Source organism: Tenrec ecaudatus, chromosome 18 (assembly GCF_050624435.1).
Source record: "Tenrec ecaudatus isolate mTenEca1 chromosome 18, mTenEca1.hap1, whole genome shotgun sequence".
Taxonomy (NCBI): Eukaryota; Metazoa; Chordata; class Mammalia; order Afrosoricida; family Tenrecidae; genus Tenrec; species Tenrec ecaudatus.
Window position 1 is genome coordinate 4,682,898 of NC_134547.1, and position 72,089 is coordinate 4,754,986.

The 72,089-nt window shown below is 45.5% G+C and overlaps 2 protein-coding genes and 1 pseudogene across 4 annotated transcripts in view; 1 reads left to right on the top strand and 2 right to left on the bottom strand.

Moving 5' to 3' along the window:
* Window positions 1–4,729, top strand: part of LOC142432614 (cationic amino acid transporter 3-like) — an 18,528-nt gene extending 13,799 nt beyond the window's left edge. Inside the window, exons 6-11 of the mRNA XM_075537841.1 lie at window positions 1,033–1,172; window positions 1,733–1,835; window positions 2,381–2,562; window positions 2,765–2,931; window positions 4,335–4,443; window positions 4,611–4,729. Of these exons, the coding sequence (XP_075393956.1) occupies window positions 1,033–1,172; window positions 1,733–1,835; window positions 2,381–2,562; window positions 2,765–2,931; window positions 4,335–4,443; window positions 4,611–4,729 (820 nt within the window). The remainder of the gene's footprint in view (window positions 1–1,032; window positions 1,173–1,732; window positions 1,836–2,380; window positions 2,563–2,764; window positions 2,932–4,334; window positions 4,444–4,610) is intronic.
* Window positions 4,730–24,949: 20,220 nt separating this feature from the next.
* Window positions 24,950–41,837, bottom strand: ZNF331 (zinc finger protein 331). 3 transcript variants are annotated; one of them, XM_075537419.1, is made up of 5 exons: window positions 41,683–41,837; window positions 39,321–39,388; window positions 36,223–36,307; window positions 32,679–32,805; window positions 24,950–29,201 (listed from the first exon to the last, which is right to left on the bottom strand). In XM_075537419.1, the coding sequence occupies exons 3-5, from the start codon at window positions 36,262–36,264 to the stop codon at window positions 27,850–27,852; spliced, it is 1,521 nt and encodes a 506-aa protein (XP_075393534.1). In that variant the 5' UTR covers window positions 36,265–36,307; window positions 39,321–39,388; window positions 41,683–41,837; the 3' UTR covers window positions 24,950–27,849. The 3 variants fall into 3 exon arrangements, with proteins under 3 accessions (XP_075393534.1, XP_075393535.1, XP_075393533.1); XM_075537420.1 differs by having other exon boundaries at window positions 24,950–29,171; window positions 39,315–39,388; XM_075537418.1 differs by having other exon boundaries at window positions 39,315–39,388.
* A 27,743-nt stretch (window positions 41,838–69,580) lies between these two features.
* On the bottom strand, window positions 69,581–70,404 carry LOC142432286 (nucleophosmin pseudogene; annotated as a pseudogene).
* Window positions 70,405–72,089: the final 1,685 nt, after the last annotated feature.

Consider the following 72,089-nt stretch of genomic DNA (forward strand, 5'->3'; position numbering starts at 1 on the left):
GACCAACACACTGCTTCCACGATGGCGCCACTATTTTACATTCCCACAAGCCATGGGTGAGAGTCCTGGTTTCTCTACATCAGGGGTACTCACGCTTTTTCACTGTGCGAGCTACTTATGAAATGATCAAGTCAAAATGATCTATCATGTACAAGAATGCCAAACGTATATGCATTGTTATTTATTTATTACATTTATCCATAAATGCATTGAGAATTCTTTATATGTACAATGCATGTTTGTGTACCTTGCATAACCACATAAGCCCATATTGCATAACACAACACAAATTCACGAGGTACATTTTTTGTCATGACCTGAGTTTACGCTGATGACTTGCACAGAATGGAATGAGCCGCGGAGGCATAGTCCGGGCAGTAGCTGCTGACCGCCAGCCTCAAGCACACTTCCAAATGCTCATCAGTCATGGTGGAATGGTACTGGGACTTAATGATCTTTATGTGGGAAAAAGCTGGCTCACATAAATAAGTGGAGCTGAATCATGCAGTCAAGGAGGTAGCACATTTTCACATGTTTTGGTACTTTCTCTCTACGAGTAATTTCCAGAACTGTTCATGCGCTCTGGACGTCAGCTGAAGGTCGGCTTGTAGTGTCAACATCTCCCATTGTGTATGAAAGTGCTACGTTATTGTCTTCTTGTTCCAGCTCCCCCACTAATTTTAATACCTTTCTTACGTTTAAGAGAAAAAAACCAACGTCTAAAAATTGGCGATAACTTAGCTTGTCGGTTTTGCTACATGTAGCGCAGTTGTTTGCACACATGTTTGACACCTAAGATTGCATCTGATTGGCTGCACTGTAGATCAACTACGTGACGGGATTGATGCTAGGTTACGTCTATTTTTTTTTTAATGCCATGCGATCTACTCACGCTACATTTGCGGTCGACTAATAGATTGCGATCACGTATTGAGCTCCCCTGCTCTACATCTCTACTTCTCCATCACTCATTGATTTCCGTCCTCTCATGCACTTGCATGTCCCCACGCTCTTTCCCCTGTTCTTCTCTAGCCTCCTGGGTGCTATGTTCCCCTTACCTCGCGTGATCTACTCAATGGCGGAAGACGGACTCCTTTTCCGAGGTCTCGCCCGGATCCATGCTCGTACACACACTCCTGTATTGGCCACGCTGGTCTCCGGAATCATTGCAGGTGACGAAATAAGAGTCCTGTCTTTTGCGCGTGTGTGTAAGAAAGAGCTTTGAACTGATGAGCTTGTGGTTAGCAACCCAAGATGTAACCACTACACCATAGGTCAAACAAGAAAGAGCTTTCTATCAAAGAGTAATTGTCTATTAAGAAAACATCCTAGCTCAGTCCAGATCAAGTCCATAAGGTTGATATTAGCCCATATGTCCAATATTAGTCCATAAATTCCTCTTTAGACTCATGCAGCACATGTGCTGATGCCGAATACAGGAAGAACACAGGCCAGTGGGTGGAAGGTCTTGTGGATCCAGTGGCAATGGAGACATCTCTACGCTGGCGTGGGTCTCCATGTGTCTCCTCTGGCTCTCTGAGTGTCTCAACAGCAGGAAAGGGAAGGCAGAGAGAGCAGGTCTGGCTTCCCGTGAGATATTTATCTCCCTCAGTGCCTCCAAATGAAATCATCAAGCTGGGACCTGGGACTCCCTTTTTTAAAATCAGTGTATTTGACTTGCTGTCTTGAGGAGTCTCTCACCCCATCTCCTTGATTTACCCTGTAATTCCAGCACTCATGGCGTTCCTCTTTGAGCTCGGGGATCTTGTGGACCTCACGTCAATTGGGACCTTGCTTTCTTACTCCATGGTGGCCTTTTCTGTTCTTGTCCTCAGGTGAGATTTCACTATACTTTTAGACGGAGGGAGTGGGTGACTTAGACCAATGGGGATTCCTGGGGTACTAATCTTCCTCCTCTTCTCCAGCCTTAAAACGGGCTCCTAAATGTGTACTATTAAGTTTGTTGGGAAATAAGGCGGTTTAAGCCAGCGGTTCTCAACCTGTGGGTCCTGACCCCTTGGAGGGTTGAACAACCCTTTCACAGGGGTCACCCGATTCATCATAGTAGCAAAATGACTGATGAAGTAGCAATGCAAATAATGTTATGGGTGGAGGGTCGCCACCACATGAGGAACTGTCATAAAGGGTCGCAACATGAGGAAGGTTAAGAACCACTGATTTAAGCTGTCTGAAGTTGAATGAGTTATTGTTGTGAGGTGGCATCAGATTGATTTCCACTCAGAGCAACCCCCTGTAACTGCCCCAGGAGGTTTTCCTGGTTGTATTATTTATAGGAATGGACCCCCAGATCTTTCCCCCACTGGGTGGGTTCCAGTTGGGTAAGGACCCGTATTCATCTTGCCCAATGCCTCTAATGCAGGTACCAGCCAGATCCAAACTTAAACAAGGATGAGGAAAGCAAGGTGCAAACATTTGAGATGAAGTCTGTTCAGAAGCCTTTGGAATCTGAACCCCAAATGGAAAAGAGTCAGTGTTTCTCCATCAGCACCATCTTCACTCTGAAATCTCGCCGGGCCATTTATGTGTATGCCTCTCTGCTTGGTGAGCAATGGGATTTCTCTCTGGGGTGTTGACCTGGGAAGGATGGCTTGGGACTCTGCGGTCTTTGGAGCTAAGGAGGCGTCTTGAAGGGATGATGCCCCTTCCTAATACCGGATGGTTTTGTGGTGGGATGTGGCCCAAGGTCTTCCTCTAGTTAGCTTTTTAGAATTGAATTTGACCTCTTCCAACTTGATCATTGCAGTCACATTGTTGATGGTCCTGTGCCTGATACTGGCTCAGCACCTCTCACATCTGTTCTCCGGGGACCCAGTTTATGTGACAGTGATTGTGCTGCTGCTGGTATTCATTACCGGGATCACCTTCATCATTTGGAGGCAGCCTCAGGACTCCACCAAGATCCACTTCAAGGTAACTGGTCTTCCTTGATGCTCACAAATGACCAGCCTACAGTGAATGCACTCTGCAGTAGAACAAGTCCATAAACATTTGAAATAAGTAAAATGCATCTTTCTCTCACTGGTGCGAATACACATAGCAGACCTGAGTACCAATTCAACCGGATATGCATGTACAGTTCAGTGCTATTGATTACATTCTTGGAGATGTTCTACTTTCCCCACCTTTCTTTTGTTTCTCCCCCATTAACATAAACTTAAGCCCTTCAAGTTTCCCATCTAATTTTTCAAGTTGTAGTTGTCCGTTTGTTCCCATATAAACAGATCTTTTTAAAAAAATCATTTTATTGGGGGCTTGTACAACTCTTATCACAATCCACCCATTCATCCATCAATTGTGTGTCAAGCACATTTGTACATTTGTTGCTCTCATCATTCTCAAAACATTTGCTTTCTACTTGAGCCCTTGGTATCAGCTCCTCATTTCCCCCCTCCCTCCCCACTCCACTTTCTCTCATGAGCCCTTGATAATTTATAAATTATTATTATTTTGTCATATCTTACATTGCCCGACATCTCCCTTCACCCACTTTTCTGTTGTCCATCCCCCAGGGAGAAGGTTATATGTAGATCCTTGTAATCGGTTCCCCTTTTCTACCCCACAACAGATCTTAAAAAAAGCACAATGCCCAGGACAAGATAGTCTTTCATAGTTACGCTGAATCCTTGTTTGGTTTTAAGACTTCAGGGAATACTTTTGGTTTAAGGTGTGAAGATGATCTCAGGGCAATAGATTCAGGGGTTTATATAACTTCCATGGCTCAAGAAAGTTTGAATTCCAAGAGAAGTGGAAAGTCTATTCTGCCTTTCACTCCATTTGACCAAGATTCTTCTTTCGAAGCTTTCTTCTTTTTCTATGGGATCTTTGATCAAAATGCTCAGTAATGGTAGGTGAGCACCATCTAGTTCTTCTCATCTCATGGCCAAGGAAGCAATTAAGTCCTCAAAGTTTTTCAGTGGGCCAGGAAAAGCAGAGGTGCAAGCCAGTACATTATTTCCTGGCTAACCCCCTCCCCCATACATACACTTCTTAACTAGTTTCATTTCCCAATACCTAGCCATTTTGGGACAAAGAATGGTATACTCAGTATGAAGAGACAGTGGACATAAATATAAGATTCAACCTTAGGATGCTGTGGGTAATGTTGGCTAACGCAGCTCCAGTGAATTGCTGTAGGTCAATGCTAGTCTGCAGTCAGTGGGATACATATACTCATAGAAAATAGAACGATGGAAATGGATGACCAGTGCTCAGCTTGAGGTGGGTTGGAGTCTTCCTTTCAATCAAGTGGGGCGAGGGGATCTTTCTTTCAGTCTTCTGTGATGTACTGGGGAGTTAACTGACTTTTTCCACAGGTCCCAGCTTTGCCTTTCTTACCACTGCTGAGCATCTTTGTAAATATTTACTTGATGATGCAGTTGACTTCCGGCACCTGGACAAAGTTCGGAGTCTGGATGACGGTTGGTAAGTGGCTTCTTGGGTACAAGTGGGCCTTCAGGAGACTGAGCCCAACATCCTTCCTATCATCTTTCCCTAAATCTGTCTCAGACATCATAAGTGGGAGACCCTTTGGGTGTTAGTACCTGGAGAGGATGACTACTTTCTGAGTCTGTGCCTCATTTCTCTACTAGGATTTGCTATCTATTTTGGATATGGAATTCGACACAGCCTGGAAAAGAGAGACAAACAGCCCCCAGCCTCAAGCTCCCAAACTGTTGCCGAAAACATCCCTTGTACTGAATTGGACTAAGGACACAAACTGGGTGCTGTGGGGAATGCCCCCATCACATTGAAGGTTTCTTCTGGTGGAAGGAGTAAAGTCTGGATCTACATGGAATGGTCGGAGGGGTGTGTGTGTGTGTGCGTTTAGAGGCCTGTATTTATTGCTAGTGGAGAAAATATTTAAAGTTGTGTAGCTTTCAAGTAAAAAAAAATTTTTTTTTTAACGTATAGTTGACCCTTGAACAATCTCGAGGTTAGGAGCAGTGACCCTCACCCCATGTGGTCAAAAGGCCATATTATTTTTGGCTTCTTGGGAACTTTTGGCTCCTCCAAACAAAAAAAACCAAAATCACCCCCAAAAAACGTAACAAGTAATTGCCTATTGTGGATTGGAAGCCTTGCCAAGAACATACACAGTTGATTAACACATTTTGTATGTTATATGTGTTATCCAGCACACTCACCAAAAAAAATAAAAGCTGCATTTTCAATCCAAGATTTAATAGGTAGCTTGCAAAAAGTGCAAGTGGTTTTGGCAACGTGGTTGTAGTGAAGGCTTCACAAATTTCCTTTCCATTTTTTTTAATGGTCCTCATGCTGCATTTATTTATCTTGGAATGGCGGATCTCAGTCTACGGTACATATCAAGTCATTCAACGTTTCTTATTATTAATGTTTTATCCGTTTTACTGGCACTTCCTCCACGTGTCACACAATTCAATAATTCAGCCGTATCAAGAAGAGTCGTGTAATGATCACCACCTTCAATTCTAGAGCATTTTTTTCTTCCTTGTACTCATTGGTATTCGTGTCATTGTTATTTTTTCTAATTGTGGCAGAAAAAGACACAACAGAACAAGACATGCAGTTTCACAAAGCCTACATGTAACTCAGTGCCGTTGGTTATATTCTTTGTGTTGTACCACCGCTGTGGATATCCTTTTCCAAATTATTCCACCACCATTATCATCAACTCAGTGCGCCCCCTAAGCCAATGCTCTTCCCCCTTCACCCATGGTAACCATTGGTCCACTTTGGTTTGTTTGTTTCTTTTTTGTAAAGCAGTTTTCTTGATACAGTATCCACGTAGTGTGCTTCCATGGTTAAATCACTTTTAAAAACAGTGGTTTTTGCACCATCACAATCCGTTCCAATGCTCCCTCCCACACACCCCATTCAACCCTTGCCCACTGTGGCATGTCTGTTCCCTCTCTTCTGAGGTCGCGTCCAGTAGCACCAGTGGCAGTCTGGGAGGGTCCCAGGGTGTTATTTAAGGTATATGGTATTGCAACAAATGTGATAGAAAAATACCCAAGAAATGCGAGAGGTCACGTTTTACTATGATGTGCGGCGGAGTGGAGAGATGAACTGCTAGTGCCTGGGGTTTGTTTTCTTTTTAGACAGACCCATTTTTTTATGTGAATCCACCTAGGTCAAGCCTGTGATGTGCAAGGTTAACATACCCCCGAGTACATGTTTCATAAGACGACAGCAGGATAAGTTTCCACCAGGAGAATTCAACAATGTAGTTTCTTTTTTTTTTTTTTTAATTTTAACAATTTATTGGGGCTCATACAATTCTTTTCACAGTTCATATATATACATACATCAATTGTATAAAGCACATCTGTACAGTCTTTGCCCTAATCATTTTTTTCTCTTTTCTTCTTTTACATTTTATTAGGGACTCATACAACTCTTACCACAATCCATACATATACATACATCAATTGTGTAAAGCACATCCATACATTCCCTGCCCCAATCATTCTCAAGGCATTTGCTCTCCACTTAAGCCCCTTGCATCAGGTCCTCTTTTTTTTCCCCCTCCTCCCTCCCCCTTCCCCCCTCCCTCATATGCCCTTGGTAATTTATACATCGTTGTTTTGTCATATCTTGCCCTATCCGGAGTCTCCCTTCCCCCCTTCTCTGCTGTCCCTCTCCCAGGGAAGATCAACAATGTAGTTTCAATAAACAGCAATGGAGGTGGATTATCTGACCTCCTCTGGCTTCCCTATTGCTTTGAGTCAAGAGTCAGAAATGCCCCCACGCTCCATCCTTTGTTGCCTATTCTAACATCAACTGTTCAATAATTCATTGTAATGATCACAGGAACTCACAAACAATACCCCAAATCAAGGGGGCTTCTTAGGGAGGTCAATGAGCTACCACAAGTCAGGATCTGCAAACATTAAATCGTCATTGGTCTCAGCCAGCAGCCAAGTCTCTCTCTGGCTCTCAGCCTCTCCAACAGTGTGATAGTCAGCTCTCCCGCTGGTCCCCAGTCTTTCAGCTACATGGTCCCTTGGCTTTTGCCTCCACGGGCCAGGAAGCTAACCTACCTGGAGCTCTGTCCCACAGTTCCATCGTCATGGGCCAGATGAGGAGAAGGTACCCCATCCTTTCATCACTGCTCTTCTGAGCGTCCGCACCATAGTCTCTGATGTTTCCGGTCTCCAAGACCTCTGCCACTTCAGACAGAGACCTTGGACATGTTCTTCCACGGTCCTCGGGGTTTCTCTCTTTGCTGCCGATTCAGAGATGACTCATCCTTATAGCCAGTGGGGTGGTCATGACAACTGACCAATCCCTGTTCCTAATGTGACACACACCCTCTTGGCGCAGTCATGTGGTGGGAGTTAGAGAGACTTGGGTCGAAGAGCCAGATTAAGAAATTTCACTCTCCTACAGTAGCTAATACCTAGACCAGGGGAAAAAAGAAAAGAAACACACGTAATGCCTTTTTGAGTCTATTTTGCTGTTGGTTGATGACGTCGACTCGTGGAGACACCAGCTGTGTCAGAATGGCACTGGTGTGCTGTAGGGTTTTTAAGGCTGAAGAAGAACCTTTTTGGCCCTACTTCCAGTTATTCCCCCTTGAGGTGACCTCTGTTCAAACTACAAACATTTGTCAGGCTTCAAATTGAGATTGACCTTGTGGTTGACTCCAAACGCATATTAAATTCTCCTCCTCAAAATGACTGAGAGTCAGCCATGTTACGTCATGTCGGCGTTTTCGTTCTTGTCCATTACACAGAGTGCTTTCAGCGAACACAGAGTGAAATCACACCGAACCAGACTAAACCAGTTACCTTCGAGTCGATTCCAGGTTATGGCAACCTCATGTATTTTAGAGTAGGTCCATGCTGCATCGGGCTCGGAATACCTGTGATGTTTGGAAGTGGTTCATCAACCCTAACTTTTGCGGTGGCTCTGGGTGGATTTGAATGGCTAACATTTTGGTTAGTTTGTGCCCCCCAGGGACTCCTGAATATGGTGATATCGGTCTTCTAATGAACACAGGGTGCTGGGGATGTAGCTAGAAATGGAGCTTCTAGGCCACATGGTGGGGAAATGGTGGTGTGGACATCTAATCTCTGACCACGAGGGGAAGAATCAAAATCACGCTCAGTTCTAGGCTCATCCCTATACAGTGACAGTCAGACTTAACTCCTCTCTCCATCCTTTTTGTTCCTCCTTATTCTGATAACCAGGCAATCCCTCCCACGACATTCAACTTCTCTGCTGGATCTGACAATTCATTGAAATGGCGACACAGAACTCATAAGCAATACTCATGATTATGGGCTTAACTGGGGAAATAAATTACAAATCAGGATTAGGAAGGATTCATATACAGTTCTTCAGTCAGATCAGCTTTTTGGACGTGCTTACTGGCAGGCGCTTTGGATCCTGAGCCTAGCCTCTACCCTATTTCATCAAGTGTTACAAAGCACTCTAGCTCTGCTGACCATTCTCCTTATTAGGGGTCCATACACCTTATTTGCATAGCCCCACCTCCACGAGGTTCCATACACCTTATTTGCAATCTGTCCGGCCTCTAAGGGTGAGCCAAGAGCATTTTATTCACGTAGTTCTTTAATCACGGCTAGTAATTTGTTGCACTGCACTGGGTATGCATCTATAACTAAAAAAATTCACTGCCATTAAGTCAATTGTGACTCAGTAATCTTATAGGATAGAATAGAACTGCCCCTGTGGGTTTCCAAGTCTGTAACTCTGTACAGGAGCAGAAAGCCTTGTCTTTCGTGCGGAATGACTGGTGGCTTTGAACTGCTGATCTTGTGGTTAGCAGCCTAACTTGTAACCATTACACCACTGGGGATCTGTGTGCACATATAAGAGGGCCCTCCTTTTGAAGTCCTTTCACACTCGATTTCAGTAGATAATCATTGAGGGTGGTTGGTAACATTTACACTCTACCTGTATTAGTTTTAGTTATTTCACATCCTTGCCAATACTTCCTATTACCTGTCTCCTTAATTTTACCCATTTACTCCACATTTTTTTGGAATGACTTCCAACCCAAGGACCCATCCTCTGGTATTTTCTCTGACAATGTTCTGCTTCTATTCAGTAGGCCTTCAGTATCAGACTATATTTTTTTAAAAAAACATTGTATTGAAAAAAAACAAAACAAAAACATTGTATTGGGGGTTCGTACAACTCACCACAATCCACACATGCATCTATTGCCTCAAGCACATTTGTACATATGTTGCCATCATCATTTTCAAAGCATTTTTTTTCTACTTCAGCCCTTGGTATCAGCTCATTTTTTTCCCTCTCACTCCCTTTCCCTCCCTCATGAACCCTTGATAATTTACTAATTATTATTATTTTCCATGTCTTGCACTGTCCAATGTCTCCCCCGCCCTTGTCTGTTGTCTATCTCCCTGGGAGGGGGTTATAGGTAGGTCATTTTGATTGGTTCCCCTTTCTTCCCCCACCTTCCCCTTCCCCTCCTGTTATGGCCAATATTGGTCCCAAGGAGTTTATCTGTCCTATATTCCCTGTGTTATATATACCCATGTACATGCTCTGGTGTAGCCATATTTGTAAGGTAGAATTAGGGTCATGATAGTTGGGGGGGGGGAAGGAAGCATTAAAGAAACAGGAAAAAAAAAAAGAAACAGGAAAACTGTTTCATTGGTGCTACACTGGGGCCTGTCTTCTCCCCATGGCCCTTCTGTAAGGCAATGCCCAATTGCTTATAGATTGGTTTTGGGCCTCCACTCTGCACTACCCCCTTCATTCACAATATGATTTTTTTGCTCTGGGTCTTTGATGCCTGATACTGACCTCATAGACACCTCATGATCACACAGGCTGGCGTGCTTCTTCCATATGGGCTTTGTTGTTTTCTAAGCTAGATGGCTGCTTGTTTATCTTCAAGCCTTTAAGACCCCAGACACTATGTCTTTTGATAGCTGAGCGCCATCAGCTTTCTTCACCACATTGCTTATGCAATCTGCTGTGTCTTCAGCGATTGAGTCAGGGAGGTGAACATCTCAGAGTGCCAGATTATTAGAACAAAGTGTTCTTGTGTTGAGGGAGTGCTTGAGGAGAGGCCCAATGTTGGACTGTATTTTGATTCTATGCATACGGTTTTCAGTTGGCTACTTCCTCTGGCTGGGCAGCAGTTTCACTGGGCACATCAGCTGCAGAATTCCTTAGAGTATTGAAAAGCAAGGATGTTACTTTTAGGACTAACATTCACTTAGTCCAACCATGATATTTTCAACGGACTCATGGATATGAAAGCTGAACATTGAGTAAGGAAGACCAACGAAGGCTAAACGCATCTGAATCATGGCGCTGGTGAAGAATATTGAAAGTTCTATTTCTGAGGAGCTGATACCAAGGGCTCAAATAGAAAGCGAATGTTTAGAAAATGATGATGGCAACATATGCACTAATATGCTTGATACAATTGATGTATGGATTGTTATAAGAGCTTAAGAGCCCCCATGAAATGATCTTTTGATAAAAACAAAACAAAGAAACCCACACCCGTTGTCATTGAGTCAGTTTGAACCCGTGACGATCTCTTGTGTCACAGAGTGGAACTTTTGCAGAGGGTTTTCCACAAAATGGTATGCTAGCTTGTAAAGGGGGGTGAGTGCAGAGTGGAGACCCAGAGCCTATCTGTGGGCAACTGGACACCCCTTTACAGAGGGGTCGTGAGAAGGAGACGAGCCAGTCAGGGTGCAGTGTAGCAACGATTAAACATACAATTTTCCTCTAGCTCTTAAATGCTTCCTCCTCTCCACTATCACGATCCAAATTCTATCTTACAAGCCTGTCTAGACCGGAGGATATACACTGGTACAGATAGGAACTGGAAACACAGGGAGTCCAGGACAGATGATCCCTTCAGGACCAGTGGTGAGAGTGGCAATACTGGGAGGGTGGAGAGAAGGTGGGGTAGAAAGGGTGAACCAATTACAAGGATCTACATAGAACCTCCTCCCTGGGGGATGGACAACAGAAAAGTGGGTGAAGGGAGACATCGGAGAGTGTAAGATATGACAAAATAATAATTTATAAATTATCAAGGGTTCATGAGGGAGGGGGAAGCAGGGAGGAAAGGGGGAAAATGCGGAGCTGATACCAAAGGCTCAAGTAGAAAGCAAATGTTTTGGGAATGATGATGGCAACAAAAGTACAAACGTGCTTGACACAATTGATGCATGTATGGAGTGTGATAAGAGTTGTACGAGCCCACAATAAAATGATTTTAAAAAAAAGAGTGTGTTAGCAAAATGCACCTTGCTGCTTGTTGTCCTTATTAAGTATTGTTGAGTCAGTTGAACCCAGTGACTGTACAACAGAATGAGACATGGCTCCGTCCTGCACTATCCTCACAATGGTTCTTGTGTTTGAGCCTATTGTGGTCACTCTGTCCATCTATCTTGTCAAGGCCCTTCCTGCTTTCAACTATCCCTCTACTTGACCAAGCATGATGTCCTTCTCTGGGGACTGGTATCTCCAGACAACTGGTCCACAGTCCGTTGTTGTTGTTGTTGTTGTTGTTGTTAGACACCATCAAGTTGATTTGGTTGTTAGAGGCCATCACATGGACCTGCTCTACAGGCCTTTCTAGGTTGTACTTTTTAGGGGAGCCATTTTTTTCCCTCTTATCAAACCACGGGATGGTTTCGGACCCTCAACTTTCATTTAGCAGCCCAGGGCTTACACGTTGTGCCTCCAGGGGAGTTGTGGGTGATGTCGCCTCTGGGGGTCCCAGTGAACTTCTTGTGTGCAGCCAGTGGAGGACATCACAGGTGCTAAGGAAATAACAATGCTGGAGACAGACGCCCGATGTGAATTTAGAGGCAGGCGGTGAGGTAGTTAGTTTATTGTGCCAACTTGACTGATAAACACATTTGGGGTTAATTGAAGGGCGGAGAGATAAATGGTCCAGTGAGCCTCACCTTTCTAGTTCCCGGGTCTCTTGCTTTGTGGTGGTCGGACCAGGATGCAGCTGCCTTACCCAGTTCCCTGCTTCAACTGAAAAGGCTCACTTCCTGTAAGACATCCCCAAGGAGAAGCCACATGAGTCTACCCTGATGCAGCTCTGTGTGCTGGAGCAGCTGTGTGGAGACCCCTACTAGTGCAGAGATGCTTGCACATTCACTGACTCAACTTTCCTCCTGTAGTCAGCATCATTGGGTCTGTTTTCTGAGATGGAGGAGGACTTTGTGGACTGGTGTTGTACACATGGGTTAATGGGTTAATGTTGGACTTGTGGGCTTGGGCAGCACTGGGATGGATGTTTTATAATGTGCACTTAACCTTTATATAGAACTCTCTCTTATACAAGGGTTTCTGTAGACTTTTTCTTTATACCTAGACTAATACAGGCGGTCAAGGCAAGACTGCGCTGTTTAGTGCATTCCAACTCAGGTGACCCCACGGGCGTCAGAGTCGAACGGCTCCAGTGTTCCCCCTCGCTGATCTGGGGTCAGCCCATCTTGAAGCCTTTCTTCTGAGTGCCCTCTGAGTGGACTTAAACCTCCAGTCTTTTGGTCTGTCTCTTTCACTGCCCTCGAGTTGACCTCAACTCACAGCGACCCTACAGGGTAGGGCAGAACTTCCCCTGTGTGTTTCCTAGACTGTAACTCTTGATGGGAGTAGAAAGCCTCGTCTTTCTCACTTGGAGTGACTACTTTTGAACTGCTGACCTTGCAGTAAGCAGCCCAGTGCAGAACCCACTATGTCTCTCTATGTGGCACCTCAAAACTCAAACCGTTGGAAGGGGCTGGGTGGTTTCAACCATCCCACCTGGTGGTTAGCAGCCCAGCTGGGCATGACTCCACCACCGGCGGTCCCTTGAGTAGACCAGCGTTACCATGGCTGCCACACAGAGGGATTTGGAAGGTCCAGGACCGAGTAGCATTTCTTCGTGTGGTAACCAGGGTTCATTCAAGGTTGGGGTCTGCTGCACAGAACCTCACAATGATGCCAACTACAGGGATTGTAGCACGAGGATTTAATGCAGTATTCCGTCTAGAGAACAGGATGATACCAAGTTGACTCCCGCTCATGGCGACCCTATAGGATGGAGTAGAACACCCCTCCCAGAGGGTTTCTCAGACTATAAATTTCGACAGGAGGGCTCTGCCACATCTCTGGACTGCTTCAAACACCCAACCTTCCGGATGGCAGGGCTCTCTCATTCCTTCTGAAAGCACGGGTCGACTGCCCAGGACATGCCAGGGCTCTATTTTGGGTGATGGGAAGGTGATTCACCGTCCTGCCTCTCATCTCCCAGCATTGATTGCAGAATAATAGCCAAACACCCGGGACTGCTGATTAGAATGTGTAAAGGCTGTAAATCATGCCCTTTCTTTTCCCTAAGAAATGGACTGGTTTCTGCCTGTGTATCCTCCTCAGAGATCTGAGGAGAGCGATGGTCCCAGGGCCATCTCAGGACAGGAAGGGAGGTGGGGAGGGCTCAGCAACCCGCTCCCTCCTCCAACCACCTCAAGAGCAGGAATCCAGCAGGTCATCTGAACGTGGCCAACTTCTCGTTCGTGCTCCAGAGTGCTCAGCTCCCCTCCCCAGGGTCCTGGGTGGCACAAACTGCTTGCTGGGTGCTGCATCTGAGCTGACTCCAACTTATGGGGACCTCATGTGACTGCAGAATGGACCTACAGCATTTCCTAGGCTGCCACCTTTACGGGAGCAGGCCACTCGGTCCTTTCTCCCAGGTGCATCCCTGGGTGGGTACCAACTTGCGTCTGTTCCAGTAGCAGCCGAACCTTTGGCCATCACACTACCCGGGGCTCCTTTCGCAGGAACGCACAAATGGGGTCTCTGTGGCAGTTCCCCAATTTCATGCCAACTTAAGAAAAGAATGAAGGGGTGGAGTTTACCTTGTCAATCAGGTCACAGCCTGAAGATGTCTCCTTGTGGGCGTGGCCTACTCATGAGGATTCTGCCATCAGAAGAGGCAGGCGACTCACTCACTCTCTCTGCTTCACATTCCTGTTGACAAGCCACATGGAGCCACACTGATGGTAGTCAGAGCCCTGGAGATGCGTCCACCGCCACTGGAGCCACGGGACTCTCCAGCGACCGCCTGTGATCTTCCTGCCTTCGGCACCATTGCATGTGTTGCGTGAGTCTGAAGAGGAATTCATGGGCTAATATCATACATATTACTATATGTATAAGAGAACTTTATATTAATCATACAATTGAACAGTTCAATCATTTAATCACATCAGGGGAACTGTACAATCACCACATCTATCTGAAAGCCTCTCCCCACCTCCAACACAAGCAGTTCTAATGTGCCCTCCCGTCTCCCTAATTTTGAGTTTTATTCCACCTTTTTCTCCCACTCTACTGAGGACCTTCTGTTGTGATCCTCTTTCAGAGCAGTCAACAGTGATGACCAGGCACCATCTAGTCCTTCTGGTGTCAGGGTCATGGAAGCTGGGGCCCTCAGATCATTCCGTAGGGAGTGTGTCCAGAGTAGACTCATGATCCAGTAAAGGAGTGAGACTCCACTCTGTCAAGGTGGTGGACGTGCTGAGGAGTTGCTCTTTATTCCCCTTAAACTGCAAGCTGGGGGTGTGATGGTATCCTAGGGTCATTAAGTGTTGCATCCTCACTCAGCAGGCGAGCTGTTCTAAGAAAGTAGAGCCCAAACCCCAAACCAATGTCCACCTGAGGCTAAAGTCAGTGTGACCTGCAGACTTTGTACTTACGTATTCAATGACTTACCTTCCTTACTCTGAAAACAAAACACCCAACTGGTTTCCTCTAAGGAGTCCTTGGATGGGCTCTGCATTAGACTGGGTTGACTAGAGAAACAAATTCATAGACACTCATCTGTGTATATGAGAGAGCTTTATATAAAAGAATAATTGCACATTAAGAAAACATGCCAGCCCAATCCAGATCAAGTCCGTAAGTCCAAAATTAGCCCATATGCCCAATACTAGTCCATCAATTCCTCTTTAGACTCACGTAGCCATGCAATAATGCCAAATTCAGGAAGATCACAGGCCAGTGGGTGGAAAGTCTTGTGGATCCAGTGGCAGTGGAAGCATCTCAGCATTGGCAGGGGTCTCTACGTGGCTCCTCCAGCTCAGGGAAGTAGCATAGCTCCATGAGTCTTGTCAGATGCAATGTCCACAAAGGAGTGTGAGTGTGTCCCACCTCCAGTGAGCTATTTATCTCCTTAACACCTCCAAAGGAGGTCATCAAGCTGTGACCTGATTGAAAGGCTAAACTCCACCCCTTCACTCGTAAGTCTCAAATTGACAACAGATTATGCAACTACAACAGGCTCCAACCACCATCCTCTCAATTAGTAGCCTGGTGCTTACCCATTTGGCCACCCAAGGACTTCTAGATGATCCGGCGCACAGGAATACCTTGCATTATGGTGCTCACACTACTGCATTTGTTTTGCATTTTCATAGATATTGCATTCTTTATTAATTGATTTGAAGGGCTGAGGCAGCTCTTCATTGAGCAAGCCTAATGGGGCCATTTTTTTTACCCCATCAGCATGTGCACACTTCCTGTCTCTGTGTCACATTTGGGCAATTCTCAAGATATGCCAAGCTTTGTCACATTGCCATCACACATTTAATAGACCATCCAACCCCCCAAGCCACACACACTGCCATCAAGTTGATTCCAACTTAGAGCAACTCTATAGAGAGACCGAGTAGGAATGTTTCCTAGGGTTTCTGAGGCTAACTTTTATGGAAGCGGATTGCCACATCTTTTTCCCTGGGAGAAGCTGATGGGCTTTAGTGGCTAACCTTATGGTTAGTACCCCAATGCTTAATCATGGCCCCACCAGCAGCTTTTTTTGTTTTATGAAAATACCCAACTTTTTATTGCGTGTGATTCAGGTGAAGTTTTACATTCAACAATTTATACACCTTGTTTCACCTCACCCACTGTAGTCCCCTCCATGTACATTGCTTATCCCACATCCTCCCTGTGTTTCCAGTGTCCACTTCTCCATTCCTCTGCATTTTGCCTTGGGGTAAATGCTACCCTTCTGATGTTCTACGGTTGATTATTCTAATATGGGGCTGAGTTCGGTGTCAGACTTCTTTGTTTTTCTCTCATTTTATTGAGGGCTCTTACAGCTCTTATCACAATCCATCCATCCATCCATTGGGTCAAGCACATTTGTACATAGATTGCCATCATCATTTTCAAAACATTTTCTTTAGACTTGAGCCCTTGGTATCAGTTCCTTCATGAACCCTTGATACTTTATAAATTATTATTTTTTATGTATTACACCAACCACTGTCTCTTTTCACCCACTTTTCTATTGTTCATCTCCCTGGGAGGGGGTTATATGTCGATCATTGTGATCAGTTCCTCCTTTCTCCCCCTGCCTCTTTCCTGGTATCGCTACTCTTATTATTGGTCCTGAGGGGTTTATCTGTTCTGGATTCCCTGTGTTTCCAGCTCTTATCTGTACCAGTGTACATCCTCTGGTCTAGTTGGATTTGTAAGGTAGAATTGGGGTCATGGTAGTGGAGGGTGGAAGCATTAAACAACAGGAGGAAAGGTGCATGTTTCATCGTTGCTATCCTGCACCCAGACTGGCTTGTCTCTTCCTGTGGCCCTTCTGTAAGGGAATATCCAATTGTCTACAGATGGACTTTGGGTTTTCACTCTGCCCTTCTCCTCATTCACATCGATATGATTTTTTGTTCTGGGTCTTTGATGCCTCATACCTGATTCCATCAACTTGGTGTCAGTCTTGAAGGGCGACCGAGGGCCATGGTTTTGGGGGTTCCTACTAATCTTTATCTGACCTATAAGCCTGGTCTCTTATGATTTTGATCCAGGAGTAATGCTATGCTTTTCAGAGTAGTCAGTCACGGTAGCTGGGCACCATCTAGTTCTTCTGATTTCAGAGTTTTAGAGACTGTTGTTTGTGTGGTCCGATAGTCCGTTGACTTGCTTTTATGTGCCTTTCTAGGTTTATCACTCTTTTCTCTGCAATATTTGCACCTTATATGACTGCTCATGAGTTTTTAAAACTCCAGTTGCTACTCAACAAAGTAGTATATAGAACCTTGTTTTTGTGGACTGTTATGTCAATTGACCTCACTGTGCTCAAAGACAGTGGTTCTCGTGCACCCCAGCCCCTGCCACTGGGTCCAGTGATTTGTTTTCCCAAGGTGTGTGGTTGTGGCTAAGGGGTTTTCATCACTCTGAGCAGGAATTCTTTTAATAGACTACCGTATAGTGTGAACATAACTTGCTCTGGGAAACAGACCAACAAACAGTGTGATTTGCTTCATTGTGCTACTTGCTTTATTATTAATTTATTCCAGTGGTCTGGAACCAAACGTATGCAATTCTATAAGGTTGTTATTATGTTATTGTTAGGTGCCACTGAATCGGTTCCGACCCATAGAAACTCTCTGTATGATAGAAGGAACCAATGTTCAGCCCCAGGTCATCCTCACGATTGTCTTAGGTTTGAGCCTGCAGTTGAAATTACTGTGTCAATTCACCTCCTTGAGAGTCTTTCTTTTGGTTTCTTCTTACCATCCCTCTATCACCACTCATGACATCACTTCTCAGAAATCTCTGAGGTGTTTCCAAATATTTTTCTGTTTTAATACCCCCTTAATACACTGTTGTCAGTTATGTACATCATTGACAACCGGTCCCATTGGTTATTTTATTTTATTTTTTTTAATTTATTTTTAACAATTTATTGGGGCTCATACAATTCTTATCACAGTTCATACATATACATACATAAATTGTATAAAGCACTTCTGTACAGTCTTTGCCCTAATCATTTTTTTCTCCTCTTTTCTTTTTTTACATTTTATTAGGGACTCATACAACTCTTATCACCATCCATACATATACATACATCAATTGTATAAAGCACATCCATACATTCCCTGCCCCAATCATTCTCAAGGCATTTGCTCTCCACTTAAGCCCCTCGCATCAGGTCCTCTTTTTTTTCCCCCCTCCCTCCCCTTTCCCCCCTCCCTCATGTGCCCTTGGTAATTTATATGTCGTTATTTTGTCATATCTTGCCCTATCCGGAGTCTCCCTTCCCCCCTTCTCTGCTGTCCCTCTCCCATTGGTTATTAAAAAATACATAACCACACCTCCTCCCTTGATTCCACATTGCAATGTGCACAGCACATGCCTCGCAGTGCCCGCAGGCACTGACTGAACCTATAGACTGCTCTCGGGGACCAGCAGGGACCACAATGCCCCCAGCCTTTACAGCAATACACAAATGTTACAACAGCTCAAAGGGACAAGGCGTCGCATACACAATGCTCACAGTGCTTGGAAGACACCCGCACCCACGCACTCGACTGAGGGGGTGGGGCAGAGAATTCTATACTCAAGACATCTTTATTCCTGACAACTCCCTGGGACCCTGAGCAAATGAAGCCTGGTCTAATGCGTTTTCTCACAAGCCGTTGGTTCTCGGAGTGAGCTTGCTATATCCAGAAGGTTCTAGAGTCCCCCCCCCCACCCCAAATAGCCAAAGGTGTTGAGACACCTGTTTTCTTAGGGTGTGTTTAAAACAATAACACCCTCCACCACCACCAAAAAACCCCCAAGCCTCGAATGATGATCTGGCTCGCCAAGTAGGAGGAACCCTGGTGGCAGTGGTTATCAGTTGAGCTGCAATCAGAAAGATCAGCAGTTCGAAGCCAACAGCCGCTCCTCCTGTTTCTGTACTATTAAAAAAAGAAAACCCTATCTGATATACATGGAGTCACTATGAGCCGGGGTAACTGACATGTAATACTAGCCCTGAAGTAAAGGAAACATAAGTCCAACTTCAACTGTAGGGTCTACATCCTTTGTCAGCCTTACACATTGAGCTGCTAACTGCAAGGTCAGCAGTTTGTAAGCCACTAGCTGCTCCTTGCAAGAAAGATGGAGCTTTGTACTTCCATAATGATTTATATACATACAGAACAGTCGTGGGGAGGAGATGAGCCAGTCAGGGTGCAGTAGAGTGCTGTTGAAACATACAACTTTCTTCTAGTTCTTTAATGCTTCCTCCCCACCATTATCATGATCCCAATTCTACCTTACAAATCTGGCAAGATCAGAGGATGTACACTGGTACAGATAGGAACTGGAAACACAGGGAATCCAGGACAGATAACCCCCTCAGGACCAATATTGAGAGTAGTGATATCAGGAGGGTACGGGGAAGGTTGGGGGAGAAAAGGGGACCTGATTACAGCCATCAATATATAACCCCTCCTGGATGGGGGGGCGCAACAGAAAAGTGGGTGAAGAGAGACAGTGGTCAGTGTAAGACAAGTACAAATAATAAGAATTTATAAATTATCAAGGGTTCATGAGTGAGGGAGGAGGAAAATGAGAAGCTGATATGAAGAGATCAAGTAGAAAGAAAATGTTTGGAAAAGGATGATGGCAACAAATGCATAAATGTGCTTGACACAATGGAAGGCTGGATTATGATAAGAGCTGTAAAAGCCCCCCCAAAATGATTAAAATATACAAAATATACAATCTCAGCGGTTCTATCCTGCTGTAGGAGGTCGCTCTGAGTTGGCATTCACTTGCTGGCAGTGAGTTTGATATGGTTTTAGTTTATCAGATACATACAAGACCTTGTGGTGCAGTGGTTAAAGATTTCGTTGTTAACCAAAAGGTTACCATGTTGATATCCCTAGCCACTCCTGGGGGTGGGGTGGGGAAAAGTGACATTACATTTAAAAAAAATCATTTTATTAGGGGCTCATACAACTCTTATCACGATCCATACATACATCAATTGTATAAAGCACATTTGCACATTCATTGCCCTCATCATTCTCAAACCAGTTGCTCTCCACTTAAGCCCCTGGCATCAACTCCTCAAGTGCCAACACATTTCTATAAAGATTATGCCTGGATGCTGTTGAGTCCGTTCTGAATCATAGTGAGCTGATGTGTAACAGAGAAAAACCCCAAACACTCCCGATTCTACTCCATCCTCGCCATTGTTGTTTATACCCAGTGTTGCAGCCACAGTGTCAATCCATCTCACTGCATGTCCTGGAAACCCTACGAGGCAGTTAATTCTCCTGTCCTATAAGGAGCCCTGGTGACATAGTCGTTATGGGTTGGGCTGCGATCCGAAAGGTCAGCAGTTGAAAACTACCAGCTTCTCTTCAGGAGAAAGATGGGGCTTTCTACTTCTGTAGAGTTTACAGTCTTGGAAACTCCCAGGGAAGGTTGTGCCCTGTCCTATAGGGTCGCCATGAGTTGACATTGATTCAGTGGCAGCGAGTTTGCTTTTTATAAGGCGGCTGACTCGATGACAGGGATTTTTTTTTTTTTGAGTCAGAATCGACTCCAAACCAATAGGTTTTGGTCTCATAAGACAAATGTCCAAACTCTAGACTTCTACTGGCGTTAGACCGTTCCTATAGCCCCCTTGGGCATTTGAACTTCCCCACAGCAGTCAAAGGCCCCTCTCCTGGACTCTCTGCCCTTCATCAATCTCCCAAAACCTCTCCCTGGTCTCTAGGAGACCCTTCTACAAGCCTACAACCCCCTCCCAAGCCTTCTCGCCTCTCTTTCATTTTTCACACTCTTCCTCCTGCACATTTTTCAACCCAGTACCTTACACTCCAGTGATTTCAAGAGCACCCACTCTAGTCCCTCCCCTGGCTCTCCCAGCTCCTTCCTCAGGACCAGCCCATCTCTTCCTCCCTCTAGAGCAGGGTGTCAAACTGGTGGCCTGTGGGTTGCATGTGGCCCCCGAGGTAATTTTTTTGTGGCCCATTATGCTCTGAAATAAAATGAAATTAGAAAAAAATTGTTATGAAGAAAACAGCGCTTAGGGGAGAGGGAAGCAACACTGTACACACAATTCCCTCGTTAACCTTTTAACTACTGAAGACGAGCATACACGTGGCCCAGTGCCTTTCCTGGGGGCCCGTGGACATGTAGAAACGCGTTGACTCAGTTCTGGCAACGTTTGGAAGCAATATGTCTGCCACATAATGTAAACAGTGTCACATAATGTAAACAGATCCCAATAGTGCAAAGGTTAAAAAGAGCACTATGGGTTGTGCTGTTATGAATCATATCTAGCGGCAGCACTAGTTCACATTTTTAGAGGGAAGCCATAACGATTGTGCATCACGTTTGTCGGCTGCCCAACATTTTGTGTTTTTTATTAGTTGCTTTGTTATATTTTTCGGCCACAACATAAGAGGTAAGTGAAAACTAGGAGGAGGAAAGCACTGGCAAGTTTCAGGTAAAAAAGAATAATTTGAGTTTTAGGAATACATGAACTAAAATAAATGTTTCAATAAAAGCAATTACATCGTGTTTTAATGATCCTGTCCATATTCCTGAATCCTCATTTCAAAATATAAATTTAACAAAATTTGTCAATGTGATGTGGCCCGTGTGAATCTTGCCTGTCACACCAAATGGCCCGTGTTTGAATGGAGTTTGACAGCCCTGCTCTAGAGTAACCCTCCTCCTCGATGCAGGACTTTTATGACGCAGATCTTGGGTGGTCTAATTTCTCCATGACCAGATCATGCCTGACTATCCTACAGACGGGCTCGCTGTTAGTAACCATGGCACCCAGACTCAGGGAAACCCCTGTGTGCGGAGTAGAACAGCTCTTTGTGGTAGTTTTCTTAGCGTGCCCCTGGAAGCAGATGAGCAGGTCTTTTGCTGTTTTCCCTGAGGCAACCCTGGGTGGATTTGAACAGCCCACCTTTCAGTTACTAGTTGAGTGCGTAGATGTTAGCACCACCCAGGAACGCCTTCCCTAAGAAATGCATGCTATGGAGAAAAAGAAAAACAGGGGAGTGGGATGGGAGGGGAAAGTATTGGGCAGCTCACTCATTGGCCAACCATCGGAACAGACCAGCCTCTCTAGGGGAGAAAGACGAGGCAGCTGGCTTCTGTAGAGATCTATGACTTCAGAAAGCCCATGGGGTAGTTCTACTCTGTCCCAATAGGCCAGTGAGTCGGGATTGATTTGATGGCAGTGGGTTTTTGGGAAGAGACCATGTGGAAGATCAGGCTGAAATCTTAAATGGGGATGCTGATGTTAGCTGCTATAGAGCCAATCTTGATTCATGCTTCCCCTGTGGGTGCACAGAATGGTTCCATGGCGTTTTCAAGGCTGTGAGCTATCGGAGCACTAGACTTGTCATATGAGTGGTCTCTGGGTGGGAACTGCCAGTCTCCTCACTAGTCATCAAGCCCTTGGCGGTTTATACCACCACCTCAAGGATTCACCACCTCAAGGATTCTTCTGGTGTCTACTGGCATCTTGTTGTGGTTTCACCTTGAATCTCCCCGATATCTGATAATGGAGCCCTGGTGGCACAATGGTTAAGCTCTCAGATGTTAATGGAAGGGTCCGTGGTTCATATTCATAAACAGCTCTGCAAAAGAAGGGGGTGGCACTCTGCTTTTGTAAAGGCTACCGCCTAGGACACCTTATAAACCACATCAAACTCACTGACGTCCAATCAATGATGACTCACAGTGACCCCCTGTGGGTTTTGATACTCTGTGGGAGTAGAAAGCTGTTGGTGGTTTCGAACTGCCAACCATGAGTATCACAGCCCAATGTGTGACCACTTCCCCATGGGACAGTTCTACTCTGCCTTCTGGGGCTACTGTGCATGGAATCAACTCGATAGTTGGGGTTTCCTTCCATTGGATGAGTAAAACATACCGAATACATACTTACCAGTCCTCTTACTTGGATCCACAATCAGCAGCCACAGAAGCCACGGTCAAAAAAGCAAGTGACTTATCACCTCAGACAATTCTTTTACAAAAGACCTCTTTAAAGATTTCTCTCTTATTTTTTTAAGACCAAGATATTACTTTGAGGATGACAGTGCACCTGATCCAAGCTGTGGTACGCTCAAGTCTCAGGCACTTGATGAATGCTGGACAATTAAACCAGGAAGACCTGAGAAGAATTGATGCATCTCAATTTATGATGTTGAAGAATATTAACTATGCCGTGGACTTCCAGGAGAATGAATACATCTGTGTGACAGTACAGTGAGAGTGCAGTAAGAGGGACCAGTCCTTAGAGAAGGACAGCATGCTTGGTACAGGGCCAGTGAAACAGGCAGACCCTAAACATGAGGGATTGATACAATGGATGCAAGGATGGGCTCAAACACATCAGTGGCTGTGAGGACAGCAAAGGGAGTGGACAGTGTTTCATGTTATTGTACACAGAGGGACACTGTGAGGTGGATTCCACAGAATGGCATCTAACAGTAACTGGCCAGTTGAGTGGTTTTTCTTTAGAAGTGTGTAGTCAAGTGAGAATTAAGGCTTAGTGGGCCAACCTGGCCAATAAACACATGTTGGGTTAATTGAAGGGCAGAGAGATAAATGTCCCAGTGAGCCTTGCGTTTTTAGTTCTCACTTTCTGATGCTCAGACCAGGATACAGCTGCCTTAGCCAGTTCCCTGCTTCAGCTGGCAAGGCCCACTTCCTGCAAGACATTACCTGAGGAGAAGCCACATGGACCTGCCCCGATGCAACCCTGGGTGCTGGAGCAGCCATGTGGAGACCCCTGCCAGCGCTGAGATGCTGACACACTCACTGACTTGGCTTTCCTCCTGCAGGCGGCATCATTGTGTCTGTTTTGTGAGATGGAGGAGGACTTTGTGGATTGGTGTTGGACATATGGGCTAATGTTGGACTTGTGAGCTTGGGTTGGGATATTTTCTTGATGATGTGCACTTACCCTTTGTATAAAACTCTCTCTTATAATACGAGTTTCTATGGATTTGTTTTGCTAAAGTACCCAGACTAATACATCAAGTCTTTCCTCCTTTTCGGTCACTCTTTTCTTACTGACATTAGAGTCTCTGTATTTTTCTTTCTTTTTTGAATCTTTGCATTTTTCTATGGGAGTCCTTTGTCAGGTGTATGCAGAGTGAATATTACCTCCCAGTCTCTTTCCTTTTCCCTATTTTAATGGTGTCATGGCATTGGTTATGAGTAGAATGTTCCAATTTGGATGAAGCCTAATTTATTAGCATTTCAATGTTTAGTGCCCTTATCATAAAATGGTGTCTTTGTCTAACCCAAAGTTGTAAAGGTCATAATGCTTCCTCCCCTACCCCCAGTAGAAATTCTGTGGGAGATGAAAAGGTTTCTCCCCATGTTGTTTCCCATATTTATTGTACGCCCAGCCTACGACACTGCTCACAACACTTGGTATATACTTGTAGCACACTTGGAACAAAGCTGGTTAGAAGTTTTCTCCCAGAGGGCATTCAGTCATATAGAGTGATCAGACTCTATTGTCAGTCCCACCACAGGTGGGATCCACTCCCTGCTGATAAGGATAATGGATTGCTTTCCTGAAGGAGAATTTGGAATAAGTCAAAAGAGCTCAAGGACAACTAAGGTTAGGCTGTCATCTTGAATCTAGGATCCGCCTATCTTGTCACACGTGTACCCCTAATCCCTCCTCGTTGTATTGTGTGTACACCCCTAGGCTGTCCCCCTCCTGTTGCTGTATTGTCTATGCTACAACCCCTTCCTGTGATGTATGTGGTCACCTGTAGTCAGGGGGGCTTGCACACCCCTAAGCATATATAAGCCTTGGTTAGAAATATTCTCTCCCCTGCACTCTCCTCCTCATCTCTGACCTCCAAGTGCACCACCAAGAGGGGCTGAGGTGAGCATACTACCATGAAATGTGTCTTGATTTCTTTATTTTATCTTCTCTCCCACCTCTCCTATTCTCTATGACTTTACTATGACCTCTATATGGTATCAGCGTAGAATTGCTCCTATGGACCCTATGGTTGTCAGAGGCTGCTTTACTCTGACAAAATTCGATATTCTTTATCTAAACCCATTTTACCCACAAGTTGTCTTCTTGGAAGAATTCACCAATCTCAACACTAATGGTTAACGACCATAAAACAATATATATTTATTGAGTTTATACAATGTTCCAGACACATTTTCAAAGAGTTTACATATATAATTCATTTAAGCATCACAATACAAATCTTAGTTAAGTATGATTATCCCCATTTTACAAATAATGCACAGTGGTTGGTAATAAGCATTTGCTTCGTGTCTCACAGGGAGTACAGAGGTTAGGATGGCAGTGATGACAAGCAGGATGTGGACCATGACTAAAGGCATCCCCACACACGTTACATAAGCAGGGTTATTCTCTGGAGCAAATCAGCTGAAGCTCAACAAGGATTGAACGTACTGAAAGGCATTTGTTAAACTAAGCTACCCAGCAGAATATCAACTACAATAAGCATATTTGTGGCCTTGACCAGGAAAAGGTCAATAAGAGTATTAATCTTGACCAATAAAACATCAATAATACTGTGTACATATGTGACCTTGACCAGTAAAACGTCAATAACACTGAGCATGTGTAATCTTGACCAGTAGTAATGTCATCTACACTGAGCATGTTTGTGATCTTGACCACTAAAGCATCAATTACATTGAGCATGTATAATCTTGACCAATAATAATGTCAAGTACACTGAACGTGTTTGTGTTCTTGACCAGTAAAACATCAATTATATCGAGCATGTGTAATCTTGATCAGTAATGTCATCTACACTGAGAATGTTTGTGGCCTTGACCAGTAAAATGTCAGTAACACTGAGTATGGTGGTGACCAATAAACATCAATTACATTGAGCATGTGTAATCTTAACCAGTAATAATGTCAAGTGCACTGAGCATGTTTGTGGCCTTGACAAGTAAAACATCAATTACATCGAGCATGTGTAATCTTGACCAATAATAACGTCAAGTACACTGAGCAAATTTGTGTTATTGACCAGTAAAACATCAATTACATTGAGGATGTGTCATCTTGACCAAGAATAATGTCATCTACACTGAGAATGTTTGTGTTCTTGACCAGTAAATTGTCAGTAACACTGAGTATGGTGGTGACCAATAAACATCAATTACATTGAGGATGTGTCATCTTGACCAATAATAATGTCATCTACACTGAGTATGTTTGTGGCCTTGACCAGTAAAACATCAATAACACTGAGTATGAATATGACCAATAAACATCAATTACATTGAGGATGTGTCATCTTGACCAGTAATAATGTCATCTACACTGAGTGTTTGTGGCCTTGACCAGTAAAACATCAATAACACTGAGTATGAATATGACCAATAAACATCAATTACATTGAGCATGTGTAATCTTGACCAATAATAATGTCAAGTACACTGAGCAAGTTTGTGTTCTTGACCAGTAAAACATCAATTACATTGAGGATGTGTCATCTTGACCAGTAATAATGTCATCTACACTGAGTATGTTTGTGGCCTTGACCAGTAAAATGTCAGTAACACTGAGTATGAATATGACCAATAAACATCAATTACATTGAGCATGTGTCATCTTGACCAGTAATAATGTCAAGTCTACTGAGTGTGTCTGTGACCTTGAGCAATAAACATGAATTAAATTGAGTATGTGTCATCTTGACCAGTAGTAATGTCATCTACACTGAGCATGTTTGTGATCTTGACCAGTAAAAACATCATTTACATTGAGCATGTGTCATCTTGACCAGTAATAATGTCAAGTACACTGAGCATGTTTGTGGCCTTGATGAGTAAAATGTCAGTAACACTGAGTATGGATGTGACCAATAAACATGAATTAAATTGAGCATGTGTCATCTTAACCAGTAGTAATGTCATCTACAGTGAGCATGTTTGTGACCTTGACCAGTTACACATCAATGACATCAAGCATGTGTATTCTTGACCAATAATAATGTCAAGTACACTGAGCATATTTGTGGCCTTGACAAGTAAAACATCAATAACACTGAGCATGGATATGAGCATGTGTCATCTTGATCAGTAATCATGTTAAGTTTACTGAATATGTCTGTGACCTTGACCAGTAAAACATTAATAACACTGAGCATGTGTCATCTTGACCAGTAATAATGTCAAGTCTACTGAGTATGTCTGTGACCTTGACCAGTAAAACATCAAGTACATTGAGCACGTGTCATCTTGACCAGTAGTAATGTCATCTACACTGAGCTCGTTTGTGGCCTTGACAAGTGAAACGTCAATAACACTGAGTATGGATGTGACCAATAAACATCAATTACCTTGATCATGTGTCATCCTGACCAGTAATAATGTTGACTACACTGAGCATGTTTGTGACCTTGACCAGTGAAACGTCAATATGAGTATGTTTGTGATCTTGATCATTAAAACATTAATAGAGCACGTGTGTGATCTGGACCAGTGAACTGTCAACTACACTGAGCACGTGTGATCTGGACCAGTGAACTGTCAACTAAACTGAGCACTTGGGCTCTGAACCAATAAACTGTCAGTAACACTGAGCATGTGTGATACCTAGACCAGTAAATTGTCATCTGCACTGACTTGTGCGATCGTGAAGAAAACGTGGTTTCTCCAATCTCCAAATTTGCCTCTAGTATGACTACTCTGTGGCATGGTGGGTTACATGTTGAGCTGCCAACCACCAGGCTGGCAGTTCAAACACAACAGCCATCCAGAGGAGGAAGAATAAGACTCCCCGCTCCCATAAAGATTTACAGCCTCAGACACCCACAGGGAAGTTCTGCTCTGTCTTATAAGACAGCTATGAGTCAGAATTGACTCATGGTGGTGAGTTTGGTTTAGGGTTGGGTTGGTTTTTTTGTGTGTGTGTGTGTTTTAGTGTTGTTCTTGTTGTTGCTGTTGTTTTTTTTTTAATGGCTACTCTGATGTTCTGTAAACAGAAGAGTAACCATTGAAGGCTTTCTTACGTTAAATCTTAGGTTAGATCTTGGGGTCAGAAAGGCGTAATGGTTGTATAGAAGTGCTTGGGTGTTTTTTGGGTGCAACAGGTTTTTTTGCCTTATGAGTTCTCTCATGGTCTTTAAGTAGGGTTAGGTTACAGAATTCCTTACCACACTCCCTGCATTCTTCGTGTCTGCCCTTCTGGTGGACTTTCTGATGCTGTATCAGTTGGTGGCGGTGACCAAAGGCCTTCTCACAATCACCACACTTATGGGGTTTCTTGCCTGTGTGGATTCGCTCATGCTTAACGAGGCTGGACCCATAAATAAAAGCCTTCCCACATTCCTTACACTTGTAAGGCATTTCGCCCGTATGGATCCTCTCGTGCTGAGTAAGGTGATAGCTGCAATTAAAGCCCTTCTCACACTGTGTGCACGTATAGGGCTTTTCCCCTGTATGGATTCGCTCATGTTTGACAAGGCTTGAGCCCCAGCGGAAGGCTTTCCCACATTCCTTACACTCGTGAGGTTTCTCCCCAGTGTGGATTTTCTGATGCTGAGTCAGGTAATTCACACGAGTGAAGGCCTTGCCACACTCTTGGCACTCAAAGGGCTTTTCACCAGTATGAATCCTCTTATGCTGAATGAGGCTTGAACTACAAATAAAGGCCTTCCCACAGTCTTTACATTCAAAGGGCTTGTCACCACTGTGGATTCTCTTGTGCTGAATGAGCTTGTACACCCGGCTAAAGGTCTTGCCACAGTCTTTGCACTCATAGTCTTTCTCCCCGGTGTGAAACCTCTGGTGCTGAGTGAGTTCATCACCCCGCCTAAAGGCCTTCCCACACTCTTTACACTTATAGGGTTTCTCGCCAGTGTGAATTCTCCTATGAATCACAAGGCTCGAGCCCCAGCGGAAGGCCTTCCCACAGTCCTGACACTCATAAGGCTTCTCGCCAGTGTGGATTTTCTGGTGCTGAGCAAGCTGATTGCTCCAACGGAAGGACTTCCCACAGTCCTGACACTCATAAGGCTTCTCGCCAGTGTGGATTTTCTGGTGCTGAGCAAGCTGATAACCACGACTAAAGGCCTTCCCACATTCCTTACACTCATAGGAATTCTCTCTAGTAGGAGACTTCTGTGCTGGTCTATCAGGGGTACTTTCTGTGCAAGCGGGCGGGTTTTCAAAGTTGACGATCATTTGACGTACGTAGCGCTCTGGACGACTCTCTGGGGCTTTCAACTCACCGTCTGCATGCTTCTCGACTTTGCTTTTTCGGCGGGCAAGCCACCGGGAGAAACTCAGTTCGTAAACGTCCTTCACTGCAGATAAATTCTCGCTCTCTAACGGTGACACCCATTCTGGAAAGAAAGAACGTAGTTTGTCTCCTCCTCAAGGAGAAGAAGGAAAAGCAAGAATTACAGCTGGCACAACCATTTCTCAGCAGAAACAACAATTCTCTACTGTTTGTTTGAACACAAACCATCCCGTGTTCCTTTGGAAATATGGATTCTATGTCTGGTAGCGTAATGCACCCAATGAGAAAGTACTGGAAGTGTTCTCCGCGAGGTTAACCAAGAAAAGCACATGGTATTCCTGCTGATCACTGCTTACCGCAGCTCTTGTTGGGCACCAGCAAACGGGCTCTCTGACTCATGGTGACTCCATGTGACAGAGAACCGCACCATGGGATTTTCTGGGCTTTCATCTTTATGGAAACGGACTTGCAGAGGGGTCTGTCCTGTAGAGCTCAGGTGAGTTGGGACCTTTCGGCGACACAGCCAAGGACTTAACCATCTGTGACACGAGGGCTCCATTTATTTCCTATCATCTCACACAATGAGTGAAAAGTCAGAGGTGGAAAGCTCAATGACGAAGGTTCGACATGAGGGCAACTTGTAGACGTTATGATGGCATGCCTGCAAACCCAAGAAAACCAAGCACAGAACCACTGTAAGAAGAATCTGCAGTCATGTATGAAACTGATAGATGGATATACAACTCATATAAAAGAGCAAGTAGTCCAACAAAACCACCAACATTCAAAACCACGTGAAAAGACAACATGTAACACTGAGCTTACGGAGAAATACAAAATACGGGTGAGGACAAGTTAAAGGACATTAACAACTATGGAAAGGAAAACATGTCAAGCTCTTCTGTCTGTGAGTCCATCACAACCAGCTTTGGAATATGCTGGCGGTGGCCGGGTGGTGGGTGTGGGGATGCCCCTGAACTACTTCTAACTCAGGTGTCAGAGTAGAACTGTGCCCCAAAGAGTTTTCAATAGCTGATTTTTCTTTTCTTTTTTTCTTTCTGAAAGCAGACAGTCAGTCCTGAGGTGCCTCAGGGCAGTGCTTGAACCACCAACCTTTTGGTTGGCCGCTGAGTGTGTTAACGGCATGCTAGGACACTCATTCCTGATTGTAATAACTGGTAATTATACAATTTTTATCTTTTACTGTGATTGGGACTACGTACAGCAAAGCACACGTTGATTCGACAGTTTCTACCTGTATAATTTGATGACACCGAATACATTCCTCATTCTCACCCTTCTTTTCTGATTTGTTTCTCCCCCGTCAACACAAATCCCCTGCCTCCTGAGGGTCCTATCTAACCTTTCAAGTTGCTGTTGTCACTATAACCCCAATTACTTAGTTTTCAAAAACAGAATGCTCAAGGCAGCTCAAGACAGACATTTCTTAATTAGTTAAGTTAAACTGCTGTCTGGTTTTAAAAGACATCAGGGGATAATTTTGGTTTAGTAGTTAAAGATTAAAATCTGTTTGGTGTTCCCCCCTATTGATCAGGATTCTAGTTTTTACGTATCTTACTAGATATTAATAGTTCCAAATGCATGGCAGACGAGTAATAAAAGCATTTCCGTGACAGAATCATTATGGTGAATACATGAATGAGCAATGATAGAAGCAGAATATCACTGTTGGGAGCCCCTAGTGAAATACTGAGTCACTGTGGCAAATGCATGAAGATACCAGTTCTGAACGCTCAATAAAATACCGAGTCTTGGCACTCAGTATCGTGATTGTTAACATCAAAGCAAGTGAAAACAAGGTATCTGATGATGGAGACGGGAGAAAGACTTGGCTTTCTGTTCCTATAAAGAGTGACAGTCTCGGAAACTCACAGGAGGCAGCTCTACCCTGTCCTGTATGGTTGTTATGCATTGGCGTCGGCTCGATGGCATTGTGTTTGGAATTTTGGTGAGTGGCAGAAGAACAGGAAGCCATTTTGAAAAAAAATTAATAAAGGAAAAAAAGAAAAAGAGGAGCTGGATCTAGCATATTAGCCAATCTTTAGGGAGAGAAAGCTACACGATCTACATCCTTCCTATTCATAAGGTGGTTCACAGATCAAGAGCACCATGCCACAAATGAATGATGAGACAGAACTGAGGGGAGAGGGAAATGAGGCAAAGGTGAAGCTCCTGGTGAGGCCTGGTAGTTTCCGGCATGAGGCTTTGGTGAAGGGTTGCGTAGCACTTCAAGTCCCCGTGCAACAGTGTGTACGGAACAGGCATTTCCAGTGATGTCGCCATGGGTTCTGTTACAATTGCCCCATACCCATTCATCTAGTTTCCCTGCTTTTGTCCTCAAGGAATGGTTGGCTGCTGGGCTTCCTATAGGTGGCCTCTTAAAATTAGCCGAGTACTTAATTAATATATGAGACTCATTTTTTTTAAAGCCATTTCGTTATTTAGCTTCAGAGCAGTCTTTTGGTTAATTTGAAGAGTATATGAAGGGGCTTCAAAAAAATTCATGGAATATGGAATTAAAAGATGATGGAATTTTCCCTATGAGTGTTGCCCTTCCCTCTTTGGTAAAAGAATACCTCTTTTACTGTATATCTTTTAAAAATATTGATTGGGATTTAATACATAGATCAGTCAGTCCATAGTTCAGTCACATGAAGTGCCCCCTTGAGCTTTTTGATGCCTCCTTGAATCGGGACAAGAGTCTCAGGGAATCTACCAGTCTCAATAATCCAGTAGGTTTGGGGGTGGGTTTTTGATTTTTGTTTTGCTTTTGTGGGGAAAGGGATTTGAGTTCAGGTTCAAAATTTTCTCCGATTCTATTGGAATCTTATTTGGTGTTGCGCACTATCTAGTTTTTCTGGTCTCAGCAGCCTTGGACTTTTGAAGGGCAGTTTTTAAGTATAACATTGTCATATATATTCTTGCTGTTATTGGGAAAATATACAGCAAAGTACACTCCAAGTCAATGACTTCATTTTCAGAGCAGTTCTTGCACATTAATATCAGTGGTGGCCCCGAGGCTCCTAAGGCTTTCGAGTCTCTGTGGCCACTTTGATCCCACAGAGGTAGTACTTAAAAGAGCCCAGCGCTCAGGGCAAACATTCCTTGCTAGTGAAATTAAATCGCTGTTTGGTTTTAAGACAACTTCAGGGGATATTTTTGGTTTCATATTGAAGGATTATCTCCAGGGAATGAATGATTTCTGGGGTTCATCCAGCCTCTATGGCTCCAGAAAGTTTGGAGTTCATGATAACCCACAATTCCACTGTGTATCCCACCCCCTACCCCCTACCCCCAACACACATACACTCTCTCTCTCTCTCTATTGGTCAAGATTCTCTCAGTATAATAGTTTTATGGAATGCAATAATGCTTCGATTGAGCTTAATTTAAAATGTAAGGAGTCCCTGGTTGGGAGCAACGGTTAATTGCTTTGGCTGCTGGCCCAAAAAATGGAAAAATGATCTGCTCCGCAAAGTCCACGGCCTTAAAGATTGCACAGAGCAGCGTCCTCTGGGGCTCCTGACGGCCACTAACAGGAAGAGTGAGGCAGGTGTGTAGTTATCTGAGACAGTTATCTGAGACTCACTGACGGAGATGAGGTTGCTGTAGTTCTCCATCATCACCTCCCAGTACAGCTCCCTCTGCGCAGTGTCCAGGCAGTTCCACTCGTGATGCGAGAAGTCTATGGCCACGTCCGCAAACGACACAGGGCTCTGAAAACATACACCCAGGTGGGAGTGAGGCGGCGAAGGGAAGCCCTTTCAAGGGGGAGGGAGCCCCTGCGGGTCGGTAGTTGTTGAGCAGGCAGAAAACAGAGATGCACACAGGATGCTGAAGAAACTGCGCCCCGCCCCCATCTGTCCCTGTCATTCTGTGGCAGCCTGTCTGCTGCTGTTTCCAGCTGGAAACTCTACTCCTGCCCCCCCCCCATCCCCTGCCCCATTTCAAATCCCAAGCAGGACCACCCACGGCAGACAGGTTTCAGGGGGGCTGCCAGACTCAGGCTGGGAAAGGAAAGCCTGGCGACGAGACGACACAGTTCTGAGCGTCATCCCATGAAAACGGTCCGCATCGCCAAGGGCTAGGTCCAACGTAGTACTGCAAGGCAAGCTTTCTAGGTTGGAAACTTCTTGGGCATGGTACACAGCCGGACAATAACTAACTACAATAGCGCTGAGAGCTTTACTGAACTGCAGGGAGAATCACCTGCGGAGTGTCTAATCGCCCAAAGGTGTCAGGGAATAGTGCACCGAAGAATGCATGTGTCCTGCCTGCTTAAGAGCAGAGCCCGGAATGCACCTGTCCCACATTCGCTCAGCAAGCGTGGATTCCCACATCATCTTTTTCCCCTCTAAGGGGGGGTGTGGGGGGAATCCTGAGATTCTATAATCACCCCTCTGCACCCATGGGCCCCTGTGCCACGGAGTCAATTTTGATTCATAGCAACCTCTGTCCGATAGCGCAGAGTACAGCTGCCCCCGAGGGCTGTAAATCTTTACAGGGGCGGACACCCTCCTTTCTCTCCCTTGGAGTGGCTGGTGGGTTTAACCCTCCAGCTCTATGGCTAGCAGGCTAACACTCATCCTGCTAGGCCACGGGGCTTCTTTTCCATTTCCCAAGTGGAACCTGAAACCATTAGCTGTTAGCAAACAGGCCCTGCTGGAATGTTTTCCAGCCCTATTTTCGCCACGAGGCCAGGCTGTACTTTCAGCAGATTTTCCTTTGTCACCAGGCCAGCACATGGGCCATCAGACTTCATTTTCTACTCGTTAGATGCTTAGGCTACGGGTTGGCAGGTTTTCCCCTGGTTCTGCTTGTTCTGGATCATCTCCTCTGGTACTGGGCGGTTGTCTTACCTGGGACCATCCCTTTGTCCACTCTCTCATTGGTCCTGAGTTAGAGGCTAAGACAACATCAGGGCCCCAACAGAACCCAGTCCCTTGTGGCTGAGCGGCTGTCGACTCAGACCCTGTGCGGCGCAGAGTAGAACTGCCCCCACGGGCTGCGCTCCGCTTTGCAAGACTCCAGTGGGTTTAAGAACGCTGCTTCAACAAATAATGTTTGTGAAGAAAGCACATATACCGGCCCCCCTTCCATGCATAAAGATATGGGTGTTTTCGCTCAAAACCACATTTTCATAAAGTCCCTTTAAAAGCCGCACTTCCTTGGGTTTTGGGTGACAGTCGGGGTTCCCAGTCAACATTTTCCATGCATGTTGCTTGGTAACACTGGCTGGGTTCTTCACAAGCCGAGAGCGTTCTCAGTATTTCTATCCTGGCTTGTCCTGTTCCTGTTTCTAGCCATCTAAGTTCCCTGGCCCCCTGGCCTTCTGCATCGAGTGTTCATGGAAGCCAATTACCAGGTCTTTCTCCCCAGGAATGACTGGGTGGGGCCGAACCAACCACTTTTGGGTTAGGTTAGTAGCCAAGAGCAAGCTGGGCCCTGCCTGGGACTGTGATTTAGAGGATGTTGCTATTGGCTATTGAGCCAGTTCTGACTCGCGTCCATCCAATGCACAACATCCTGGAAATGACATACTTCCAGGACACCGTGATGAAATGAAGGTGCCTCGATGGCCCAGCAGTTGAGCCCTTGGCTGCTAACCCAGAGGTCAAAGGATCAAACCCACCAGCTGCTCTGTGCGAGAGAGAAGAGGCATTCTGCTTCCATCAAGATCTACAGTCTTGGGAAACCCAAGGGAGTAGCCCTGCTCTGTCTTACAGAGTCCTTATGAGTCAGGATAAATTGCTGCTCTTTTTGGTTCTGGTGCAATATGATCCAGGATGGCGTAGCTGTCACTCACGTCCAGTAATTTAAGAACAAACAGCTTCCATCTCTCTGTTCCCCCGGAGTTATGCTCTCCACGGTTGTAGGCACTACGCACAGTCCTATGCAATTCTGGGGACCTCAGAAAAGGTGAGCTCTCACTACACGGCAGCATGGAGACCAGCAAATGTGAACAATCCTTCTCATCTACCTGGAAAACATCAGTGCACTTCTGTTCTCTGAGGGGGTCAGCCAGGGCCAGCGCTTGGAGCGCATCAAACCAGAGCTGCGGCTCAGATAGCTCCCTAACAGATTGCAGTCCACCAGGGCACCCATCTTACTCTTGACAAGAAAGCTCAACACGGGGGACATAATGAGCAACGCGTCCTATAACCGGCTGGCCATTAGCCACATGAGGAGCCCACGGGGCTTGAATTGTGCTCCTCCTCCTGGGCCTGCAAATGACATGTGAGAAATCCCAACTAACCCCCAGTCCTGTGGATACTTTTCAAAGACAGTATTGGCAACAGTTACGGACTATCCCATGGACTGCCAGAAGACTGGGAAAATCTGTCTAAGAGGTACAACCAGAAGGCTCCTCAGAAGGCAGTGCGGGGCGTCCTTTATGTTGTCTACGCTGGATGTATGATGAAGGAGTGACTAAATGCTGATTAGGACGTCATGCTCGGTAAAAAGGGGAAGGCCGTCCACAAGATGGAGCGACACCGTGGGTCTAACAACGGGTTCAAACTTGGCAGTGAGAGCGAGGAGGACGGGGTGGGAACCGGGCATGTTTCATTCTGCTGAGCAGGGGCTTCCAAGGAGCTATACCTGACTCAGCTCAGCAGTTTCCAACCACAGCAACGTTCCGCAGCGGGAACCGCACTGGGGAGAGGGCTTTCTTTGGGATTCGATTGAAGCAGTGATCCATGTGGGATGTGTCTTAAAGCAACCCCCGTTGAAATAGGAGACTGCCCTTTGGGCACAGCACCAAGGAAGCCCAAATGGGGAGTGGGGGTGGGGCACATAGAGGTCATGTGGAAAGTGCCAAGGAGCAGATGCTGACGAGGACAAGGACCTTCCCCCTGGAGCTGAGAGAGCAAGCCTTCCCTAAGAGCCGGTGTGCTGACGTGAGGCTTCTGCCCTCCGTACCTGAAAGAGGATACATTTTCTGTCCTTGAAAACCAGGTGTTTGTGGCATTTTGGGGAGAGCTGCCTGGCATGAAGGAATCTGGAGATGAAGACCACCTGGCTTTATCCAGGAAGACTGAAGAGGGCAACTAGGGGGAGCGAGCTTTGGGGGACTTTGGGAAAAGAACTAAAACCACCTGCATTTCTAGGAGGAAGGAGAAATCCACACTTACATCAGCCACACTTTTGCAATTTAAGAACCAGCTAGTCTGCATGGTGCTGATTTTGCTGAAGACACTCAGTCCAGAGAAGCTGAAGCTAGAGAAAGAGAGAACACAGGTGTTAAAAGCAGGTGCAAGACACCAGTATTTACCGCAGTACCTTTATGGTGGCTCCCAGGTGGAAACCAGCAAAATGTCCATCCACAGATGACTGGATTAGTAAAATGTGCTCTAACCTCTCGTGGGTCCCCACCAAGAGACAGGAGGTCCCGAGGCACCGGATGAAGGAGGAACCTTCAGAACATCATGTTGAGTGAAGTCAGTCAGTCACAAAAGGCCAGCTACTTTATGAGCTCATTAACAAAAAGGGGGGTGGAGGGAGGGTGGGGTAGAAAGGGGGAACTGTTTACAAAGATCTACATATAATCTCCTCCCTGGGGGACGGACAACAGAAAAGTGGGTGAAGTGAGTAGGTAAGATATATAAAATAATAATAATTTATAAATTATCAAGTGTTCATGAGGGAGGGGGGAGCAGGGATGGAGGGGGTAAAAGGAGGAGCTGATACCAAGGGCTCAAGCAGAAAGCAAATGTTTTGAGAAGGATGACGTCAACACATGTACAAGTGTGCTTGACACCACGGATGGATGAATGGATTGGGATAAAATTTGGATGAGCCCCCAATAAAATGATTTTATACACACACACACACACACACACACACACACACACACAGAGGCTTACTAAGTCTTAGACAGGACAAAGGCAAAAACAGAACATCCAGATGAGGAAGACCTTCGTCAGGAGGTCAGGAGAATGTCCAGTGAGTTCCAGGCATGCGGCTACTTAGAGGGGGACGTATAATACCAAGGAAATGGCCATGCACGCATTGCTGACTTACATGAAATAGACTGAATGAAACACATGAACTCCTAGTGGTCAAGTCCGTTTCAAGTCACGCTGACCATGTGATACTGCAGAATGACCCTTCGTAGGGCCTTCCGGGTGATTGATCTTTAATGGGAAAAGATCACCCGGTCTGTCTCCCAAAGGGCTCCTGGGTGGAGGCAAACCACCAAACTTGGGATTAGCAGTTTAACTGTTACACTTGTTGATTCTGATTCATAGAGACCCTGTAGGGTAGGGGAGAACTGCCCCGGTGGGTTTCTGAGACCTTGAACTCTTTAGAGAGTCTCTATTTTCTTCCATGATGCTAATAGGGCATCAACTGTCTATACGCTTTCATTTATTTTCCATTTATTCCCGTTGTTCGGTGCCTCTGAGTTGGGTCTGACTCAGCTGGACTGCCTGTGCAATCGAACAAGATACTGCCCGGTCCTCTCATTGTTTCTAAGCCTGAGCCCGCCAGGGGCAGTTACTCTTCCAAAAGACAGTTCCTCGTTAGAGACCGTCTCCTCTCAAATGGAAGAGCATGCTAACTTTAAAGAAAGAGAGAAATCCTTAATGATAGACATTAACGTGAGAGACTCTGAGACGGATAAGGAAGAAATGCTTCCTTTGAACCTGCAGCTAGTGGGAGCAGCGGGCGGGGACAAGGTTCTGACCTCACTCATCTACCCCCACCCGGCCTGCTCTGAGAAGCTGCTGAGCTGAGCATGTCAGATGAGGCAAAACTGGATCCTCTACATGCTATGGGAGACGTATAAGGGCGCTTTGTTTGATCGTGGTTGGGGTGAGAGGTCATACGGAGCTTTCCCTTCCACCATGTAGGCATCTTTCTTTGCGTGACATTGGTTGTGATCCCCTTGTTATGACTTCATTCTCCCCACTTCCTGCCTGGGTCCCCCAATTCCCTTGCTTCTCTCCTGTGCCTCCCTGGCTTCTGGGCTTTGTTTTCTCAGGCAGGTGCCAGCCATCCTTTGGGTGTGATGAGTTGGTTGTTCTGAGAAGCACACAGCTCAAGGGTGAGGTTACTGTTCACGTCACAGGCTTGTGTGCTGCTTGGCCACGGTGACCTCTAGGGGTGGGTTCAGTGCCAAGTCTGAAGGGCCACACATAGTCTCCATCACACCGTTCAGTCTGACTTCAAATACATTTTTTTTTTTTAAGATTTGGAATTTTGCATAGGTTTTTCCTCTCACTCTGCCCAGGATCTTTTACTCGGTCAGGCTGGTGGACAGTGGCAACGGGGCACCATCTCGTTCTTTTGGGGGCTGTGGTTTGTGTGAGCCATTGGACGGATTATTTCCTGGAGTCTTTGATTGTTCTTGGCCCTTCTTCACTTCAGACGGGGATGGGGACCTTTCTATCGACGGCCATTTTATTCTTTCCCCACCTGCCTGTCCTTGGAAACGTTACCCAAGTAGTCCCTGTGGGTAAGGCTCCTAAGTGTCTGCGACAGAAACATGCAAACTCTGGAACATCGGATTGGAGAGGCTGTCTTGGTAAGTGGCTGACTGCCCGCAGGTCAGTGGTTAGAACCCGCCAGCCTGCTCCAGGGGGGAAAGATGTGGCAGTTGGCATCTGTGAAGATTACACACACTCACTGCCACTGAGTCAATTCCGACTCACAGCTAGTCTTAGGCCAGAGCGTAATGCCTCTGTGGGTTTGTTTCTATAACTCTTTAGGGAAGTGGAAAACCTCCTTCTTTCTCCCCAAAAGTGGTTGGTGATTTCGAATTGCAGGTGTGTTGGTTGGCAGCCTGATGCGTAACCACTATGCCACCGGGACTCCCATGAAGATTACATCCATGGAAAACTCAATGGAGCCCCTCAACTCTGTCCTGCAAGGTTGCTAAGAAGTGGAATCAATGCAAGAGTATTGGCTTTTTACATATCTTAAATCCTTACCATTACCGTTGGCTATTGATTTGGATTTCTGGTGACCATCTAAGTTACTGCTCCATTGGCTTTTGGGGGCCGGGATCTTTACGGAGGCAGATCGTGAGGTTTTCTTTGTGTGGTGCTGCTCGGTGGATTTGAACCACCGACTTTTAGGGCAGCAGTCAAGTACAAACCGTTTTTGCCGCCCGAGGACCTTTGAAGTTATGGTTCAGAAGGGCATTTCAGGCCAAGAGGAGCAACTATTCTTAAGCCCTGCACATACACACACACATATGATCTAAAGAACAAAAAGGAAACACCTTAACTTTGGTTTTTAAGATGCGCAACAATTATGTCTTCCTGCTCAGGATGCTTCTTCTCAAAGATGGATGGCCTGGGTGGGGGAAAGAGAAGGGTACAATCAGACATTGAGAAGGGTACAATCAGACATTGAGATCTTTCTGGAACACGGACTTCAGGCCCATGTTGCCCTATTTTACACTCCCAAACCTAGCAGAAATGAGTGTGCACTGGGATTTGTGTCTAAGATGCCCTGGCAGTGCAATGCTGAGTCACTTGGCTGTTGATCCAAAGATTGGTGGTTCAAAACCACCAGCAGCTTTAAGGGAGAAAGATGAGGGAGCCTGCTTCTGTAAATATTTACAGCCTGGGCATGCCATGGGGCAGTTCTACCGGCACTGACGCTATGGCAGTGAATTTGGCTTTGGAGATTCTGAGCGTTTTAGAGATTCCCGGGGACTGGGCTTTCTTTCATCACCGGGCCTCGAGAGCACGTAACTACCCTCTCAGAGTGCCCCAGACAGAGAGACCTGGGTCTCCTCCCAAGATTGAATCCTACTCTTGGCTGTAGCCTGTATGGGGCCCTTGTCCAGCCCTGAAATGGTTATCCCATGACAAGTCTCATGGGTGATTCTCAGGATGGGACTGGGGCCGTGTCCCTTTGGGGCTATTGTTTCCAGGCAGTTGAAGGCAGACAAGTTGCAGATAAGCATTCAGGACCATGGGTTATGACGTCATCCATTGTGTTGCCATAGCAACCCAAGCTTACTGGAAAGCCCCTGCAGCCAATCAGCTGGAGGAGGAGGGCACTTTGCGTCTGCGGTCTTCTCCCCCACACCAGACAGAGGCTCACAAACACCACATGAAATGCACCTTGCCTTGTCACGTCCACAGATGCCCACGTCAAGGGGTGCTGCCCGGCCCTGCCAACCTCCCCCCCTTAAGTGGGTGAGCACATCGCTCACAGCCCTGGGGGGTGGGCACGCCCTGTGCTCATCACTCCGCTTGATAATATCCACGGGTAGCACCGCCACTGAAACGAAGAGGTGCAGCTCGCCCCAGGTGCGCATCTACCACAGCAAAAAAGGGGCGTGGCTCGGTCCATTCCCAGTATCTTGCTAATGGGGTCGTGCCTGTCCTCACAGGCACTTATCTCCTGTCTCTTAGCAACAGGGACATGGCTGCCCCCCATAGGCGCGCTAAGGCACGTATCTTAGTAACGGGGACGTGGTTGCCCCCTCTGCCTGCAGGAGGGCTTACGCACAGTGCTTACGCACGTATCTTAGCAACGGGGGTGCGTAGCCGTCCCTGAATTCCCATTGGGGACTAATTCGCTCATAGCTTAGTAACGGGGACATGGCCCATCCCAACCCATATATCTTAGTAACGGGATGTGGTCGATCTGCCCTCCCTCTCCAACCCCCTCCCTGGCGCGCTTACGCACTTATCAGACTGAGACATGGCCGGTCCCATCCCCCAATATGTGCTCATGCGCACTTATCGCAATAACAGGGACTAGCCCATTCCCCCCTCCCCCGCCGCCCCACCACACACACACACATAGGGTCGCAAATGCGGCAACCGGGAAATGGTCCATCTCGGGCCCCCCTTAAAGGTCCTCACAAGTGCGATCTTCGAAATGCGGATCAGGTTAGCTACCCCTACAGTAGCTCTCAGGCATGATCTCGGCCACGGGATTCCAGCCAGGTAACCCCAGAGCTTGCTTGATTGCACGACCTCAATCACGGGGATCTCGCTAGGTACCCCCAAGGTTGCTCACTTGCATGATCTCAATAATAGGGATCTAGCAAGCCTGCTAACCCCGCCCCCCAGCTCCCGCCCCCCCAGCCCCAGCCGCTTGCAGGCACGATCTCAGAAACGGGGATCCAGCTATATTACCCGCCCTAATCCCTCAGTTGCCCGAATTAATGATCGCAATAACTGGGTCCTCCCACCGCCCCATCATTGGCATGCAGGATCTCTGTAACGGGGATACTGCCAGGTCTTGCACCCTCTCCCCACCCCCACCCCGCCCCGCCCGCGGCTCACATCTGTGATCGCTCAGGAACGAGGGACACCACTGGAGTCCCCTGGTCGCTCACACGAACGATTTCCAGACATGGGTGTACAGCCGGGGTCCCCTCCCTCTCTGCAGTCCCTCACACACATTTCACTCAATCATGCAGACCCCCGAAATCACTCAAACGTACGATCTCCAATACGGGGATACAGCCAGGACCCCCAAAGCCCCTCCAATCCAATCGATCCCATTCGTTTGGGCGCAGCCGGGCATACCACCACCCCACCCCCCGGGTCAATTTACAGGCACGTCATTGGGACCCGTAACGGGGACAAGGCTGGCTCTACCGGGCAGCCTCTCATACATACACCCAAAGAACGAGTCACCCTTCTCCTGTCAGCAGTCGCTGGAGCCAAAGGCCGCGTGGGAATCAGGCGATACCCCCGGAGCAGCTCCCGAGACCACGGTCACCTCTCTCCTCTCCGCTCTCCGCAATCGGAAGACTCGCTGCAGCAAACGCAACAGCTCCCAGGACGTCGGGAGGGGGCGCGCTGACGTAGGCGCTCACGCCAAACCGGTGTCCATGGAAACCGGAGAGGGGGTGAGGGGGGGTGCTCCCAGTATGCCAGGGATGCACGCACGGATGCACGCATGCCTCCCGGGGCCTCTGGGAGTTGGAGTCCAGAGCCCGGGAATTTGTGGTGCGGGGAGCGGGGTGTCCACATTTTCCCAGCATGCAACTCGATGCCCTCCTGTAGGCGCTGGGCCCCCGAGGCTTCTGGGAAATGTCGTCCAACCCTGGAGCTGGGAGCACGGATGTCCACATCTTCCAAGCCCTACCTCTCCGTGTGACGCCGATGGAGCCCTGTCGCATAGACTCCTGAGAGATGTCCAAATTCTAAGAACCCTGCACATGGAAGCAAGGCTGTTCGCATTGTCCTAGGGTGGAATAAGAATAGCCACTGATATAAAATAATAATTATTTATAAATTATCAAGGGTTCAGGGTTCAGGGGGAGCGGGGAGGGAGGGGGGAAATGAGGAGCTGATACCAAGGGCTCAAGTAGAATGAAAGGTGTTTTGAGAATGATGATGGCAACATATGAACAAATGTGCTGGACACAAATGATGTATGTATGGATTGTAAGAAGAGTTGTAAGAGCCCCTAACAAAATGATTTTTTAAAAAATAGTCACTGATGACGCTGTCATGGAGAAACATCTGCAGAGCAGGGACTCCCCACAGTGGAAAATATGCCCCCCGCCCCCTCCCCCCAGATTGCTCTCAGCATGGGAGATGTCTGGCTCCGTCCCTAAAGGAGCTACGACCCCACAGGCTTGGGAGCTTAGAGTGTCAAGAGAATTTGCAAATGCAGAGAGCTGGACAGGGCAGATTTCAGACAGGCCTGCCTCCTCAGGTCTCTCATGGACAATGACTCAGGGAAAATGTAGTGCCAAGCAAGCTAAGCCTCAACACACGGGTGGTATCTATTTGCTCTGAATATGTATTTTGGGTCCTTCCTGTGGATTCTGAGACATGTAGTCCAGAATCAGAAATCCCCACAACCCCTAACGTAGCCATTCAATCTCGCAGTGTGTAACATCGTTCTTGGAAATGAATCCAGAGCAGGCAAATCTTTAGAAAATATGAGCCAGTGTCTCCAGAGAGCTCCCAACATGCCACTGAGTCTGTCCCCAGCAGGTTGTGCCCTGCAGGTAGAACAGAAGGAAAAATGATTGGGCAATTTTGAGCCAAAGATTGTCACTGGTTTATTTTTGCAAGTCAATCACTGGGCTTTACTTTCTAGTCTGTCTTGATTTGGATGGTTGGCTGAAACCCATTCAGCATCATACCAACACACAGCCTCTCCTGACAGACTGGGGGGGTGGGGGTGGGAGAGGGGTTATGCATCAAGGTACATGGGCTGAGATTGGAATTAGGGTCTACTGCAAGGAATGGGAGAATTCTATTATTTAACCATACATCCTCCACCCAGAAGTGCTGGGCGTTCTGGAAGTTACAGTCCTGGCTTAAGGAAGGGCCCAGGTGAGGAAATAGAATTTATAACTTAAGGCCCTGCACCTGTTTTTTGTTCTGTGAGGGTAAAACTTTATTCCTTCACACTGTCCCAAGTTTAGTACACTGGTGTCTGGAGCCATGAGGCCCGGCCATTGCTTGGAATTTATTAGGACCTGCTTGGAGCCATGAGGCCTGGCCACTACTTGGAATTTATTAGCCTGAGCTCTGAGCATTCTTCTACCCCAGCCTATGTGACAGAGCACTGCAGCTGTAAAGCTTGAGCAAACAAGGGGTGATGCTCTTTAGATAAGTACCCTGTCCTACATCCCTTTGATTGGGCAAAAGATTATCCTCCCCTATGCTTGATTTGCATGTACATGCCACTCCTCTGTGTACCTAATTGAAGACTGTAAGCCCTTACTGACTCACGGGCAGGGTACGCTCTCCTGAACTCCCTGATTGGCCTGTTGCCAAAGTAGCCTAATCTGCATGTGCGGCTGAGGCTCCCCTCCTTGGCTGACCCTTATAAGCTGTGACTCTTTGTTCATTAAAACAGGACTTGATCAGGATATTGTCTTGTCCTCATTCTCCGTGCCTCTTGTACCCGCCCCCAATTCCCACTCTCTCCTCCAGAATCCACGGTGAACGTCCCGCGGGACGGGACACACTGGTATTTGAGATAGGAGAGGGGTGGGAGAGAGAGTGAGAGAGAGAGAGAGAGAGAGAGAGAGAGAGAGAGAGAGAGAAAGAGAGAGAGAGAGAGAGAGAGAGAGAGAGAGAGAGAGAGAGAGAGAGAGAGAGAGCACTTGTGACTGGGACCTTGTCTGCAGCAGCTTCCGTTTGTATGTGGTCCATGCTTGTGAGAGTCTATTTCCTTGGGTGTGAGATGCCTTGTGCCCATCACTATATAAGATCATTGGGAGGTAAAGTGGGTGGTTGTGAGTGAATTTGTGATTGTGTGTGGAATGAAGAAGTAGCCTAGTGGAATTGAGACAGCGTCTGTGTGGTTCCAACCCCAATTAGGACATATGCAGAATTGTGTTTCTGTGAACTGGTAGGTGAGAAGACCTCATCTTTGTGCTTATTTTGATGGTCGGGAATGTGCATGTCAGGGCGGTGATACAGGTGGGTTGTGAGTTCATTTGTCGCAGACTGAAAATCGATGCACGAGTCTGTGCAGCTGGGAAGAGTGACCGTGATGATCTTCAACCACTGTCCCCAGTGTGCTTTCCACGGTGCCCCCGTGAGCATGTGACCACGAACGCAAGCCCAGTCCCATGGGAAATGACGAGAATAATGCTCTATCGGCAACATCAAGTTGGTTTAAAATTCTAGAGACGGATGGGTCTTGAGCTTATCTCACCCTACACTTAATATGGAATCAAATACATTATTTGTTTTTATGGAGAAATGTGTACATCAACCTGTTTTCTAAAAGAAGAAGCCGTAGTAAGTAAGTATTCACCTTTGGTGAAATTTCCATTTGGTTATGCTGTGAAGGGGACAACGAAAAGCTTGGGCATGAAAGAAGTCACAGGCAGGCCAGAGGTCTGGCGCAAGAGGAGCGGCCAGTCCTCGTGGAGGCAAAGAGGCAGGAGGCTGCTTGGAGCGGGAAAGCAGCCCTGCATGGCTGAGAGTCGCCGAGACGGCTGCTCTGCAGAAGGAAGGTTTTGCTTGGCAGTGTTTACATACTTCACGAGCCCGATCCCGAGTCGTAGCTTGTTAACCCTAATCTCATGTATTTCCCTAATAAACCAGATGATCACACTTATTTCCCTAATAAATCAGACGATCATGAGTACTATAGCCAATGCAATGAATTACGCAACCAGCAGAGGAGGGGGGAGGCGATGGGGGTGGAGCAGCTGGGCTGAGATTGTTACCAGGGCTGGAAGAGAGGAGGTGTGACTTTCACTGCAGAGAAACTGGCCTTGGGCTGATGGCGATGACGTCACTCCCAACATGCCACTCTTTTTTTTTTTTTTTTAACAATGATGTGCATCACACAGGCAGACAGGCTGCGTTTCAAATCCCAGGCCGTCTTAAGGCTTCGGAGGGACGAGCCACGCATCAGGCTCTGGCACCAACCATTCCGTGGGTCTGCATTCACCTGGGTTGGAGCTACATCCTTTGCGCTCGCAAAGTGAACGTCAGGCTTTTTTTTTTTTTTTTTACAGAAAGCAAGCGGGTGGGGGGAGTGGGGGACAAGAACAGTAGGTTCCTAAAGGCGGAGACATTTACCCTTCCTCAATCCACCCAGGGGTCCACGTCCCGGGGCCTGCGTGCTATGGTTTACGACAGAGCTGGATATAGAAAGGCCAAGCACGCTGCCCATGAGAGGCCCAGAGGGGAGGGGTGGGAAAGGAAGGTACGAAGGTGACATTACCTGAAAGTGACAAAGGAGGGTGGTGGGTCAAAGAAGGGTTCTAAGCAGCAAAAGGCAGCAGACCACGCCTACAGAAAGGGTAGGAACAGAGCCAACCCGCCCAACTTGGCTACTGAAAATGGAAGTGGTCCCTGCAGAGGATGACGGGGTGGGGTGGGGTGGGGTGGGGGCTGGGAATTGAGTCCTTCCCAGGTCCCCATGGGACTCACGTGAGTGGGATGGTTTGGCTTGTTGTGTAGAGGGCGGGTCTTGAAAAGAAGGACCTGCAATTTCTTGGCGCTGCTACCCAGAACCTTGGGGACTTGGAAGGGCTTGGGGTCGAGTCGTGCTGTGAGTCTGAATGGATTTCTATGCCCGGGCGTGGGTTTGGGTGAAAGGCCTTCCGTGGCTGGGTTCTTCCAATAGGTAAGAGCTGACTGGTCACGGAAGGATTGGCCTTTCAACCCACCTGGAGAAGCCCATCAGACTCCCAGCACCTGATGTGAATCAGGCCACCGAGAGCCCCAAGGTCCACGTGATATTTAAGCAGATTCTCTTCGGCGATCATTCGACCTTGGTGGTGTCCTGGGGAGCACATCGGAAAGCCAATGGTCGAAGCAGTGTAAGGAAGGAGAAAGCCCAGAGATGTGTGGGCCCCTTGAATTGGAAGCCCAGAGAGCTTGCTTGAGTAGAAAACGGTTTACAATTAGAAGGAGCCTGAGTGGAGACTGGTGCCCTGTGAGTAAGAAAGAAATGGGTCTGCGTCTGGGGAGTTGGGTCCCCGGTAGGGGATCCGTTGTGGGGTGATTTGGGATCGCAGGTATTACCCATTCAAGTCTCCCTCAGAGTAGCTGAGAAAGAAAGACAGAGACTGGGGGAAAGAAGAGGGCTTCTCTTCTGATTGAGCCAGGAGCAAGCCCGGACTGGGCAAGCTTTCAAATGCAAACGAACATCCAGGTGGTGGTGGATTTGCAACTTTGCAAGTGTATGGTAGAGAGTAAGTTGAGGTGATGAGGAATATGTAATAGATTTCCGAGCACTGCTCATCAATATGCATCAAAGGTGTAGGTTATGATTCTTGACCAGAAATGGTTTAGCAGACCGCCCGCTTCCCAATGTCTTCCCAGTTGGTCTGGTGACGTCTTTCCCGGCAACTTTTGATTCCTTGACTAAAAATACTTTCATTTCCGGCGACCCGAAGGTCAGACGGTCCTTTCTCTGCGTGTTCACCAGCCCGATTGGTCACAACCAATACTTGCTCACTGTGCTGGGCTGCTTTCCCTGTAAGAAAGGGCCCAAGAGGTTAACAGGAAGGCAAGTACAGGCTCATTATGGGCGATAGATGACATAGATAAATATAGATATTCTCACATCCCGTGACATCGCATATCCTAAGGGTGGGTTCACTGGGAAAACTGGAGTTCACACAGGGTTATGCTGGTTGGCCTGTAATCTCATGGGAGACTCGAGCAAAATGAAGCCCAGCTTGTTTGATGAAACCAGGCCTGTGCTTGTCTGCGTCAGGGAGGGAAACGAAACTGTGAAGTGAAAATCTGCCCGTGTGATTGGTGTGTGTCCTTCCATGCTGGCTCCCATCAGAACACCATTTCCACTTGTATTCCACATTCACTCATGGGACAAGAGGCAATCCTTCACTGAATCCTAGGAACTTTCATGAGGACAAGAACGAACGTTTTTATTTATTAATCATTTTATTGGGGGCTCATACAACTCATCACAATCCGTCCATCCATCCATTGTGGCAAGCACATTTGTACATATATTGCCATCATCATTTTGCAAACATTTCCTTTCTACTTCAGCCCTTGGCATCAGCTTCTCATCTCCCCCCTCCCTCCTTTATGAACCCTTGATAATTTATAAATTATTGTTTTGTCATGTCTTACACTGACCGATGTCTCCCTTTACTCACTTTTCTGTTGTCCATCCCCCTGGGAAAGGGCTATATGTAGATCATTGTGATCAATTCTAAAGTTGTTTTTGTTGTTGGTTGTGTGTGTGTGTGTGTGTGTGTGTGTGTGTAGAGGGCTGAATCATGTGATACACATCATCAGCAACCTTTGCTGAAAATATGCAATGTTGAGAAGATAAAGATTCTCTTTGTTTCCCCTTCGCTGGTTATTCTGTTCCACACATGCACTCCCTGTGTGGTGCAAAGAGTGAATACACCAGGCTGCACCCTGAAAAGTAGGAAGGAGTGAGCCCATGAAGAAGATGCTTGGGAGAAAGGTCTGGCATTCCAAATATTCCGCCATTGGAAATCCAATGGAGCATGCTCTACTCCAGGGTTCTCAACCTGTGGGTCTCGACCCCTTTGGGGGGAGCAAACGACCCTTTCACAAGGATTGTCCGATTCATAGCACTAGCAAAATGACAGTGATGAAGTAGCAACGAAAATAATTTTATGGTTAGGGGGGGCGTCACCACCACATGAGGAACTGTATGAAAGGGTGGCTGCATGAGGAAGGTTGGGAACCACTGCTCTACTCTGACAGACGGGGTGACTATGAATCAGAATCTACTCAAGGGCAACCAGTGGTGTTTACTTTGACTTGTTTCAAAATGGCTGAGTCATGCTCATGGAGACAAGAGGAACACGTGTTGGACTGCCTCTTGTCCAGACTCCTGTCAGAATTTGTCCTGAGAAGGAAAATAGGTGGTGGTGCCCCACTCAGAGATGGGAGAGGGCCAATACAGCCTGTGTCCTCCTCTGACCAAGAGATTTGGTTGCTCTTCACCGTCCACCAGCCATGATGAATCCTTTTCCTGCGTCTCTTCTACGTAGTCTACCTCCCTACGTCATGCTGATGCCCTCCCACCAGGCCACACCTGAGAACGTTCCCTTTTCCATTGGGCACCTTTCACCTTCCCCCCATCTGCTTTTGAGCTTTTGCTAAGTGAAAGAAAATGGTTGCTAATTCGCTTGCCATTGCAAACGGACTAAGCAGATGTTCTCCCTTTAGTTCCCCAGGGAAAGTTCCAGACCCAGGTGTCTACACTAATGAATTTTATTTACCGGAGCCAGAGCTACCGCCGGCTTCCCCAAATTTTTCCAGGAAATAGAAGAGAAGTAAACACGTCCCAATTTATTTCAGAGTAAAATTAGAAAAGGGTAAGCACATGACCGGTTCTCATGGAAATAAATGCAAATCTCTCCCCGGAAGATGAATAAATAAAAGCCAGGACGATATGCAGTAGAATGAAAATATAACTGTTTTCCACTACTAGAGAAGAGCAATGGAAACAACGGTCCGACTGGGCCTTGCCAAAGGCAGAAAACTCACAAGACACAGAAAAACCAGGGAGGGTCGGCTCTTCACCCCCAGCTCAGGATTTTGCACATTTGCTATGATAGCCAGCAGGGTTTCATCTTAAACGCAAGACTGGTTTATTATAGAGGTCAATTAAGTAAGATACAACTACTGATACCTATTTGTCTGGAACAAAATGAAGGAAGAAAACCAAAGACTAACCTACATGAACCCCAGCCCCATCTACCCTGAGAGCAGAAGCAGGCGTTGTCCAGATGCTATACCAGTCATGCTGCTAAGGGCCACAAGAAATGGATCCTGATAGGATGAGGAGCCCCTGTGGCATGGTGGTTTCTCGTTGGGCTGCTACCTGCAAGGTCAGCAGTTTGAAACCACCAGCTGCTCCAAGGGAGAAAGCCTGGGTTTTCTACTTCCATGCAGAGCTACAGTCTCAGAAACTCCCTGGGGGCAGTTCTGCCCTACCGGATAGGGTCACTTTGAGGGATAGGGTCACTTTGAGGGATAGGGTCACTTTGAGGGATAGGGTCACTTTGAGTCGGCATTGACTTAATGGCCCTGAGAAGGAAGGAAGGAAGTCGAAGGGGAGAAATATGTGGAAGAGAAGCTCAGATATTCTTTTTAATTTTTATAATCATTTTTATTGGGGGCTCATACACCTCTTATCCCAATCAATCCATTGTGTCAGGCGCATTTGTACATTTGTTGCCATCATCATTTCCAAGACATTTTCTTTCTACTCGAGTCCTTGGTATCAGCTTCTCATTTCTCCCCTCCCTCCATCCCTCCCTCATGAACCCTTGACAATTGAACCTCCGATTCTTAAATACTCACTAGACTCATTGAGACCGCTGACCTGAAATAGTCTTTGAACCTGAAAATGAACCCCTGAAATTACCTTTTAGCTGCATAACAGACTGGCGCACAAAATAAAGAATATCTCCGGGGAGTCCTGTACGCCTTTAAAATATCATCTATATGAGACTATATGGCCAACGATTACTTTCAATAAAAGATGAGAAGGTAAGGGGACAGGGAAACAATACTAATGGAGCTGAACAATCAGAATGGAAATCATCATAACCTCTCTGTGCATAAGCTCTCCTTGTCTGCAAAATGAGGATCTTATTAGGACTCATAGAGTTGTGAAGATTGGAGTAATTAGTTTGATAACTAATAACATCAAGAACGAACATATTCAGCTAACCCACACACGTACATGGTCTGCATACATTCCTAGCACTCTTACTTTCCTAGTGCTGCTGAATCAGAAATACCACACGTGGGTAGCTTTGGAAAACAGAAAGTTGCTTGCTGGGCTGTTTAGAAAAAGAGGAACCTCGATTCAAGGCACCAGCTTTGACCCTACCTCTCTCTGGGGGCCGGGGTTTTTCCCTGTCACCACTCCGTGCTTTCTTGGTGCATTTTAGGTGCTGTGGGAAATACCTGGTTGTGATGGCTTATTCTGCACCTGTAGGGCTCTTTTGATCGCGCCAATGTGATTAGAATTAGGACATACACTCTACTCCGATGTCCTCATTAAAATAACAGTACCCCTATTCAGAAACGGGATCGCATCTACTGGTTCGGAGGTGTACCCGTTATCTAGTGTTGCCACACAAATGCCCCAAGTGGATGGCTCGGACAGACACCGATGTTGTTTTGCAAGCTACAAGTTGACATTCATGGTACCAGCTCCAGAGGAAAGCATTCTTTCTGCCAGCTCTGAAGGAAGGTCCTAAATTCAGCTCGTTGTTCCCTGGTTCCTTGGAGACGTCCATGTTGTCTGGCCCTGATCTGCCCTCAGCTCAGTTTGCTTAATCAGATCCTTTTATGTTTTCCAAGAGATTGAATTAAGACATCCAATACACTAATCACACCTCATTACCATAACACAGACAACCCATTTCCCCATATGCTCAAAACCACAGGTACAGAGGTTGTGATGTACAGTGTGTGTGTGTGTGTGTGTGTGTGTGTGTGTGAGAGAGAGAGAGAGACAACTCAACCGGGAACACGGGGTTAGGATTCTAGCACCTTCTAGAATTCCAGTGTATTTCTGGAAACACATTTCTTCTTTTTTTTTCCAAAACCACTTTTTGGGCTGTTAAGACAGATACCGTATCATTCCATAGTTCATTCACACCAAGCAGTGTTGTACAATTGCAACCACAAACAGTGTCAAAATGGGGACCCATTTTAATCCATAGCATCCACCTAGTGTGTCCATTCATGTGGTCTATGTGCATAGCTTACTGTACCGAACCCACATCCTAATTTAAGAAATCCCATTATTGAGAGAAAAATATATTTTTGGTAAGGAACTCTCATTTCTTATTGTAAAGAGAGAATCTTGGAGAGCTGTTCCTAAGAAAAAAGTATCCCGTATCTCATGATTCCGTACAGGATCTTCTGGCTGTGAATGTGAATATCAAATTGAGAATGTCAATAGCTGGAAATGGCAGAAGGAACCTCAGGAATTTGGCAATAGGGCACGTCTTCTTCTTTTTTTTGGGGGGGGGGCACATCTTCTTAGTACAGAGTACAATTGGAATGCTGGGAAATGTCTTTCTTCTTTGTCATTCCTTCAGTGCATGCAGGGTACAGCCCACAGATGGGATGCTCAGGCACCTGACTGTAGGAACACCTTAGCCATCCTCTCTAAGGGAGCCCCTTGGACATAGGCAGCTTTTGACTGAGACGTTCCTCCGTGATTTTGAATATGCCGTATAGACTCAAGTAAAAGCCGACCCGACTATCATCCGAGGCACCTGAATTTACCACAAAAACTGCATTAAAAATGTGCCAAAAAGCTCAGCTTATACACGAGGATATATGCTAAACTGGTTTACTGTGCTCACACTATGGGCAGGGGTGTAACCAAAGGCAGAGCACCTGCCTTTTGAATCTCTTCTGGGCCCTCACTATCTGCCCAGGGAACTCCAGATGGGCAGAGCTTGAAGTAAAAGCTTCCAAGCACATCGGCTTCTCATTCCATCTATGTTGGATCCTGCACCTGCTGCTTAGTCTAGTTAGCTGCTCTTATAGTGGTAAAAGCGATCAACATTATAGAGAGCACAAAGATTTAACACACTGTTCTGTTGCACATCTTTTTTTTCTTTTTTTACATTTTATTAGGGACTCATACAACTCTTATCACAATCCATACATATACATACATCAATTGTATAAAGCACATCCATACATTCCCTGCCCCAATCATTCTCAAAGCATTTGCTCTCCACTTAAGCCCTTTGCATCAGGTCCTCTTTTTTTTTCCCTCCCTCCCCTCTCCCCCCTCCCTCATGTGCCCTTGGTAATTTATACATCGTTATTTTGTCATATCTTGCCCTATCCGGAGTCTCCCCTCCCCCCCCTTCTCTGCTGTCCCTCTCCCAGGGAAGAGGTCACATGTGGATCCTTGTAATCAGTTCCCCCTTTCCAACCCACTCACCCTCCACTCTCCCAGCATCGCCCCTCACACCCTTGGTCCTGAAGGTATCATCCACCCTGGATTCCCTGTTTTCTGTTGCACATCTTAAGCAAACAACCTCCTTACTACTTTTAGCATTTTTGTTGTGTCTTGGTGTTTTGTCTTATGATCTGGGCCAGCGAGGGGCTCCATGGCTTCTACACAGACACAAGACACAAGCAGAGGGCCTAACACCTGCATAGGATCAGCCCCTGCCCCAGACCTTCACGTGAAATCCGAGTTACTCAAAGCATCCTTGTCCTGGTGAGCACCTTGTATCCTTTAGCACCCTCTACTATATTTTCCACCTGTGTTTGGCATTAGCTTTTTGGAAAATCCCTCTTGGTGGCTGGTCAACACCCCTGCCGTTGTCATTGTACCCAAGTCCTGCATGCTCTGCAGGAAAAGGAATTAGAGGCTCCTCTCCTTCCCCTCCCCCCATTAAAATTATTAATAATTTTATTGGGGACCCTTAACGATTTTATAACAATTGATCATTCAATTGCATCAAGCACACTGGTACCTATGTTGCCATCATCATTTCCAAAGCATCTCTTTCTACTTGAACCCTGGGTATCAGCTCCTCTTTTGGCCTCCTCCTTTCCCCAGAATCCCTGCTCTTATCTTCAATGCCTAAATCAAAGGCTGCGGAAAATGTTATCTTTCCATCTCATTTTCCAGCGACATCTTAAAGCATCTTGACATGCTTTTAACATTTTTTATCTTAAAGCTCAATCATTCGTTTGCGCAGCTGTCAGAACTCACAATTATATGCCAGTCACAGCCTACAGAGAATAATTATGTCGGTGCAGTTTTACTAATGGCTGCAGTGAGCAATTCAGACTCTACACCTTCGGAAAGAGGTTGCTATGGCAACTCTTGCCAGTGTGGAATTTTCCATCTGAGCTGGTAACATTTCCCGAGGATTCCTAGCACAGAATTGTGTTAAAATGACAGAATGTACAAATAGTTGAGCCGGTATATGTTCTGCTGTGTATATTCTAAAAGCACAACCAAAATGAAATAAATCACTTAAAAAGTTATATAAAATAGGAACAGCACTGTGCGATTCATTTAATAAAAAGGAAAACTATGAAAGTGGCCGAAGACGAAATGGGAGGGGAAATAAAGCGACATCGTTTTGCTTTGCATCTTAAGGGAAATGGGAGTCAGCTGAAACATGATCATGATGAGGTAGACATAGTGACATAGTTCAAACATTTTCAGGTTTTAAAAATATTTATTTTTTTATCATTTTATTGGTGGCTCGTACAACTCTCGTCACAATCCATATATCCATACATCCACTGTGTCAGGCACATTTGTACCTTTGCTGACATCGTCATTTGCTAAACATTATTTTCTACTTGAGCCCTTGGTATCAGCTTCTCATTTCCCCACTCCCTCCTCCCCTCCCTCACCCTTGGTAATTTATAAATTATTATTATTTTTTTCGTGTCTTACACTGACCGATGTCTCCCTTCACCCACTTTTATGTTGTCTGTCCCCCAGGGAGGGGGTCGTATGTAGATCATTGTGATTGTTTCCCCTTGCTCCCCCCACCTTTCCCTTTCTGGTATGGCTACTCTCATTATTCATCCTGAGGGGGTCATCTGTCTCGGATTCCCTGTGTTTCCAGCTCTTGTCTGTACAGTTTACATCCTCTGGTCTAGCCAGATTTGTCAGGGAGAATTGGGATCTTGATGGTGGGGGTGGGGTGGGGTGGGGAGGAAGCATTAAAGAACTAGAGGAAAGTTATATGTTTTATTGGCTTGTCTCCTCCCCACGACCCCTCTGTAAGGGGATGTCCAATTGCCTACAGATGGGCTTTGTGTCTCCACTCCAACGATATGATTTTTTGTTCTGTGTCTTTGATGCCCGATACCTGATCCTATTGACACCTCGTGATCAAATCATATTCAGTTTAACGGAACAAAATAGATTTTGAGCAAGATGCTGAGTTAGGCATAAAATGGTCTCTCAATAAAGCATTATTATTATTTTGCCTCTGAGTGCCAGTCCAGAAGGCATTCTAATCCTTTAGAACAAACTGTTTAAAAAAAAAAGAAATCTACCAGACTGTATACTCATGCTTATTTTTCTATTTCCACTTCCTTGGACCTCTGAAGATTTTGGTAGGAAAATATAGGGGATGAGGATCATTCTGACCTGCATGTAAGTGAGACTGAAGATTCTGAAGAAATCCTGGAGCATAGTCAAGAAGCTATTACGGAATGAAAGCTGCACTGCAGTGGCTTATTGGAAACGACTCATCGGCCTATCGTCTTTATAACTCCCATCAAAGGACATTCCTGATGGCTCTGGGTAAGAAAAGCTGGCTGGGCGTGGGGATGGGGGTGGGGTGGGAGGGATCCTAATAGGATGGTATGATTCAGTTGTGAGAGTATGTGAACAGTGTTACTTATAATTGACATCCTGGTGGTTATAAAAATGAGCCACCAGAGAGGCAGGAGGGGCAGGGTTCTCGAAACAAGTAAAATAGCCAGGAGGGAAGCACTTCCTTTGGACAGATCCCTCACACACAGAACCTCTTTGACCCAGAAGGCAGCTGTGATGTCAGAATAGTGAAAGAAGAACCAACCTTTGCTGAAAACATTTTCAACGAAGAAGACATTTGTCCTCTGTAAGTTTCCGTTGCGTTTGTTCTTCGGGTCCACAGTTGAATCCCTGAATGGTGCAAACCGTAAATGTTCCTTGCTCTTAATGGAAAGGTCACAAACATGAATTCACAAAGAGGAACCATGGAAGGCAGGCCAAATACTCAACCACTGTAGATCCAATGGGGCTCCTTTTGACTCTGATACATATGGGTTTGCTATGAGTCTGATCAGCTGAATGGCAACTGTGAGTCTAATCAGGACTTTGAACTGGTTCAAAGGGCTCATTCATCACTCGTGGAAACAAGAGAAGAATATACAGCCACATCTTCCACTTCTTGTCAAATCTCTTGTTGGATTTTGCCTGAGTCGGCAACAGGAGGCTGTGCCCCATTCAATGGTGGTGGCCTACCGTACCACTTCACATGTGGTGGTGGCCAGCTGCATGCTCCCTACTCTGGTTAGAAACCAAAGTGCAGTAGAGTTAGTTACTATGTTATGGGAAACTGTAGACTTGGAAGATAATGTATGCATCCAATTTCTCTACCCTCATAGCTAACAGTCTTGATGGCTGATCTGGTGGAGGAAGCCCAGCACATTAGTGAGATAGAGATGACCTCCAGTCACATTCTCCTGACTAAAAATCATCCCCGCAACATCCCCCCCAATAATAGTGCTACTTTAGAGGTGCCTTTTACGAGCACATGGATGCTCTCTATGTAACCAGCCGAAGGCTACCTATCTCAAAGAACAAACAACTCCTATTGTCCTTCTCACTCAAAGGGTGGTTGACTCCCCTCTGCCTACCCCCAACACTGGTCTAGGGTTACTCCTCCAATGAGCTCAGGAACAGCTATGGTTAAGATACTTCCCACCTTGTGACCTGTGTGACTGAAGGGACTTGCATGCCCCACGACTGTGTAATACTGTTGGAAGAAAACATTCACTCTCTTTCTCTTGTTCCTGATTTCTGGAAAGGAGATTCCTTGAATAATTTGTCTCTTGATTTTCCCTCAATTGCATGGTCGCTCCTCAGGACCCATTCAGATGTGGGGACAGACCCCCATACTAGGTAACATGTACACGGAGCCATTTGGAAGCCATAGTTGTAACGAATCATATAGGATGCCCACATTATAGCTAACCTCCAGGTTCCTCATGTTAAGGCATCCCCAAAGCCTTCTTTATTTTCACTGTAAAACTTTGACCCCTCCTTCCTTTGAGTTTCTGTTAAATGTAGGAAAAGGTTACTAACCCTCTTACTATAGCAAACTCCGAATAAACAAGAGATCTCCATTTAACTCCACTGAGAAAAGTCCAGACTGAGTTGTCTGTCTTCACTGATGAATTTTACCAAAGGAAGAAATATTACCAGCGCACCTATAAGTGTCCAGGAAATGGAAGAGGAGCAGACATGTCCCAATTGATTTCATATTAAAATCAGACCAAGATAGGAAAGCATCAGGCTTTCATGGACACAAGTGCAATGATACTCCACAGACGGTGAGCAAAGCACAACCAGAAATATATGTCAAAACTTGCGTCCGTGTAAGAAGCAAACTGCCAGAAAAAGAAAATGAACCGATTTTCTACTAATGGAGAGCAAGAGCAAAGCGGTAAGATGGTTCCTTATCAAAGGCAGAAAACTTGCGAAACTAGAGGCATTCATCCCCTCGCCCCCCTAGCTTCAGTTTCCCCCGTTATAGGAAAACATATTAGTCAGAAGGGTTTACTCTAAAATATGCAAGGCTAGTTCATATCTAAAAATCAATTTAGCCAGCTGAGATACAACTGTTTGTTGATTATTCATCTGGAACAAAAGATAAAGAAGGACACCAAGGACTGAGTTAGTTAAAGTTTATTGTGCCAACCTGGCTGATAAACACATGGGGAGTTAATTGAAGGGCAGAGGGATAAATGGCTTGGTGAACCTCGCCTTTCTAGTTCTTGGGTCTCTTGCTTTGTGCTGGTCAGACCAGGGTGCAGCTGCCTTAGCCAGTTCCCTACTTCAGCTGGCAAGGCTCACTTCCTGCAAGACATCCCCAAGGAGAAGTCACATGGACCTATCCTGATGTGCTGGAGCAGCCGTGTGGAGACTCCTGTCAGATTACACATTCACTGATTCGGCTTTCCTCCTGCAGTCAGCGTCATAGAGTGTGTTTTGTGAGATGGAGGAGGACTTTATGGATTGGTGTTGGACATATGGGTTAATGGGCTAATGTTGGACTTGTGGGTTTCAGCAGCACTAGGTTGGGATGTTTTCTTATGTGCACTTAGCCTTTATATAAAACTCACTCTTATACAGGAGTTTCTGTGGATATGTTTCTCTAAAGTACCTACCCTAACACAGACCGACAGAAGAATGTCAATCACAGGACCAATCTACAGGAACTTCCACCTTATCTACCCGGAGACCTGGATATGACCCAGCTTTGACTATCGATTGTTCTGATCAGGACCACAATAGATGAAAATGGGAGAAAAAATGTGGAAGGGAACCTCAACTTTTTCCCCACCCCCCAACAGTTTTATTGGCATGTAGTTCCCATATCACAATTCAACAGCTCACTCACATCAAGAAGAGTTGTACAGTCATCACCACACGCAGTTTCAGAACATTTTCTTCATTATTGTATCATTATTATGTGCTCCCCATTTCCCCCCAACCTCCCATGCCATACCCCCAAGGAACCATTAATTCAATGACTGCTGCTACAGATTTACCTATTGCAGATTTTGTATATGGAAAGTTAAAAGCAAACAAAAACTAACCAGCACTACAAAGAAAAACAGATACAAATTCAATAAAAAAGAAAGCAGAAAACATTAAAGACTAGAACAAATTTAAATGGATCACAAGGGAGCTCAAATGATAGGGTGCTAACTTGACTGTATCTGCAATCCAGTTTGCAAGACAACAAGGCTATTTCCATCCCTGATCCATGATCGCAGGGGACCCACCAGACACTTAATTCACGTTTATTTTCTCTTAGATTGCTTCCTCTTCCAACTGGAACCATTTTAAAAGGGAGATCAAAGGATAAGATATTGAGATAGTACACTCTGACCTAACTACACTGGCCATGATGAACTTTGCCATGCTCTCTGTCTGGAAACAGGGCTCCCCACATCCCTCCATTGTGATCGAAGAGGCTTAATCCATGTGTGGACTCTACAGTTGGATTTGGGAATTCCCCTGTCATCCATAAGCCTCTGTAAACCAGGTGTCCACGATTCAACTGTGATACCATTCCCTTCTTTAAATTGGGATTATATTATTTACAATCCTTGTGTCGCACAGGCTGGGGAGCTTCTTTCATGTGGACTTAGTTGATGCCTCACTTAGATGGCTGCTTGTTTGAAAACAACCTTTGAGACCCTGGTCATTAATCGTTTTGAAAGCCGGGAACCATGTAGTTTCTTTTCTATGCTTTACTGTGATGGTCTCATCACGAGGTTTACCCTCAAGTAGGGTCATGTCATAAGAACTAATTATTTATTCTTAGATTGGGGGCTAGACTTAAGTGTAAGCTCCAGATCTATTCATGAATCTATAGTTTATAAATGAGCATGACCTGGCTTACCTTAGAGATAGCATTGTCATGTCATACCAGAGAACATGATCAAGCATCCTCCTCAGGCATCCCTTCCACTGCTATCAAGTCAATATTGACTCACAGAGATGCTAGGGCATGGTAGGACTGCCCCTGGAGAACAGTAGCCTCCTAAAAGATCCAGACTTAAAGGACCATTTGAGGCTGGAGGACTCCTTGTGACAGTTGCATGGAATACTTTTTGAACCTTGATGTGAGTCCTTGAGGTAACTTTTTAACCTAATAACAGACTGTGACAGTTACATACTCCACTGTCAACTTGCGAAGGGGTGGAGTCTAGCCTGCCAATCAGGTCCTAGTCAATGAGGCCTCTTTGTGGGCATGGCCTTCTCCTGAAGATTCTCAGAACTCCTGTCTTCCTCCCTGGAGGCAGGCCACACTCTTTCCCTGCAAGACATTTCTGTTGACAAGTCACATGGAGCTAAGCTGATGGATCCAGAGCCCTTTAACTGGAGGAGTCACATGGAGACCCACACCAATGCTGAGATGCTTCCACCGCCACGGGATCCACAAGACTTTCCACCCACTGGCCTGTGATCTTCCTGCACTTGGCATCATGGCATGAGTCTGAATAGGAATTTATAGACTGGCATTGGAAATATGGCTTAATATTGGACTGATGGACTCGATCTGGACTGGGCTGGGATATTTTCTTAATATACAATTACTCTTTGATATAAAGCTCTCTCTTACACACATATGTGTCTCTGGACTTGTTTTTCTAGTCTACCCAGACTGACACAAACAGACTGACTCACAAAATAAAGAAGATCAATGAAGCAGCAGCAGCAGCTGAGGAGACTTCTGCACTTGCCATGGCCGACAAGAAACCCAAGGAAGGAGTCAGGACTGAGAACAAGAATCATATTAATTTGAAGGTGGTGGGGCAGGATGATTCTGTGATGCAGTTTAAGATTAATCTGTAGGCAACTGGACATCCCCTTACAGAAGGGTCGTGAGGAGGAGATGAGCCTGTCAGGGCGTAGTGTAGCAATGATGAAACATACAACTTTCCTCTAGTTCTTAAATGCTTCCTCCTCCCCACTATCATCATCCCAATTTTACCTTACAAACCTGGCTAGACCAGAGGACATACACTGTTACAGATAGGAACTGGAAACAGAAAATCCAGGACAGATGATCCCTTCAGGACCAGTGCTGAGAGTGGCAATACCAGGTGGAGGGAAGGTGGGGTAGAAAGGGGGAACCGATTACAAGGATTTACATATAACCTCCTCCGTGGGGGGGTGTACAACAGAAAAATGGGTGAAGGGAGATGTTGGACAGTGTAAGATATGACAAAATAATAATTTACAAATTATTAAGGGTTCATGAGGGGGGAGGACTGGGGAGGGAGGGGAAAAATGAGGAGCTGATACCAAGGGCTCAAGTAGAAACCAAATGTTTTGGGCATGATGATGGCAACAAACGTACAAATGCGCTTGACACACAATGGATATATGTATGGATTGTGATAAGAGTTGTATGAACCCCCAATACCAGGCAGTATAAGAGATGATAAAATAATCATTTATAAATTATAAAGGGTTCATGAGGGAGCAGGGAGATGAAAAAAAGAAAAATGAGCTGATTACAGGAGCCCAAGCGGAAAGTGAGAGTTTTGAGAATGATGAGGGCAATGAATGTATAAGTGTGCTTTACACAATTGATGTGTGTGTGGATTGTAATAAGAGTTGTATGAGCTCCAATAAAATGAATTTTTTAAAAGTACCATTGAATCCAGCCTCTCATGGAGCTAATTGTATACAGAGATTGTCTCGATGTGGTGGAAGAATTCACCTGGCTGTTCATTCCCTTTTTCTACCAACTTTTTGAAGCCCCCTTAGAGACATTCCATTTGCACTGTGTTTCAAAAACAAATGGCAGGGAGCTATCTGACTTGGCCTCTCCTGACGTTTAGTATGCATTCTTGACATCATGTTCTTCCTTTCTTATTTTCTCCATGGATACATGTTTTTTTTTTAACAATTTATTGGGGCTCATACAATTCTTTTCACAGTTCATACATATACATACATCAATTGTATAAAGCACATCCATACATTCCCTGCCCCAATCATTCTCAAGGCATTTGCTCTCCACTTAAGCCCCTTGCATCAGGTCCTCTTCCCCCCCCCCTCCCTCCCCAGGATACATGTTTCTCGAAGACTTTTGGGGGTGGAAGTTCAAGGTGGAGTGGCAGAGTAAAGAAAACGTGAGGACTTGGTTTAAATCTCCTCTCAGGGAGAAACAGACAGCTCAGACAACATGTGTGCGACCAGTCCCCCAAGGCTCAGCTTCGGCTTTCCCTGCTCCCCTCCATTTGAACGTGTCTGTCTTTAGGGATCATGGAGAGGGAAGTCCGTTAACACTTAGTGGTCTCTTTGGAAATGCTTGAGATGTTCTAATTGATTTGGTAATTAGCAACTGGAAAAAAATGTTCAGGCCTAATAGCAGCACCCCAAGTGTGCACTATGACACCCCCACAGGTGAAATGATGTTTGCAGTTGTCCCGTTCCCATGGGACATTCACCGTGGATCCTGGAGGAGAGAGTGGGAATTGGGGGGGTACAAGAGGCACGGAGAATGAGGACAAGACAATATCCTGAACAAGTCCTGTTTTAATGAACAAAGAGTCACAGCTTATAAGGGCCAGCCAAGGGGGGGAGCCTCAGCCGCACATGCAGATTAGGCTACCTTGGCAACAGGCCAATCAGGGAGTTCAGGGGAGCGTACCCTGCCCGTGAGTCAGTTAGGGCTTACAGTCTTCAATTAGGTACGCAGAGGAGTGGCATGTACACGCAAATCAAGCATAGGGGAGGACGATCTTTTGCCCAATCAAGGGGATGCAGGACAGGGGTGCTTATCTAAAGAGCATCACCCCTTGTTTGCTCAAGCTTTACAGCTGCAGTGCTCTGTCACATAGGCTGGGGTAGAAGAATGCCCAGAGCTCAGGCTAATAAATTCCAAGTAATGGCCAGGCCTCCTGGCTCCAAGCAGGTCCTAATAAATTCCAAGCAATGGTCGGGCCTCCTGGCTCTGGACAGCAGTTCTCTGGAGAGGTGAGGTCACTGAGTTCCAAACCCTTATTTGCCTCCCTCTCCCCTGCCCCCCAAACACACACAGACACACAGCCCGGCCTGTGTCCACAGTGGTCCCAGCGTCCTGGCAGAGCGTTGTGAGTATTCCCTCTTTCAAGCTCAGGTGCGGAGGAGGGAGAACAGAAGTCAACTAGGCATCTGAGAGGGGAGAGATTTGAGAGTGACTGCAAATGATTAATTTAACCAGTGGATTGGTGAATGTTGTTTTATCTGTATTTCTTATGTGAGCTTTTATTTATTTTATTAAATCATTTTATTGGGGGGGATTCTTACGGCTCTTATCAAAATCCATACATACCTTGGTCGTGTCAAGCATATTTGTATATATGGTGCCATCATCATTTTCAAAGCGTTCTATATGTATTTTTAACCATAAGAAAAGAAGTCCTTCAACGCATAGTTCTAGTCTGGAAAAATTTATAATATCTATCTCTATACTAAATAATCTATATAAACATATCCAAATGCCATAGAACCATACCAGACCAAAAGATGGCTGGCTACATGTTCATGTCGAGGAAACAAATTCTTCTAGGTAGAAAATGGTCAAGTGCTAAAGACACGGGAAAGAGTTGTAATTCTTCCTGTGGCAGATTTTTGCAGCGAGCCTAGAGGTTTACACGCTGTCCTGTCCACTGCTTTTCATGTAATTGCACAGTCTTTGTACCGCGTGTTGATGTTTAGCACAAACAGTCGTGAGATTTTCACGGAACTAAAAATTGAAGACAAAAAAAAAAGAAATTGATTGTGGTGGCAATTGCACAAATCTTAACACCACTGAATGATGAAATTGTATTATATGCAAAGTATATGCAGATAAAATGAATACGTATACATATGCGTGTGTGTATGCCAATTCGAGCACTTGTACGGGTACACTTCAGTGCCATGGATTACGTAACAAAGCTTGTGCAACCGTTCTCCCAAGCCTGTCCTCAATTATTCCACCATAAGCAGAAACTCCTTGTGCCCTATGCAGAGACTTTGCTTTCACTCCAGGTAATAATTGATTTCAATGTATTTCCTTAATTCATATGAGGGGGATCAAACACTACCTGCCCTTTGGAAACGGACTTTTTTCTCTCAGCCTAAAATTTTCCAGGTTCAACCATGTTGTGAGATGCAGCAGACTCCGTTTCTCTCTAAGCCAGAGTCCTCTGCCATGGTACGTATGCGCCCTATTTGAACCATTGATGTGCTGGTAGAAGTTTAGAGGCTGTTTTCCACATTTTGGAGACTAAACCAACGTATTCTAAGTTTATGATGTTCCGTTGATCTATTGCTGTCTCATATGAACTTTGATTTTTTTTCACATTATTCTCCTGCATTGGTAAACAGATAATTACGTGAGTTTTGATTTCATTCCCAGCCTAAGAAATGTGTATCTTTCTCACCTTAATTATAGCACACGTCCAGCTATTTAGGTTTCTCTAAATGTTGCATATTAATATCCGTTCTAGGTGTCATTGTTGCTACCATTGCAACCGAAAGCCTTTCTACTGCTTCCTTACTTGGGTAATTTTGTACTGAATAACTACAATTTGTAGACTGAGCCTGGTACTTTAATAGTACATTCAACTCATGCTCCTTGTGTTAACAGCACTGAATCTTGCTTGTATGTGCTAGCTGTCTTATAGGATAAATACTTGGATATGCCTTTAACCTCTCTGTGCAAAGAACTCCATGTTTGTAAATCTGAACAGGACTCCTGTCACAGGGGTATGAAGATTGAATACCTTCCTACTTGTTAAATATGATTAACTGACACATACAAAGAACATAGATAGGCAGACTTATATGGCTCACAGATCAACATATTGGTATTCATTTCCTAGCGCTGCTGATACAGAAAGACCACAAGTTGGGTGGTTTTGAAAATCAGAACAATATTCTCTCACAGTCAAAGCAAGGGGCCCTAACTGAGGGCGCATCAATGGCAGGACTCTGTCTGCCAGGCCTGGGGAAGGTTCTGGCTTCTTTCCAACCCTATGGTTCCTGGGACATTTTTATGTGGTGTGGCAAATTCTTCGCCCATTTATCCTTGCTTGTGTGTTTGTCTGTGCTGGTCTTTTGATAACCCCGAAGTGATTAGATTTAGGACACACTCCCACTGTCATAACTTCCTTACCATGACAACAACAACCACAAAAACCCATAGTCAGAAAAGCAACTGTACCCACAGGTAAAGGAGCATGTTAGCTATCCAGTGCTTTTACAACCGACATGGCCCAAGTGGGAGGCATTAACGGATATTTATTTTCTCATAATTTAGCAACTGAGAGCTCAAATTCAGGACATCAACTCACAGGAACTCTTTCTCTCCTTCAGATCCAGGGGAAGAGGTCCTAGATGCTTCAGCTGGTTTCCCGGTCCCTTGGTGAGCTCCACGCTGCTTGGCAACCATAGCCCTCCCATCTCTGCTTGCTAAATCTGACTCTTTAATATCTTGTAAGAGGTTGAATCAAGCCACATCCCCCACTAACCATACCTCATTAAAATAGCAAAGACAGCCGTTTCCAAATGGGAGCTGCCCTCAGAATGGGCTTAGCACTTAAAGCACTCTGTTTTAGCAACAGCACACTCTGTAACAACAGATAGAAATCCTACCCCTTTGAGGATTCCCAGAGCTATTCTGGTACATGGTTCAATCCCTTGGACACATTATGTGCATACATGTAGAGCGCAAGCACACACACTTGCATCGGACACACATTTTAATTTGGGGAGTCCCATATGAAGAGAATCATATCTTTTTGGTAAGAGACTCTCAATTCTTATTGAACGTAGAGAAACGTGGACAGCGGTTTCTAAGATAAAGGGGCCCACACCTCATCGTTCGATACAGGGTCACCAGGCTGTGAATGTGAATATCAGAATTGAGAATTCCAATAGCTGGAAAGGGACAGAATGACCCTCTGGGATTTGGCAGTAGGGAGAGTCTTCTTAGTACAGAGTTCAGTCGGAATGTTGGGAAATGTCTTTCTTTTTTGTCATTACTTCAGTGCACACAGGCTAAAGCCCACAGATCTGATTCTCAGGCACCTGACGGTAGCCAACACCTTGACCATTCTCTCTAAAGGAAGCCCGTGGGCATTGATAACTTTTGGCCGGGAAGAGTTCCTCACTGATTTGGCATGTAAACTCTTTTCTATGTTCACATTGTGGGCAAAGGTGTGGTCCTGGGCAACACCTGCCTTTTGAGTCTCTTCCAGGCCATCACCATCTGCCCAGCGAACTCCAGGTGGGCAGAGCTTAAAGTGAAAGCAACCAAGCACATTGGCTTCTCAACTTCTCTTTGTTGGATGCTGAACATGTTGGTCAATTCCTTTGTTCTTATATATATGTGTCAGGCAAAAGTACCAATAAAACTTACACAAACAATAGGAAATTAGCATATTGTTCTACTGTACACATTAAGAAAACCACCACTTCACTACTTCTAGCTTTCTTATTGGTTCCTGGAGTTTTATATTTTGGACTCATTATCTGGGCCAGCAGCTCTATGACTTTCATCCTGCACAGACACAAGCAGAGGGTCCAACACATTCATGGGAACAGCCTCTCCCCCAGACTCTCCCCAGAGACCAGAGCCACTCAAAGCATCCTTGTCCTGGTGAGCACCTTTGTATGCTTTAACACCCTGTCTTATATTATTTACATATGTTTGGCTTTTTCAGAAAATCCCTCTAGGTGGATGGGCATCACTTCAACGTTTATCGGAGAGTGTTTCCCAAAGCTCAGTTCCTTTTTGATCAGAAGCCGTGACTCCACTGTATCTAGGCTCTGTGTTGCCTGCAGGGTAAGGAACTAGACACCCCTCATGAGGTTATATGATCTGACATCAAACTATGCGCCAAAATTTTTTCACCTTTTAATTAAATTTCCACAATTATTTTGAAACACTTTTGCGTGTTTCTTCCAAAAGTTCATTATTAATTCCTGCACTGTTCATCATCTTACAGCCATATGCTGGGCACCACATTGAGAGACTGGCTGTCAGTGAAATTTTACTAATGGCCCTAATGGAGACGTTCTGAGAATACAGCTTAGTAGCAAAGAAGTAGGGTTTAAAATCATCTGGAGATGGTAGAAACTCCTTTTATGTGTACGATTCCATCAGAGATATTAACATTCCTCAAGAATTACCTAGCACAGAATTGTGATAAAATGTGATATAATTGAAACGTGATTAAAATGTGAGACATTAAATTGTTGGGTAGTCTGCCTTGTATATTCCAAAGAACACCAAAAATGGAATGATTTATTTTCAAAGTTACATCCAAGGACACAGGATGTGTGATGTTCATTTAAGAAATGACCATAATCATGGCCATGACATACAATGCAAGTGGATTGGGATGAGGCCAGAGCGAAAATAAACACCTGTTTTTTACTTTCTACCTATAGAGAACTTCTAGTCAATTGACAGATGATGATGGATAGGTAGAAATATTGAAGTTAAATATGAGGAAAAGGGACAGACCTCCAGCGAGAGGGTGCATGAGGCAGACAGGCTATGCAGACCCTGTATGCCAAACACGTGAGAGACACAGAGAAACAAACACAGATGGTAATCCTGGATCCCGGATCTTCAGAGAAGGGGACAGCGACCTGAATGGACTACTGAGTAGGAGACCAATAGCAGCGAAAGAGAAGACAGAATGCTGACTCGTTGGTGAGCCTGACATGAGCAGTCATCCTGAATTTTGCATGAAGCATCCCATCCAGAGAGTGGCCGGGCTCATCAGTGGCAGGCCAGGAGAAAGGTGGGATCCTCCCTGGATCCTTTCACCTTGTTGGTGACCAGATATGTGGCCAACACCTAACCTTACTCGCTCCATGACTCTTCTCTTTAAACTCGCCTTTTAAAAGTCTGGTATGGGAGTCGCCCCCTCAGGGATCTCACACTGAATGTACCATCCTGAGTCCAGAGGCAATTGAATGCCCCCCTCATAATACCAGTACCATATTGAGGACCAGGTTCCTGTATGTAGTCAAAGGATAGGAACTCCTTCCATATCTAGCCACCAATCCCCTAACTGCCCGCCGATCCACAAAAAATCCCTTCCAGGTCTAAGGCCTCTGATTCAGTTACCGCAAGCGCTGGGAAAAATTCTTTCTGGATCAGGTCCCCTGATCTCAAATTACATAGGCCTTTAGGTTCTCCATCTAGGACTGCTGTCCCATCCCCCTTCACCTGGCCCCATAAACTCCTTAGATACCAGAGGCAGCGAAAGCATGCTTGGTGCCACATTTTCCAGTTTTTTCTCTGTGTGAGGTATTGTTTTTCCTATTCTTTTACCTCCTTTATTTTCAATCAGTAATATTAACATGGAAATCAAACTGCGATGAGATCATTGAACACTGGTTGCATCCGTACACCTACAGGAAGCTGCCATAAATCCAAGGTAGATAAGAGAAGAGCACGTAGAGTGAGAGACATCCTTGTTGAAGTCAGAGGGCTCTTGGCCTAGATGACCCGATGGTGACGTGTGTGCAAAGGCATTTGACTGTACAGATGACAACAAACTAGGGAGAGCACCAGAAAGCACGCCTCTTCCAGGACCCTTCTTTGTGAGTCTGTTGAACCTGGACGTGTACTCAGAGGCAGTTGTTGAACGGGACAAGGGAATACTGCTAGGTTTGAAATGAGGCAATAGGCGCATCAGGGTTGTATCCTTTCACTGCACATATTCGATGTGTGTGTTGAGCAGAGGACATGAGAAACTAGCCTATAGGACGAAGAAAATGGTACAAGGACTGGAAGCAGGCTTATTAACAACCTGCAAGGCGATGATGGCACAACCCGGCTGTCAATAGGATGACTGGAAGCACGTGTTGGTGAACATCAAGGACTACGAACGTCGGAATAGATGGCAGCGCACTGTAAAGAAAACCAAAATCTTCACAAGAGGACCAATGGTTAACATTACCCTAAGCGGAGAAAAGATTGAAGTTGCCAGTGATCTCATCTTGCTTGGATCCACAATCCAGCCTCATGGAAGCTGAAGTCAATAAATGAAACGATGAATTGCATTGGGCAAGGAGTTCTTAGAAGGGTTGAAGGTAAAGGGTATGAGGAAGACTAAAGTGACGCCAGCCAAGAATTGGTATTTTAAATCCCCTCCCACGCATGTGAAAGTCGGATGCTGAATAAGGAAGACTGAAAAAGAACCAATGCATGTGAAGAATATTGAAAGTAAAAGAACCACCAAATCTGTCTTGGAAGAAGGAGAGCCAGAATGCCCCTTAGAAGCAAGCATGGTGACACTGAGCCTCATTTGTTGTTAGGTGCCATCTAGTCACTTCTGATTCATAGCGACCCTCCGTACAACAGACTAACACACTGCCTTTCCACGCATGGCAAAGGATGCAGTGACCTCTTGAGGCTGGTTCTCTGAAAACCCTACCTGTCTCCTTAGACTCTACATGTTCATTTCTTCAGGCCTGTCTGACCCTCCACCTTCACAGCCAGTACCCCAGTTCCACACCTGAGCCTTGTGTTTGGGAGGTGATCTGTCACTGTCTTATGAGTCCACGTGTTTATTTTCCAGGAAGCTTTATTACCTTGCACATGGTTCTCTAAGGTGTGTAAAGAAGCTAGAACTTTGTCAACTATATGGCACTTGTCCCAGAGACAGAGCAATTGATCTGGATTTTCATATGCTAATCTGAATCCAGAATTAACTTTTCAATTACTCACCGCCTGCCCCCGGATCCTTTTCAATAAATCAGTAATACTACTGAGTTCAACACTAGCTTCTACTCAGTAGGTAATCTAGTTCACCCTGTTTATTTTTTGCTTGTGATAAAAACAAATAAATAAATAAAATTGTCATGATCTTGGTGTCTGAGTCATCCTAAGATCACAAGAGGGTAGAAAATCAAACTGCATATCAGCAGTCACCCCCAGACTGGTTCCCCCGTCCAATCTTTTACCCGATTCAAGCACCAACCGTCTCTCTCACAGCATTCTTCTTTTCCCAGTTCCAGAACTTATTGCATTGGGTGCAAAGAACTTACAAGACAATAATCACGTGTTTGGAGTTTATTAAAGGAATCTACGGGTTACAATTTTTTTTTTCACATTGAAAGTTTCTTCTGAACAGGGTCAAAAAGCAGGTGACTCTATAATCTTTGACCTCAAAGTTACAAGGCCCTTTGACATCTTCTGTATGTGGATGGTGGTTGTTTCCTCTCTGCCTCCCTCGCCACATCATCAATATTTAATGAGCATTTCAAGTGTACCAGGCATAATAATACACACAGAAAACATTGTACCTGCACTGAGGCGCTTCATTTTTTTTACTTTATTAAAATACTGAGTTTTATTTCACATGTATATTTTTGTCTCCCCACCGTTTCCATTTATCTGACCACTGCTACCACTCTGTCCTATCATAACATTCCATACAAACTTAGAACCAAGCAGAGGGTGGAGTTCCATCTTTACAAACTAAACAGGCATTTTAGACAACACATTCTTGGCAAAGGAACCTGGATGACATGTATCAGACACGGTAGGGAAAGTTCTCACTCTGCATGATAAAAAAGGATGGCCGGATGTGCTTTATACAATTGATGTATGTATATGTATGAATTGTGATAAGAATTGTATGAGCCCCAATAAATTGCTTAAAAAAAGAAGAAAAAAAAAAGGATGGCCGATAGCAACTGTTACAGAAATGAAATAAGATGGAAAATTTTAACAAACTGTTCAAACTATTTTTTTAAACATTTTATTAGTGGCTCATACAACTCTTATCACAATCCATATCAAACTATTTTCTTAAAGAGAATTCCTCCACTGCCAGAGATCTTGAATAGCCTCCTGGTCAGTCATCCGGAAGCAATTCTTCACATAATTGATGAATTTGGCTTCCACTTTAGGAAGAGAACCACCCTTTTCTATACTTGCTTGCATTTTTGCTTTAATGTCTTCTACAGAACTAGGACCTTTCGGTGTTTTCGGAGTTTTTTCCTGTTTTTTTGAAGGATTCCTGACCTTTGGATCTTGGTGTTGATGGTTTTGAGTCTTTTCCATTCTGGTTTGATTTTTGTGCATTTTTGGCTGGAGTATCCCATACAGATTTCTTCATTGGAGCTTTTTCTTCAGTTTCATCATCATCAAAATCATCATCATTTTCTTCTTCATCAGCAGCAAGCTTAACCTTTTTCTGTGGAACCTTGTTCCCGCTTGTGGGGGCAGACCGCTTTCCTGATATACTTAGAAGCTTCACATCCTCCTCCTCTTCATCATCTGTCTCTGCATCTTCTTCCACAGCTACTACATGCTGTCCACTAATGTGCACAGGCCCTGAGCCACACTTCCACCGTAAGACCACTGGTGGTGTTATTTCAAAGCCCCTAAGGGAGACCGTTGGCTGTACAGACATTGTCAAAGTTGCCAATGTTACTTTAATTGGGCTGCCTTCATAATTCATTGCTTCTGCTTCAACAATATGCAGCTCATCCTTTGCACCCGCACCTAAGCTGACCGTTCTTAAAGATAACTGGTGCTCATTTTCATCATTATCAACCTTAAAGTGATCATCTTTGTCGGCCTTTAGTTCACAACCGAAAAGATAGTTTTGGGGCCGCAGGGGGCTCATGTCCATCGAATCTTCTATGGGGCAGTGACACACACTTTGGTGAGAGAAACGGAAAACGGAGGGAAACCACTGCCGTTGCTACACACGGCAGCGCAGGACGGAATCACACCAGGGACGAGGCGCTTGTGTTTTAAAAGGGGTCTGGGCAGGAAACACACCTTTTAAAATGTTTTTTTTTTTGTTTTTTTGGTGTTTTCTGCGAGTTACTGAGGCGATTGTAAGGTGAGCCTTGTCATATAACGTTGCCGTATCAATATGTAGACCAGAGGGGAAAAGAAAGGATTTAAAGGCAGACGATGGCAGACCATTCAGGATAGGGAGGGCTTACAGGGAGCTAAATACAATCTCATCAACTAGAGAGATTTGCTGCAGTAAGTAGAAAGAGGGAAATCCTTTGTGGAATGCATCAAAGGAAGCAGGGTTTCTTAGATGCTGAGTGGGGCCAGAAAGATCATGTCTGGTGAGAAGACAGAATAAGGCTAACAAAGGATGGTGATCCTGTGCACCTGACAAAGAGAAAGAATGTTCCCCATTAGAGCAGCCAGTCCACAGAGAGGACCACATGGCCAGCCCCACTATGAGACAAGACATCCCTCACTGACCCAAAGCCCTAAAGGGACAACACTGGAGACACATTGTGGGAATTATGCCCGATCTGATCCCACCTCACCGAGGCAAAACACTAAAGGGGTGCAACAGAACAGCAAGGGAGGTGAGGTCCCCAGGGAATTCTGAAGGTGGACTTTGGGGCCAGGGCGTGGTTCCCCAACAGATTGGACTGGAAAACACTCCTAAAGGCCAACAAACAATCCTTGAACTAACTACAAGCTTTTCTTTCTTGTTGTGTTTTGTTTTATTTTTTTTGGTCATTGGTTTGTCGTTATTGTTGTTTTGTTGTATATTGTTGCTTGGCTTTGCTCTGTCTTGTTTTTGTGCATGTTATTACCTCTCTAAGTCTGTCTACATAAGATAGGCTGAATGAACAATCTGGAGGAGAAAACAACGGGACCGACAGTTCCAGGGGGAAATGCGAGAGGAGGAGGTGGGGGGAAAGGTAGTGGTGTTAACAAACCAGGGACAAGGGAACAACAAGTGATCCAAATCAGTGGTGAGGAGGGTGTAGGAGGCCTGGTACGGCATGACCAAGGGTAATGTAACCGAGAGGAATTACTGAAACCCAGATGAAGACTTAGCATGATAGTGGGAGAAGAGGAAAGTCAAAGGAAATAGAGGCAGGAGCTAGGAGGCAAAGGGCATTTATAGAGGTCTAAATAAAGGCATGTATATATGCAAATATATTTATATGTGAGGATGGGGAAATAGATCTATGTGCATATATTTATAGGTTTAGTATTAAGGTAGCAGAAGAACATTGGGCCTCCACTCAAGTACTCCCTCAATGCATGAATACTTTCTTCTATTTAATTGACATTCTATGATGCTCACCTTCCTGACAACCACTGAAAACAAAGCGAGTGAATAAGCAAACGTGGTGAAGAAAGCTATGAGGTCGCAAGGCAGCTTGTTTCCAGTTGCCTTGGCTCTGGGCTCTCCCTGGTCCTGCTCTCTCTGTGATTGGTGTATTCAGCAGGGCCTGCTGCCTTTTTAAATTTCTGGTACCCTTTTTTGACCCCCTCCCTTTGTAACTCGTGCCCTGTGACGTACTTGGGATGCAGGTGAATGCC

What these genes read in the sequence shown, in the direction of transcription:
- ZNF331 (XM_075537419.1), bottom strand. Translation starts at nt 36,264, where the DNA reads ATGCAGACTAGCTGGTTCTTAAATTGCAAAAGTGTGGCTGAT. An exon ending in ATTGCAAAAGTGTGGCTGAT is followed by an intron (nt 32,806 to 36,222) that starts GTAAGTGTGGAT and finishes GTATGTTTTCAG; the next exon opens with AGCCCTGTGTCGTTTGCGGA. An exon ending in CAGCAACCTCATCTCCGTCA is followed by an intron (nt 29,202 to 32,678) that starts GTGAGTCTCAGA and finishes CTTCTCCTTGAG; the next exon opens with GAGGAGACAAACTACGTTCT.